The 72,089-nt window shown below is 33.0% G+C and overlaps 7 protein-coding genes and 1 non-coding gene across 8 annotated transcripts in view; 5 read left to right on the top strand and 3 right to left on the bottom strand.

Moving 5' to 3' along the window:
* Positions 1-2,011: 2,011 nt before the first annotated feature.
* Positions 2,012-4,883, top strand: LOC146540589 (alpha-tocopherol transfer protein-like). The gene is made up of 6 exons (XM_085201438.1): positions 2,012-2,183; positions 2,323-2,473; positions 2,930-3,044; positions 3,376-3,510; positions 3,856-4,069; positions 4,732-4,883. Exons 1-6 carry the CDS (start codon positions 2,021-2,023, stop codon positions 4,881-4,883), a joined length of 930 nt encoding a protein of 309 aa, XP_085057564.1. The 5' UTR covers positions 2,012-2,020.
* A 406-nt stretch (positions 4,884-5,289) lies between these two features.
* On the top strand, positions 5,290-8,633 carry LOC146540590 (uncharacterized). The gene is made up of 6 exons (XM_085202062.1): positions 5,290-5,455; positions 6,459-6,609; positions 6,839-6,992; positions 7,723-7,857; positions 8,134-8,347; positions 8,482-8,633. Exons 1-6 carry the CDS (start codon positions 5,290-5,292, stop codon positions 8,631-8,633), a joined length of 972 nt encoding a protein of 323 aa, XP_085058188.1.
* Positions 8,634-12,120: 3,487 nt separating this feature from the next.
* On the top strand, positions 12,121-15,508 carry LOC146540591 (uncharacterized). Its single transcript, XM_085204542.1, has 6 exons — positions 12,121-12,283; positions 12,654-12,804; positions 13,549-13,666; positions 14,210-14,344; positions 14,798-15,011; positions 15,357-15,508. The coding sequence occupies exons 1-6, from the start codon at positions 12,121-12,123 to the stop codon at positions 15,506-15,508; spliced, it is 933 nt and encodes a 310-aa protein (XP_085060668.1).
* Positions 15,509-18,990: 3,482 nt separating this feature from the next.
* LOC146540592 (uncharacterized) lies at positions 18,991-21,278 on the top strand. Its single transcript, XM_085199358.1, has one exon. The coding sequence runs from the start codon at positions 19,515-19,517 to the stop codon at positions 20,349-20,351; it is 837 nt and encodes a 278-aa protein (XP_085055484.1). The 5' UTR covers positions 18,991-19,514; the 3' UTR covers positions 20,352-21,278.
* Positions 21,279-21,867: 589 nt separating this feature from the next.
* On the top strand, positions 21,868-24,026 carry LOC146540593 (alpha-tocopherol transfer protein-like). Its single transcript, XM_085199368.1, has 5 exons — positions 21,868-22,003; positions 22,156-22,273; positions 22,533-22,667; positions 22,896-23,109; positions 23,800-24,026. Exons 2-5 carry the CDS (start codon positions 22,244-22,246, stop codon positions 23,949-23,951), a joined length of 531 nt encoding a protein of 176 aa, XP_085055494.1. The 5' UTR covers positions 21,868-22,003; positions 22,156-22,243; the 3' UTR covers positions 23,952-24,026.
* Positions 24,027-34,533: 10,507 nt separating this feature from the next.
* LOC146540594 (alpha-tocopherol transfer protein-like) lies at positions 34,534-42,160 on the bottom strand. The gene is made up of 7 exons (XM_085204508.1): positions 42,013-42,160; positions 39,944-40,103; positions 38,641-38,803; positions 37,994-38,108; positions 36,271-36,402; positions 35,122-35,335; positions 34,534-34,812 (listed from the first exon to the last, which is right to left on the bottom strand). The coding sequence occupies exons 2-7, from the start codon at positions 40,101-40,103 to the stop codon at positions 34,667-34,669; spliced, it is 930 nt and encodes a 309-aa protein (XP_085060634.1). The 5' UTR covers positions 42,013-42,160; the 3' UTR covers positions 34,534-34,666.
* TRNAI-UAU (transfer RNA isoleucine (anticodon UAU)) lies at positions 36,930-37,021 on the bottom strand. Its single transcript is given in 2 exon segments — positions 36,930-36,965; positions 36,984-37,021. It is a non-coding gene; the product is annotated as a tRNA-Ile (tRNA).
* Positions 42,161-55,883: 13,723 nt separating the features above from the next.
* LOC146540596 (uncharacterized) overlaps positions 55,884-72,089 on the bottom strand; it is a 17,938-nt gene continuing 1,732 nt past the window's right edge. Inside the window, exons 2-6 of the mRNA XM_085199333.1 lie at positions 58,709-58,865; positions 58,322-58,439; positions 57,670-57,804; positions 56,925-57,138; positions 55,884-56,376 (exon numbers count right to left, since the gene is read on the bottom strand). Coding sequence (XP_085055459.1) covers positions 56,222-56,376; positions 56,925-57,138; positions 57,670-57,804; positions 58,322-58,439; positions 58,709-58,865 — 779 coding nt within the window. The 3' untranslated portion in view covers positions 55,884-56,221. The remainder of the gene's footprint in view (positions 56,377-56,924; positions 57,139-57,669; positions 57,805-58,321; positions 58,440-58,708; positions 58,866-72,089) is intronic.

The following is a 72,089-nucleotide window of genomic DNA, read 5'->3' on the forward strand; positions in this document are numbered from 1 at the left end:
TTTAAATAAAAGTCTATTGCATGTTATTTGCTTGACATCAATTTCTTTTCCATTATGACTACTTCAAATTCGCACAAAAATAGCATTTTTTTTACAGTAACAGTTTGAGTCGCTAGTTGTGATATAAAAGAAAAATAAAGAGAAATTATTAATAAACAAAAATAATTTATTATTTAAGTAATAAAAAAATATACACATCAACATATTATTGTAAAAGGTAATTTTATGTTCATTTTAAACATCCCATAACCTATTTCCTTAAATAAATAAATAATAAATAAAAAAAAATTGTTAATTAATCGACAGCCAAAGCTCTAAAGGTTCCCGGTACACCTAAAGCTTCGTCATCTTCTGTTAATACCCTCAAGTCTTCGTTTGTATTCGCTTTATGCATTTCTGCCAGATATTCTGAAAACTCCTTCCCTGACAAAATTTCTTGAAATTGTTCTGTAATCAAAAATAAAAAAAAATTAACTTCACTCTTTTTCCCGCATAACAAATTTGCGGGAAAGTTTTCACATCTTATTATGTTTTGTGCAAAGAAGAAATACATTTCTTTTGGTTAATTTTTCTACCTACCATTTGTTTCGGGTTTTTGTAGACAATGTCTGGAATTCAACTTAATTTACACCATTTTGACATGGACATCCTTGACATTTTTGGTGGTTAATCGATTGGCTCTTATATCCTGCTTCACGTTATCCAGGGTTTAATCAGTAACGTGGCTATACTGTCTTGGTCGATGCTCTTAGAACTTATCCGCAACGTTGCAAAATTCCAAACTACCTTAAAATACGTACATATGTGTGTACGTACTATCATCTCAGCGTCTTCCTTTCCTTGAGATGAAGCTGCCGTTTTTACCATCAGTATTCACTGCTGTATAAAAGACCTGGTTGGAATTTGCTCATGTATTACACACTCTTTAGAAACGATTATTTGGCCCAACTTGGCTTGACAAGCTGGAACATCGTAATAGATTATTTAAATCTCGTGCATAATGCATTCAAAATACCTGAACTTTTTCAACTTACCGGCTGGTTTAAGATCGTATAAATAGTGTTAGAGTCCAAGCTCTGTTAGCTTAAGGCCACCAATTGAAAGCAAGTTCTTTCCCTTATCGTTATTATAGTTTATCCCTATTCCCTTATGTATTCACACTTAACTTTATGAAAATTCCATGTTTCGTTTAGCCGTAAGCTATATTGTTAAATTTTTTAATAGTTGTGTAAATTTTTTTAAGGTTTCGTACCTAAAAAGGAAAAAAACGGCACCCTTATAGAATCACTTTGCTGTCCGTTTGTCAAGACAATTTATCTTAAGATCACGGGAAGGTGCTAGGCTGAAAAGACCGTCTTACGTTATAACCAAATGGGTTTCTTGATTTTTAAAATAATAAACAATATTATTTTTATATAATACTATATGATTTGAAGAACATAAAATCGATATTTTTATGCTTGTTTTTATTACTGAACGTATTGACTGGCGTTTTTGAAATGTTTACGTAAATTCTTAATGTTTTTCAATAAACGAAATGATTTAGGTTTATTCTTTTCTGACGGTAGTTACTAGCTCTGAGTGCTAAGTTGAAGGTTGTCGATTCGATTTCTTTTAGTATCTAGCGCCAATGATATTTACTAAGGATATAAGGAAACTTCAGTATCGGTTCGGATGCTATTCAATAGGCTAGTGGCTAGTGGCCCCTAGATTCTTGCAAAATGAGCTGAACGTCGAAATCAGTTGTTTGATACAGTGTACAAACTCATCTATTACATGTGGTTTAATAAAAATTATTTCATCACAAATGAGACCAGATATACTCCATAAAATGACCCGGAAAGCTGTTTAAATAAAAAATATATTATTTTTAATAGAGAAGATCTTTTGAAAAGAAACCAAATAAAAAAATAGTATCGCTGCTAATGGACGACGACGACGGCCTTCATCTCTTCATAATATAAATCTTTGTAAAATTATTACCAAGAACAGTTGATCAAATCATCTCCACCAAAGCACAATGGAATCCATACCAAAAGACTCTATCCTAGAGTTCAATGCTGACACGTTACAATTCTTGAGGCAACAGTATAACTTAGATAAGCCAGGGAGGATACAAGAAGCCATCGACTTGCTGGAAGAATGGATTGAAAAGCAACCCCATTTTTTAAAGAAAGATTTTTGTTAGTATATATTTTCTAAATTTCACTATAAATATTTGATATCAACCGCCACTAATAAATTTACAAATTAAATAATCATAATTACGCCATTGATGATATTCTTAATTAATATATAATGTTATAAATATATATGTTTTAGCAAGGGATTATTTGGAAAGAACTATTATAATATCTAAAGGTTCCGTGGAAAGAGCTAAGATGAAGTTGGATAGAATATGCACGTTTAGAACGGTGTATCCAAGTTTTTTTGGAGTTGGTGATATGAGGAATTGTGAATCTCTGTCGAATGTGTAAGTTAATATTATTAGATTTCTAGACTTAGATAGTTATTCTAAAAGTAGAAGTAAGATAGTTATTCTCTCTAATTCGAGGTAAAAGCAGAGAATGGAATGTCTTGAAACTGGATCCTGTGTCTAAGTTTAGAAATATTATGAAATATACGCTAGGATTTATGGCTATTAACCCAATTTCTATTTCGTAGAAAAAAATATATCAAAAAACTAATTGATTTTTTTTGCTTTAGTTCAATGCAATACGTGTCTCACAGCTTAAGTTGCGTACTAGGTACTCCAAAAAAATCTAATAACACAGTTTAGATTTAATGGTATTTGATGATGATTAACCGCGTGTTTCTTCATTAATTTTATTATTATCATCATCATCATCATCGACAGCCATCGATGGTCCACTGTTGGACATTGGCCTTTCCCAATTTCCAAATTAATTTTATAGTTCATTTTTTTTAGAAAGGGTGCATTTTTGACTAAACTCACAAAAGAACATTACAGAACATTCATGTTGAAAACTACAGCAAAAACGTATCCTATCGGACTCGTGGAAATATATCAATATTTTTTCAGGGTAACATTTTTCACTTATTTTACTTTTTTTATTATGGGTAATATTTCCATTTCTCCGCTCTGGTGTCGAAATAAAGAAATACGTTGAGTTCCGCCACTCAACATGCAATACCTCCAGAATTGGAAGGAAAATGGGGAACGTGAAGCTGATTTATTTATTTTAAATTGTAATTTGACGTGAACGAAGCAGTCCTGCTGCATCGTGTAACTAGTAGAAAAAAAAAACATTTACTTGAGAATCTTAGGTATTTTTTCTATAAATCTTAATAAAATTTTAGAAAACATTAAGCTTCTATTTTTTTTATTTCAACCAAAATTAATTTTAATTAAAGCAATGTGAGTACATACAAGCACACGACTACTGCAATGGACTAATGCTTTTCCTGGACTTCAGTGAAGGAAATATTATGGAGACATTGAAAGCATTTAACGCGTCTGAAATACGACAAGTTTTACTTATAATAAAGGTAAACATAAAAGACATAAGAAACTCTGTTTCATATTATTCTATTAATTTTGGTGACATTTTTCGTATTGGTCTAGTAGCGAAAATCAACGTCGCGTTTTGTCTGCTACAGGAAGCTAATAAAAATAATTTGATCAATATTTTGGCTTACCAGTTGATTGTTCAACTTTCCATCATAAATATATGAAACATTTCAAACCTTTAAAATTTTCAAAAAAAAGTTTCATTCGGTGGTCAACGGGCAACGGAGTGTCTAAGCACTAGGTTCCTTCTGTTTTCCCTGTTATGTGCGGGATACAGCGTGAAGCTGATGATTTTTTTTATTTAATTTCCAATTTAATTGTAGGATGGATATGGAATGAGATTGAAAGGCATTCACCTTTTATCGGAATCGAAGGCTATAGATGCAATCGTGGCTTTGTTCAAACAAGTGTTTAGTGCGAAGCTTGCAGCTCGTATCGTTGTACATAAAACAATAGATACATTCTACGAATATGTTCCCAAACAGTCACTGCCAAGAGAATATGGCGGTAATGAAAAATCGCTAATTGAACTACATGGTAAGTTTTCCTTTTCATACGTGTTTTTTCTTTATTTAATGTATTAAAATTAAAAATTAAAATTAAAAATGCGCTTTTATTAAATGTACCAAAAACAATAAAAAATATTAAAGAGACTAAGTTTCTTCTACCACCTTTAACTAATCTATATATATAAAAGGACTTGTCCTCACTGACTGAGGTAAGACGCACGCACAGCCGTAACCGCTGATAGTAGAAACGTGAAATTTGGACAGATGTTTACTTTCGTAATCTGGACATCCACTAAGAAGGGATTTTGAAAAATTTTAACCCTAAAGGGGCGAAAAGGGGTTGAAAGTTTGTATGGAAAAAAAATTAAATCGGCACCGATTTTTATAAAATTTGAAATTTAGATTTTTAAAAGTATTTAATTGAACACGTGTTTCACGGTTTTCTTGAATTCGTCCCCTAAGGGTGCAAATAAGGGGTTGAAAGTTTGTATGGGAAAATCTTTAAATCGCCACTGATTTTTATAAAATTTGAAATTTAGACTCTTAAAAATCTTTCATTGAACACATGTTTCGTGGTTTATTAGAATTCACCCCTAAATAAGCTAGCGAAGCTGCGCGCGTCCGCTAGTTGGTTATATGAAAAAAGCGAAAAACAGTTTTTGTATAATACTTTTTCATTTTACATTACAGATCAGTTTCAAGAAATTTTGTCAGGTAAGGATTTTGCACAGTATCTGGCAGAAATGAATAAGGCGACTACAAACGAAGACTTAAGGGTGTTAACAGACAATAACGAAGCTTTAGGTGTTCCGGGAACCTTTAGAGCTTTGGCCGTCGATTAATAAACGATATTAAGCATTTTTTTTTTATAAAACAATTATTTAAAGAATAAAATTTAAATATTCATCATAAAATTAGTTATGGGATGTAGAAAAAAAAACCTAAAAATACCTATTTTATGTTGATGTGTACATTTTTATTGGTCTATCTATTATTAAATTGTTTTTATTTAATTTTTTTGTTTCTATTTATATCACTAGTTATTCATGCCAATAGAGAACCCGTTAGAGAGCATGATGGTTATTTTAAAGTATCTAAAGAAATTGTAATTTCATTATAATAAAATATTGGTTCTTAACATATAAGGCTACTTGTGGCGCAGAGGCAAGAAGTCTGAATATAACCGCGACTGGTAGTGGGTTTGATCCTCCGGCACAATAAAGAAGGGTTTTTAAATCGAATTATGTGATGAAAAGTGGATTAGAGAAAGTGATTGTCTTCGACAATTGGAAGCGCTTATCGCAATGGCTGGACCATGGATGGCAAACCAGTCAAATCCTATCCCAAGCGAAAGTTGACCCAAAAAAGTTTCTTGTAAGCGTTTGGTGGACCAGTGCCGGAGTCATTCATTACAGTATTTAAATCGAATTAACTATGAGATGGAAAAGTGCATAGATAATGAACCATTTGGCATGATGGCTATGAACCATTGTTAAATAAATTAAATTTGATTAAATAAATATACTATATTAAAAAGTACTCGACTTTTTGTTCCACCCATACTAAACACTAACTTCATATGTAAGGACCTAATAATATTTATATTATAATTCTGTTAAATGAGAATGGTGAACTTATATTAACATTGGAAACTTACTAATATATTGCTTGTTACTAAAAAAACACACACATACAAGAAGCCATCGACTTGCTGGAAGAATGGATTAAAAAGCAACCATATTTTAGAAAAAAAGATTTTTGTTAGTATATATTTTATTATTTTTTCAAAAGTTACTTTAGTAGATACAAAAGAATTCTGTGTTATAGATTTCTATATATATTTAGCAAATTTTGTACAATCAGATTTGCCAGAATGTAAGTTGTCAGTCAAAAAGTTTATTTTTTTTTAACAAAACAAGTATTTTATTATATTTTTACACTGACACTTTAGTTAATGTAAAGAATCCTGGTTTATAGATTGCTTTATACAATTTTTTTACAATCAGACTTGGCAGAATATAATAAAATTAAATTACAATTTTTATAATTCGTTTAAAAGAAATATCATGTAATAATTGCCGCAAATACTATATTAGAAAAAATATACCTTGGTGTTGATTAAAAATATTCTTTTTTTGCAAGCAGGGGCGAAGTCGCCATATTATAAAAATAATTAAATAATAATGATATCGTAAGACATTGCTTATTTCTCTGTAAAATATAAGGATATTTTAGATAGTTCAATTTCCAATATTAGTAGAAGTTGCAAGTATAAAAAAATATAATGAGGTTAATGAAGCGTCATTTATAACTATATTTCCATTATACTTTGCAAAATGCTAATTCAAGAATGATTCATGTTTATTTTGTTTTATTATCTCTAATTACTGTACAATGTTATAATATTTGTGTTTTAGCAAGAGATTATTTGGAAAGAACTATTATAATTACTAAAGGTTCCGTGGAAAGAGCTAAGATCAAGTTGGATAGAATATGTACGTATAGAACGTTGTATCCTATCTTTTTTGGAGTTCGCGATATGAGGAACTGTGAATCACTGTCATATATGTAAGTTAATATAAAAATATACATGTTTATTATACGTAGAGGCCAATCGAGGCGCAGAAGCAGGAGCAAGGGGCTCGCCCCCACTCACGGTGTTGAGTTCCGCCACTCAACACGTAATGCCTCTAGAAGTCGATGGAAAGATAGCTAGGCCTCAATATTGGCCTGGTAAGCATACTTGTTTATTTCAAAGTTTATTCTAGCTTCTAATTTATATTTTAATTTTTTTTAGAAAAGGTGCATTTTTGCCTAAACTCACAAAAGAACATTACAGAACATTCATGATAAAAACTACAGCAAAAACGTATCCGAGCGGATTCATGGAAATGTATCAATATTTTTTCAGGGTAAGATTTTTCATTATACTACAAGTGGGCCTGAGCAAAGTGAGTCTGGGCAAAATGGGCCTGGGCAAAGTGGGCCTCTGTGTAGGCTTGCACTAGAAAAGGCATTACGAGGACCCATTAAAATAAACAATTATTTACTAGAAAAAGACAAATTTTAATAAATTTCAATAAAAAACATGCTATATATAGATTCAGTTCGCTCACATCTAAGTTTAAGTTTATTATTTCTTTGAATGGGGTTTTACTAAGAGAATTTAAAAAAGTGGGTGATTGTATACTCGTTTATATTCAATGACAATGCATCATCGGTGCTGGAAGGCACGGGATGGATATCCTGCGAGCTTGTACTCCTGCGCCAGCCCATATGAGACGTTTGAAAGTAGATATTCAAGAAAAGGAAATATCTTAATAATATTATTATATATAATTAGCAGCCCGCTCGCGGTTTCCTACCTACGTCCTATAAGTGACGTCTATGCAAAATTTGAAACTCCTAGCATTTGTAGTAACGAAGTTTCTTACAAACTTTCAACTTCATAAAAACCCCTTAGAAGTCGAATATTGCAAATTCCCGTCTTAGCGAGCACCTACGTCCTATAAATAACTCCTATGCAAAATATGAGATTCCTAGCACTTGTAGTTTCTGAGATTTCGTGATGAGTGAGTGACCTTTCGATTTTATATATATATAGATAGATTATAGTAGTATTATTAGCATTTAGTAGGAACTAAACAATATAATTTTAAACAAAATTATTTTTAATTGTAGCAATGTGAGTATATACAAGCCCACGATTACTGCAACGGCCTGATCCTCTTCTTGGACGTGAACGAAGCGAACATTATGGAGACGTTGAAGGCATATAACATTTCTGAGTTGCGTCAACTATTACTTATAATTAAGGTAAAGTAAAAAAGATAATAAATTAAATAAATCAGTTCACGTTGTATCACGCACACAGGGGCCTAGTGTTAAGACACTCTGTTCCCCACTTTCCAACGAGGAGGAACACGAGGAGAAACGAGGAGAAAGAAGTGGCAGAACTGTAGTGGCAGAACGCCGCGATTTGCCTTATTACTTGGAATAGACATAATTTAATTTATATTTTTCCCTATAGCCTCCTCTTTTTTGTGCAACTTTTTACCATATAATATAAATAAATTTTAAAAAACTTTATAGGAAGGATATGCAATGAGATTGAAAGGCATACATCTTTTATCAGAATCGAAGGCTATAGATGCAATTGTGGCTTTATTCAAACAAGTGGTTAGCGCAAAGATTGCATCTCGAATCGCTGTACATAAAACAATAGATACATTCTACGAGTATGTTCCCAAAGAGACACTACCAAGAGACTATGGCGGTAATGAAAAATCACTAACAGAACTTCATGGTACGTTTTCTTTACATACTAATAGCTTTACTGTATCCCGCATATAACAGGCTAGGCAGAGGGAGTTAAGACACTCCGTTCCGTTCCCGCCCAGTTTTCCAATTAGAAGCTAATTTCTTAAATTTCTATTACAGATCAATTTCAAGAAATTTTGTCTGGGAAGGAGTTTTCTGAATATCTGGCAGAATTAAATAAAGCGAATACAAACGAAGACTTGAGGGTATTAACAGAAGATGACGAAGCTTTAGGTGTTCCGGGAACCTTTAGAGCTCTGGCTGTCGATTAATAAACAAAGAAAACATTCTAAGCAATTATAAAAAATAAGAACGAAGTATAAATATTTGTATTGTTATAGATAAATAATAATTATATAGGTTATGGGATGTATAAAAAGAATATAAAAAAAATATTTATTAATGTGTGTATTTTATTAGTTAACTAATAAATTTATTTGTTTACGTTTATTAATAAATTGTCTTTATTCTTATACTTATACCATAACTAGCGACCCTCTTGCGGCTTCCCCCGCTTTAACTACTGGATTATTCATAAAATGTATGTTTGCAAAGCACATAAGATAATGTGAAAATTAATTAAACTCTAATGCAACCCGCATTTTCGTAGTTTCAATAAAGATTTTCCAATTGTTTTACACAGCAAGGATTTTTTAGTAGGTACCGTAATTTTAAATCTGTGCTACTAATCTTTTCAAGTACTTATTAAAATATATTTAAATGACTATTTTTAGATAGTTAAATGACTATATTTAAACGGAAGAAATTATAAACAAAAGCCTATCTACTAATAACTACTACAAAAAATATGAAACCAAATATATCGCGCTGAAATAATACATTCAACTCCAATTATCCTTGTTTGTGTCCATTTTTTCGAGCTTGTGGTTAATGCTGAAGAGGATATTCTGTCCCTGATGAAAAGCAAGCACTACGTGGCTGCCTGTGAGGAAAATTAAATAGAATGCATCGGCCGGCAATCGAACCCGGGCCGCCCGCGTGTCAGGCGCCCGCGTGGATGTGTCAACGGCGTGATGTGTCAACAATTAAATGCGTTTTTCTCTAAAACTATTCGCAATTTCGAAATAGTGTAAAAAGCAAATTTTATCTTCGTTTAACGTAGAAAATTAATAAAGTATTTTAAAGGATAAGAATTAATAGCATTATTTAAAAATATCCCTCACAATAAAAAATATATTAAAATTACTATTTTTAGACAGAAATATCACTACACGTTATTCTTAAAAGATACGAATATGCCGTCGCGGACTTTTTTGTAGATCTTATTAAGAGGAACAATACTCCAGTACATTTTTTTCATGTAGTACTTACCATTAGAGCAGCGCATGCGCGAAAGTGTCTCAACGGGTAGGACTTTATACACATTTATCGTATTTATGTTAATTTACATAAGAATGTACAAATAATAAACTATATATAAACCTTCCCTGAGAAATACTCGACCTAATGGTGAAAACGGCTTCAAAATCCGTTGGGTGGTTTAGAAGAAGAAGAGTTAGAAAGTTCAGACAGACACGAAAAGGGACTTTTCTTTTATAAGATTTAGGATAGGATAGGACTAGCGGCTTAAACGCGGTTAAGCTCCTTTAATAGGAGTTTATTCTAATAAAAATTTCAAATTAATTAAAGTAGCCATAATTGTTTTCTATCATATATAATATAATAGAAAACCCTCTGCAGAAAAAGAAATACATTTTCTTTGAATATCTTCTTCTTAATGACATTATGACACTTAAGACAATCCGTTCCTCATTTTTTGCCCAATTCTGGAGGCATTGCCTGTTGAGTGGCTGGACTCAACGCCACGCTATATTAAAACGAATAAAATCCTGAAAAAAATAATCCGGAATTTTGAAATCCTACAATCCTGAAATTGAGCGAGCGAGACTGGCACTTAACCGTTTTTTAACCGACTTCTGTAAGAAAAGGAGGTTATCAATTCGACTGTATTTTTTTTTTTTTTTTATTTTTTTTTTTATTTTTTTTTTATGTTTGTTACCTCATAACTTTTAACTGGGTGGACCGATTTTGATATTTTTTTTTTTATTTGAAAGGTATAGCTTCCCGAATGGTCCCATTTTTTTTTGGTCCATGTCTGACAATGGTATCCATGAGAAAATCACATAAGTCTTAAATTTGCATTATGCATGTGCACGACTAATAGCCGAATAACTCAATGTCGCGCCAACCGATTTTGATGATTCTTTTTTTATTTGAAAGGATACACTTCAAGGATAATTTGGTGAAAGTTTGGTTAGGTTTCGATTATGGAATCCGGAGAAAATTGAGAAAGTTTGTTTTTTTTGGTCAAAAATTAATTATACTGTAATAGTTACAAGCAAAAACTTTTTAAATTGATGTCAGAAGTGAGATTCCTGATCGTTGCATTTCTTTTCAACCAATCTCAAAAAAGAGGATGTTCTCATTTTCAACCAACTTCAAAAAAGGGAGATTCCGAATTCACCCGAATACTTTTTATGTTTGTTCTTGTCAATATACCAAAATGTAACTTTGCACAAAAATAATAGCTAATTAAATGAAGTTTTACATAGAACAATCACAACCACTCGTTGACAACCACTACCACCACCATCACCACTCGTTCAAGAAGCATCATTTTAAGATCTACCTACCACTAAAAATCGTAAAATAAATTAATTTTTAACAAAAACAAAAACCGACTTCTAACAACGAACTAAAAAGTGAAAAATAATTATATAAAGATTTTATAATTTTGAAGTCGGTGTCAAGCTAATGCTACAACACCTTTACTACAATATCTAATTACTAAGCCTGTTTGTTTTACTTGGCACCGACTTCAAAATTATAAAATCTTTATATAATTATTTTTCACTTTTTAGTTCGTTGTTAGAAGTCGGTTTTTGTTTTTGTTAAAAATTAATTTTTTACATGGTGAATAATTTTATTAGCCTTAATGGTAATTAGTTACATAAAAAGAAAAAAAAATTACCTGGAAAAAAATGCTTGCTTTGCGTGCAAAGTTATAATTATTAGTAATAAATAAAAAAAACAATAAACATTCTAAACTAATATAAATAAAACGTTCCCAAGATATTATAATAAGATAATAGAGTTAAGTTAAGTTACCATATCTCTATTAAAACAAGACATAAGACAGTTAAGTTTTCATATTCCTATTGGAAATTAATACTTATCAAGGGCAGCTATTTAATCTTTATTTATTATAGTTTATTTACGCAAATATATTATATTTTCAAAATAATTCAAATTAATACATTATTTTTTAATATAATGTATTGAATGTATCAATTTTGAGCAAAGAGTAAAAAAAAACGATGTTTTCGAGACCAGTCGTGACAGAGGGGCAAGCGTTCAATTGTTGATGATTGTTGTTAATTAAAAAATAACAATTACGTTAAATACATATTACAACCTGACAAACCTGATCAACCTCCCGGACGCCCAAGGAAGCGCTGGTTGGATGTCGTGATGCAGGACATGAGAGCCAATGGTCTAACCACCGAGGACGCAAAAGATCGTGCAAAGTGGAGTAGGTTGAGTAGGAAGGCAAACCCTGGTAATAGCCGGGATTAATGCCAGGAAGAAGAAGACATATTACAACCTGATAATAGTAAGAAAATTCCATTTCATTTTGGACATTGGAGTACAGAACCCTAAAATCAAGTAGGAGCTTAGTATATATATTCATAAAATTGTCACAAGGCACAGTTAATCGAAGGTCGTAATAGCAAGACAATGCAATCATTAAAGAACTATTCATTCTTAGAATACAATCCTAATACCTTACAATTTCTAAGGGAGCAGTATAACCTTGACAAGCCAGGGGAAATCGATGAAGCCATCGATTTGCTGGAGGAATGGATAAAGAAGCAGCCTCATTTCAGAAAGAAGGACTTTCGTAAGTTTACTATTTGCATGCTGACTTATTTTCATTCCTACTAAAACTGTTGTATTCATATATATTTTATTGTTTTAACAAAATCAGCAGTAGGCAGAGAAAACCCAGAGTTAAGACACTACGTTCCCCACTTTCTGCCGAATTCCGGAGGTATTGCGTGTTAAGTGGTAGAGCTCAACGCCGCGCTTTGCCTGAACACCAGAATGAAGAAATCGAAATATAAAAATAAATAAATATTTCACTTCTTCGAGTTGGGATCGAACCCACAACCATCGCGTTACAGTCACACCCTTGTGCCGCTGCGCCACGACGGCTTTTGATATATGTATGCCTAATACAATTTTACAACATATATAATTATATGTTTCAGCAAGGGATTATTTGGAGAGAACTATTATAATTAGCAAAGGTTCCGTAGAAAGAGCGAAATTAAAATTGGATAGAATATGCACATACAGAACGTTGTATCCTAACTACTTTGGAGTACGTGACTTGAGGGAATGTGAATCATTAAAATATTTGTAAATATATTTTTTTATTTTTATGAATATATTTAATACTAGCGGACGCGCGCAGCTTCGCCTGCAGCAGCTTCCCCTTATTTGTACCCTAAGGAGTAAATTATAAGAAAGCATAAAACACGTGTTCAATGAAATATTTTTAAGTCTCAATTTCAAATTTTTTCATATAAATTTGCAACCCCTTATTTGCACACTTAGGGGGTGAATTCTAGAAAACCATGAAACACATGTTCAATTAAATATTTTTAAGAGTCTGAATTTAGAATTTTATAAAAATCGGTGGCGATTTCAGAATTTTTCATACAATCTTTCAACCTCTATTTCACCCCTTTAAGGTTAAAATTTTTCAAAATCCCTTCTTACTGGATGTCCAGATTACAAAAGTAAACATCTGTCCAAATTTCACGTTTCTACGCACAGCGGTTACGGCTGTGCGTGCGTCTTACCTCAGTCAGTGAGGACAAGTCCTTTTTATATATATAGAAGATTAGCTGCTATCGTAGAATGGATAGAGATATCGCCTATTATGTTTTCTTTAGCTTTACGCTGTGACCCGCAAATAGCAGGGTAGGCCGATAGAACCTGGGAAGCTAGTGTTAGGACTTTCCGTTTCCATTAAGATATTTTCTTTCCCCCTTACCACCCTCGAGGAACGAGGAAACGAAAATATTACATATTTCAAAGTCTATAATGCTTTTATGTTGTTATTAATAATAAATTTTCCTGTTTCTTTCTTGTTTTTAGACCAAATGCGTTTATGCGTAAACTAACAAAGGAACACTATAGAACATACGTTTTCAAAAATAAAGCGAAAATCTATCCAAGTGGCCTCGTGGACTCATTGTATCAATTTTTCTTCATGGTAAGACTTTTTTAATATCACCTATATATATTGACGACCTAAAATATATTGTATAAGTACTCGTACATAACTATAAATTACAATTGGAAGATTCATTAAAATTTCACTTCTGTCAATCTTTTTTATGATTTTTAACCGACTTCAAAGAAAAAGATGTTTTTATAAACTGTCAAATATGATATATTAGATATTACGTTTTATCTTATTCTTGCCAGTCGAGGAAAAAATAAAATTAATATATATTAATTGCATATTTAATGAAGAAAAGTTAATAAATTATTTAAAAACCTAAATTTACATGCATCTAATATTGCAGATTATAGTAATAAAAAAATCATATTAGAAATAATTAAAGTTGTCAGTCAATTCTGTTTATTAAATGAATCATCATGTAATCCAAGCGGGCGAAGCCGCGAAGGCCGCTAGTATGTAAATATACGATACCTATACAAATAGATTTAGTTTAAGTTTTCACAAATTTGCTCATAATAATTAGAAAATTTTCAAATTAATGTTTTTTTTTTTATTTATTTTAAATTTTAGAAATGTGAATATATCCAAGCTTACGATTATTGCAATGGTTTAGTGTTTATATTGGATTTTAGTGAAGCTAATATAATGGAGACATTGAAAGCTTGCAATATGTCAGAGATGCAAAAAGTAATTGTTATAATGAAGGTAATATTTAAAGATATTTAAGATATTCAGGTAAGTACCAAGTTCGTATCAGGAGCGACCCAATGCGATAAATTAAGAATTCTGTTTTATATCTTTTGAAAGGTAAATTATAACTAATTGAATAATGCTTCACGCTGTATCCCAGCAGGGTAGGCAGAGGGAACCTAGTGTTAGGCTAACATCGCGCTTTACCTCGACAGCAGAGCGAAAAAATGGAAATATAAATTTAATTAAATATGATTGCGGGTTCGATCTCGAGGAAATTAAATATTTAATATTTCCATTTCCTCGTTCTAATAAGGTCGTTGAATTCTGCCACTCAATACGCCATGACTCCATAATTCGACAGAAAGTGAGAAACGGAGTGTCTTAACACTTGATTCACTATGCCTACCCAGCAGGGTTGCTGTGTGCGGGATACAGCGTGAAGCTGATACATTTCAACATTTACAGGAAGGATACGGAATGAGAGTAAAAGATGTCCATCTTTTATCCCAATCAAAGGCTATAGATGCAATTATATCGTTATTTAAACAAGTGTTTAGCGCAAAGCTTGCAGCTCGAGTTGTCGTACACAAGACCTTGGATTCTTTACACCAATATGTACCTAAAGAAATCTTACCAAAGGATTACGGCGGCAATGAAAAGCCGTTGCAAGAATTGTATAGTAAGTGGTAGTTTAGCTTCATGCTTTAAGCATATAGCAGGGTAGCTAGATGTAATTTATTGTTAAGATACTCCGTTCCCCACTTTCTGTCAAATTCTGGAGATATTGCGTGTTGAGTGGCGGAATTCAACGCCGCGCTTTGCCTCGATACCAGAGCGAAATGGAAATATAAATTTAAATAAAAATTTCATTTCCTCGAGTAGGGATCGAACCTAGAACCAGTCGCGTTTACAGTCAGTTTGTGCCCCTTGTGCCACGAGGGCCTCAAACGATGGACGGTCATAACTGCTATAGAGAAAATGACCACCACCACCACCACTTTCATATATTGCATTTACTTTGCAGGTGACTTTCTAGATATTATCAATGAAGAAGAGTTTCTAGAATATATAAAGGAAATGAATGAGGCGACTACAAATGAGGAGTTACGTATCGCAACGGATGAGAACCAAGCTTTGGGCGTCCCGGGTACCTTCAGAACTTTGAGTGTTGATTAATAATAATTGTCTTAAAAACCTAATTCTAGCTTAAAATGAATGGAAGGAAATAAATAATAAATATCTTTTATTGAAATGGCTTGTGGGATGGTAATAAACCAACTGAAAATATATATTATTTACTTAAAGAATGTATTTTTTTAATGGATTTACCAATACTTGAAAAATCTGTTATTTTGAAATCAGAAACAGACATACATTTTATTTATATATCCAATATGTATGGACAAAAAACGAACGTTATACGATAGATTTTTTATCTATAATCTATATATCTATCTCTAATCTCAAATTTTGCATAGGAGTTACTTATAGGACGTAGGTGCTCGCTAAGACGGGAATTTGCAATATTCGCCTCCTAAGGGGATGAAATAGGGGTTGAAAAATTGTATGGAAAAAAATTTAAATCGCCACCGATTTTTATAAGATTTGAAATTTAGACTCTTAAAAATATTTCATTGAACACGTGTTTCATGGTTTATTAGGATTCACCTCTAAGGGTGCAAATAAGCGGCCGAAGCTGCGCGGGTCCGTTAGTAATTATATATTGTACCTACGTTAATAGAATTCGAACCTGTAGCTATTACCCTAGATTGTTCATTAAATGTATCGTCGTAATTAGATAAAATACTTAATTAACTTGAACTCCTATACTAGCATATAGCTAGTGATGTATTTATTTTTAGCTTCGATCCATATTACACGTATGGCAAAGTAGGCAATGGCACTCTAGTATTGAGACACTGTGGTTTCAACCTTTTTCCCATATTTAGCGGAACTCAACGCTGTGCGTTGTCTTGTCACCAGAGCAAGGCTAAAATGATTTATTCTCATACTCTCTGTTTTCCGCTTTTCGGTCATTTAAAAACTATTATTACATGATAATGCGAGAAGAAATTTATTGATACGTTTTACCGATTTGTAATAAAGTTGCCCTTCAATTTTTTTTATAAAAAAAAATGGTAAAAAAAATATTAAAATAAAAAAAATTAGGAATTTGTAAAAGTTGTTTTTTTTTTCTGTACCCCAAAAGATTGTAGACATGAATATTTCATTATAAATTTCAGCTTGATACACTTACATATATATATATATGTCTTGTTGAGAAATGTATATTATCATATATATTATGAGGGTTATTTATTTATTCCCGCAGAGGAAACTTACTGTTAAGACACTCCGTTCCCCAATTTACGGTCAATTTTAGAGAATGTTCAGTTGGGGACGGCCAACGGCCTTATAAATATTTTATAATTACACAGACAAAATTCTTACTGTTTTTCTTTAGGAAGTCCAGGATTTTTTTTAAGAATCCTAAAAAGGAATTTAAAATATCTATATGGTAAAAAAAACATCGATTACTATAAAACCCATAAAGTTTCTTATCACCTATACGAGTATATTTGGTGCGTTATCACCCAAATTCTGTCATTGCCATCTTTTCCTTCGCTTTTATGGGCTCTCAGGGCTATATAGCAGACATCATCACATTACTCCTAATTTATTGACGCAAAAAGTAAAGAATATAACATAGTAATTCATTAAATAACAAGAATTAATAGAAATTATATTAAATATGTATCTACACTATTTCATTCATCTTAAGCATTATCGAAATCTTAAAAAAAATGAATCTTAAATAGCAAACAACGTATTTTAACACTACAAAGGGAATCAAATTCCTACCTAGAATTATGAAATTTGGCAGCTAGCATCTATAGATAGTACTAGATCAGGAAAAGATCTGAAAATTCTACATTTGTGGTTAAGTCCTAAAAAATAATAGCCTTAAAAGGGGGGTGAAATTTGGTATTAAAGCCCCTAGTTCAAGTAAAGTATCACATGAAAGGATTCTGAATTTCAGAAAAACCTCGAGACGTAAAATTTTTGTACGGAACACTTGGTGGGCGAGCTTAACTCGCGCTTGTCCTGTTTTTCATAGACACGTGTCTTGACAATCATAGGTAAAACTGTATTTTTCCAATAGATTATGTAATAGTAGTTATATAAGTCTTTATTTCACTTTTTTACTGAAACGCAAATTAAAAATAGAATTAGAATTTAATGCAATTATTAAAAAAATATGAGTTATATATTTAATTACAATAGAGAAATTAATTATAATTAAAATTTCCTTATATAAATATTTATAAAATTGTAGCAAAGCCACAGTTGATTGAAGATTTCTACAGTAATATAATGCAATCATTAAAGATCGATTCATTCTTAGAATTCAATTCTGATACCTTACAATTTCTAAGGGAGCAGTATAATTTTGACAAGCCTGGCCAAATCGAAGAAGCCATCGATTTGCTGGAGGAATGGATAAAAAAGCAGCCGCATTTCAGAAAGAAAGATTTTTGTAAGTTTAAAATTTTCTAAGCTGGTATTTCTTTCCCACTTAAACTATTTTATTATTATCCTATATCTTATAAAACAAAGTCGCTTTTCGTGTCTGTCTGTTGTTTCTAACTCTTCTTCTTCTAAACCACCCAACGGATTTTGATGCGGTCTTCACCATTAAGTCGGATGTTTTTCGTAGAAGGTTTATATATAGTTTATTATTTGTACATTCTTATGTAATTAACATAAATACGATAAATGTGTATAAAGTCCTACCCGTTGCGACACTTTCGCGCATGCGCTGCTCTAATGGTAAGTACTACATGAAAATAATGTACTGGAGTATTGTTGCTCTTAATAAGATCTACAAAAAAGTCCGCGAGAGCATATTCGTATCTTTTAAGAATAACGTGTAGTGATCATATTTCTGTCTAAAAATAATAATTTCAATATATTTTTTTTGTGAGGGATATTTTTCTATAATGGTATTAATCCTTATCCTTTAAAATACTTTATTAATTTTGTACGTTAAACGAAGATAAAATTTGCTTTTTACAATATTTCGAAATTGCGAATAGTTTTACAGAAAAACGCATTTAATTGTTAACACATCCCGCTGTTGACACATCAGCTGTATGTTACTTAAGTTTTACTTAACCAAAACTGTCTTTTACTGTTTTTCATTTTAATAAGTACTTTAGAAGTTGTTACAATATCAAAAAATCCTTGCTGCGAAACGGCTCGCCACTCGCCATGCGTCCGCCGTGCCCGCTTGCCTTACACCCGGCTGCCTCTATAGCAATGAAGATTTAGTTAGATGCGTTTGTACGTATTGGATAATTGGAGTTGAATGTATTATTTAAGCGCGATATATTTGGTTTCACATTTTTTGTAGTAGTTATTAGTAGGTAGGTTTTTGTTTATAATTTCTTCCGTTTAAAAATAGTAATTTAACTATCTAAAAATAGTCATTTAAATATATTTTAATAAGTATTTGAAAAGATTAGTAGCACAGATTTAAAATTACGGTACCTACTAAAAAATCCTTGCTGTGTAAAACAATTGAAATTTCCTTATTGAAACTACAAAAACGCGGGTTGCATTAAGGTTTAATTAATTTTCACATTTGGACATTTGGGAGGGGCGCTGCAGTGCTTCTTGTAGCATACGCTCCGTAGAAATATTTATAAAAAGTAGTAATCACTGCTTAAATCATCAATAAAACTAATTCAGTGGTTAAATAATCATCTGATTCTGGACATATATTGTGGACAGTGACCGTGAGCAAGTTTAATGAACAATAAATCACAAAATAAAGTGCGTCAGACATTGTTCTTTTTCGTCATCAAAATTAATGCTTTAGTGAAAATTTTGCAAGTATATTTGTGTTTTATTTAAGTGATGTAAAAATTATAAGGTTAAGATAGCCCTCAGTGCGCATTCAGTAGTTTATTTTTTCAAAAATAAAACAAATAACTACGTTCGTAACGTGACTTGCAAAATTTGCCCCAAAAAGAAGCGCCATCTATTACGAGTTCGCGAGCACTTTCCTAATTATCGACCGGGCAAAAATCAATCAAATATTACACCGGAAAATCCTAGAGAGGGCACTAATATATAAAGATTGTAAACACTTTTGTGGAAACGTTTATAATACTTAATCATGGACGAAATTATGAGTGTGCTTCGCAAAATACAAAACGACCTGAACGAGCAAAAAACAGCGATTCTAGATAATGGCAACATAGTTACACAACAAGTTACTCAGAATATTAACACCATATTGGAAGAAAAATTCAAAACTTGGGAGGAAAAATTCAAAAACATTAGCGAAAAGATAGAAAATCAAGACAAACGTCTCTTTTTCCTCGAAAAACAAGTCAGACAGAGAAATATTGTATTATTCGGTTTTGAAGAAAATGAAACCTCTTATTCAAATTTAGAATCAAATATAGTCAATTTTATTGCACAATATTTCTCTATACACATGGACCGCAGAGACATACAAGAAATAAAAAGGATAGGTAAGAAAGGAGAAAAGCCACGACCTACTATCATTACGTTCTCCACACTTGGTATAAAAATAGATATATCTCAAAATAAAGGAGCACTAAAAGGCACTCATTATTATATTAAAGAGGATTACCCGAAAAATATATTGGAAAAAAGAAAGTTACTACAACAGGAAGTAAAGATGGAGAGAGAAAAAGGAAACAAAGCAATAATCAAATATGATAAAATTGTAATACTAAACAATAATATATGTACACCAGTATACGAAAACAAAAAAAGAACTCTTTCCAATTCCCCTGAGCACAACAAGAATCATGGAGCTGAGCAAAAATTGCAAGCATGTAAGAAGAACAAAACGCAGAGACCGATACAAAGATCATCAAGCTTATCCGAAAGTGTTTTAAAGCCCAGCATGCTAAACTTTTTAACTAACAAGAAGCCAAATGACGCAGCCAATAATCAACAAAATAAATCCACGTACAAATAGCAACTACCACCCCCCTCGCACAAAAAACACATACAATACTCAAACAACAAATATTAATGAATCTAATCTTCCAAGCCGGTTGGTCACCGTGGGAGAATATGACCACAACCCTCCAAAGAAAAATATAAACATACTAGCGGACGCGCGCAGCTTCGCTTGCGTAATTAGGGGTGAATTCTAATAAACCACGAAACATGTGTTCAATGAAATATTTTTAAGAGTCTAAATTTCAAATTTTATAAAAATCGGTGGCGATTTAAAGATTTTTCCATACAAACTTTCACCCCTTATTGGCACCCTTAGGAGGTAAATTCTAAAAAACCGTAAAATACGTGTTCAATTAAATACTTTTAAAAATCTAAATTTCGAATTTTATACAAATCGGTACCGATTTAAATTTTTTTCCATACAAACTTTCAACCCCTATTTTACCCCTTTAGGGTTAACATTTTTCAAAATCCCTTCTTAGTGGATGTCCAGATTACAAAAGTAAACATCTGTCCAAATTTCACGTTTCTCCCATGAGCGGTTACGGCTGTGCGTGCGTCTTACCTCAGTCAGTGAGGACAAGTCCTTTTATATATATAGATAAACATACGGAACATACCAATCATGAAACTGAATAAACTACATTACATTATGTCAAGATTAACAAACTTTGGAGGAGGCCTTCACCTGTTGAGGGGTTCTTGCGATATATATTGAAATAAATAAACAAATAAAAAAATAAATAAATCATAATATTAAAAATAATAAAATAAACATTACGTTACTAACCCTAAAATAAAATAAATTTAAAAAATAAATACATATATATTAAGAATAATAAAATAAAAAAAAAAAAAAAAAAAAATGTAACTAACTAATGTAACTAACCTAAGAATAGTTGTAATTTACTTTAGCAAGAAATAAAAGGCTTTTTATTTTATTTTATTTTTTTATTTTTATTTTAATTTTCACATTATCTTAAGTGCTTTGCAAACATACATTACATGAATAATCCAGTAGTTAAAGCGGGCGAAGCCGCAAGAGGGTCGCTAGTTTAATATATGAATAATATAATTTTACAATATACAGAGTGGAAGAGGCAGCGCTCCTTTTACTGAAACTGCATATAGGGTAAAATATTTCACATCCAGAATTAAAGAAATTATTCAAGGTACCTCAACAGTTTGGACGTAGGATTTTTTTTTCATTTCACAAATTTTATCCATACCTGTATTTCGTGTGACGCACACATACGTATGCGACGTTTCCGATTTGACAGGTAAGTGTGTGCGTGCCTATGTTATACTTTACAAATGGCGTTTAATTTTTGGCGTTTACTTTACAAATGGTGTATAATTTTATTATTTATTTTGTTTGAAAAAACAACTTTTTCATTTTTGGGAATTATTTTTTTTCTTAATTATATTAGGCTTTAATAGAGTAGTTAAAACTGTGGTTTCATTTAAAGTGCCACTGACAATTCCATCCTGTATATGTATATGTTATGTTTCAGCAAGGGACTATTTGGAGAGAACTATTATAATTAGCAAAGGTTCAGTGGAAAGAGCGAAATTAAAATTGGATAGAATATGCACATACAGAACGTTGTATCCTAAATTCTTTGGAGTACGTGACTTGAGGGAATGTGAATCATTGAAAGATATGTAAATATTTTTTTTATTTTTTGTTATACTTTTTTCTAAGTCTAAGTCTAAATAAATTGAAATATATTTGTACCCACGCCTCTTGGGAACCGTAACCCCTACAGCCTTTTGGAAACAATTGCTGTTATTTTTGTATTATTTTTTATTTTTAGACCCAATGTTTTTCTTCCTAAACTAACAAAGGAACACTACAGAATATATGTTTTAAAAAATAAAGCAAAAACCTATCCAAGTGGCCTCATGAACTCATTATATCAACATTTCTTCATGGTAAGACTTTTTTTGTAACTAACATAATTATCGATTTAAGTTCGCTCTGGTATCGAGGCAACGGTGCGGCGTTTAATTCCACAACTCAACAGGCAATGCCTCCAGAATCGGTGGAAAGTGGGAAATGTTAACATTATGTTCCCTCTATCTATCCTGCTGTGTGCGGGATACAGCGTGAATCTGATTTAATTTAATTTTTTATATATTTTTTTTACTTGCAGTAAATATATTTTTTAATGAAATCTACTTCTAATTGCAGCAATGTGAATATATTCAAGCTCGCGATTATTGTAATGGCTTAGTAATTATTTTGGACTTCAATGAAGCTAATATAATAGAGACGTTGAAAGCGTACAATATTACCGAGATGCAAAACTCTATGGATGTAATAAAGGTAATAATTACTTTTTCCAATCTCTTCCTTCTCAAATTCTTCTTTCAGATTCTCACTTTAGATATACTGATAATTCTTATTAGTAATAATTTTGTTACTTAATAAAAAAAAACAAATAAGAACTAAAAATCTGCATAATTTTTAACTTTTTTTGGTGTCTTTTTTAGTTTTAAAGGCATTTTCATATCATTTTACCATAGGCATTTTTATTCATTTTAACATTTACAGGAAGGATATGGAATGAGAATAAAAGGCATCCATCTCTTATCGCAATCGAAGGCTATAGATGCAATGGTATCATTTTTCAAGCAAGTTCTTAGCGCGAAGCTTGCAGCCCGATTCGTCGTACACAAGACCCTGGATTCCATGCACCAATATGTACCTAAAGAAAACTTACCAAAAGATTACGGCGGCAATGAAAAGCCGTTGCAAGAACTGTACAGTAAGTGCTAATTTTTTTCATTTGATTCATGCCGGATGGTCCAAATAGAAGGATAGGCAGAGGGAACCTAGTGTTAAGACAACCACCAGAGTTATGGAGGCAGTTGGCAGGCATTCGTGTTGGGTGGCAGAATTGAAAGCCGCGCTTTGCCTCGACACTAGAGCGAAGAAATGGAAATATAAAGTGAGGCCAGTCGTAGCACAGGGGCACTAATTGTGACTGTAAAACCGACTGGTTGTGGGTTCCATCCCCGCTATAGTATTACCTACATATGGACCGTTTATTTTGAAAGTGGTGTAAGTCCATTTTTGAGAAAAATGAGCTATCACGTAATTCATGCTTAATTTAATGTAATTTTTTTATATATAACTAGTCCGTGTTTAATTTCTCAAAAAAAACCCATGTTTAGAACAACTTAAAATCAGTCGGTAAATGAAATTGCATAATCATCGACATACTAACCTTTAATTTTCTCGAAACAAAAGAAAATGGACTTACACCACTCTCAAAATAAACGGTCCATATATTATAAATGTGAAGTTTTTGAAGTGTTTGTTTATTCGTATTATATATTATAAAAGTTTGTAAAGTTTTAGTGAAAGATATAATTTTTCACATCCCCTTATTCTTCATCCCTTTTTCTGAAATGGTCATAACCTCCACTACCAATCTATTTTATTTGTATTGCAGGTGACTTCATAGATACTCTTACTAAAAAAGATTTTCAAGAATATATAAAGGAAATGAATAAGGCGACTACAGATGAGGAGTTACGTATCGCAACTGATGAAAACCAAGCTTTGGGTGTCCCGGGTACCTTCAGAACTTTGAACGTCGATTAATAAAATATAATTTTAACCATATTGTCGTAACAACTTAAAGTAATGAAGGGAAATAAATAATATTTAATTAAATTAAGTCACTAAAAATATGTATTATTTACTTGAAAAAAATTTTTTTTTAATGGGTTTACCATATATTATTTTTGCTGTCTTTCCTCACTTAACTATTTAAGGCTGTGGCGCAGTAGTAAAAGCGTAATTGTAAACGTGTTGGTTGTAAGTTCGGCTCCCATTCGTGGGAATGAATTCTTTAATATTTTATTTTTTTCTCTCTGGTGATATGGCACAAACGGGATGCGAAAATTCGGGTTAAGTGGCAACGAAGTATCGTAACACTACGCCTCACTCTTTTCTCTGGCTTGCTATATGCGGGATACAGCGTGAAACTGAAAAAAAAGGGAACAGAATAAATATTTTTTAATAAATTTTTTGGACCACATTTACTACATAATGCATATAACACTCGAAAATTAAAATTTAGTATATGAATAATCGACTGTCGCATTTATTTACTTTATTACTTCTAACATAACACTTTAAGTTAAAAAATTCGTCTAACACTTGTCAAATGTCACTTCACTTCAAAGTGCCATAAAATATCTCCAGAGTACACGTTTAGTATTTTATTATAAAGTTAAATTATCCGCCGCCGCTCTCATTGGAGTTTATAACTGGTTTTACATTGTTTAAAAGTAAGATACCGTTTTTTATTTTTGAATTTGGTTAAGGACTTGTTAAAAAAATACTGGCTGAAGTACGGAGAACGTAGAGTTGGATTACTTAGTGTTAAATAACCACGTCTTTTGTGTAATGAGATAAAACAAACGATAATATCTTTATATATATATTTTTTAGTTTTAGGCTTTAATCCTAGTGGGTTAGCTAAATGAAGAACAGCAAGCGCTACAGTCTTTGCATATCTCTTTTGCCTCGTCCGTTGTCATCAACCCTTCCGTACATTCTCTGCGGTGGTCCTCGTGATTTTTACGTGACCTTCCCCCCGTATCTTCGATATGGTGTTCTTGAAGATAATCCGAGGTTTTGCCCTGCAACATACATACTTTTATCTAAATTTTATTCCACCTTACTTGTCGCGCATATATCAATGTAGGAAGATAGAAAATAGTGTCCAAATACTCCGTTTTCTGCATGTATTCAACACATTGAAGGAGAGAAAAAATATTTCCCCTAGTAAGACGCAGTCTTTCGATATGGTGACCTCATTCTCATATATTCCGATAAATTTGATTCGAACCCACGACTAACATTTATATAGACGTATATTTTTCAAAAGCCACGTAAAAGATTGAGAGAAATGAGTATTTAGAGAACTAGATATTTAGAGGTGAAGCCGCTCCAGACATGAATAATACATTTGTACACCTTTCTGTTTTGAGGACAAATGTAATGTAGCGTTTTCAAGCGATGCATATACATGTAGAATTTATATCAACAATGATATTCTATATAGTATACTTGGTTTTAGTATATTTGGTATTTCTCTACGCGACAAAATTCGTAATGATGAAATCCGTAGACGAACGCGAGTTACCGACATAGCTCTCAAAATTTGCAAGCTGAAGTGGCAATGGGCAAGCCATATTGTCAGGAGGACCGACAACCGATGAGGAAGAAAGGTCCTTGAATGGTGACCCCGTCTCGGCAAAAGAAGCACAGGCCGCCCTCCAACCAGGTGGACCGACGACCTTAAAAAGACAGCGGGAATCCGCTTGATTCAAAGGACCGGACGGAGTGGTGAGGATTAGGAGAGGCCTATGTGCATCAGTGGACGTTGAAAGGCTGATGGATGGATACTTGTTTTTGTTTCTTCAGACGAAAATATAAGGTAGACTTAGGTAAAAAAAAATTCTAACATACTAAAAATCATTTTTTGTCGATCGTTAAAATGCAAACAGAAACCAAGACGTAGGACGAAGCTATGAGCATAAAATATGACAGCAATGCCTTGCAAAAATGATTCCTATTACAGGGTCACGCAGCATACGTCCACTCAAGGCGGCGCACTAAGGCGAGAGGAAATCACATATTCATATAAGCTAATGAAAATTAATCATTTTATGTTACTTTGCTATATTATATTCGTAGGCGATCCAAACACGCAATGTCTTCAGAATTCGGTGGAAATTAGGGAACGGAGTGTCTTAACACTAGGTTCCTTCTGACTACCCTACTGTGTGCCCAAAAATACGGCGAATCTCAGGAACTATTGGTTTAAATTTAAAAAAAATGTTTTGAGTAGTCCGTCTATCAAGGGCTATATAATAAGTCATTATTTCTCGATGTGAGTTACATCGAGAAATAAAGACCTCTTTCAATCTTGAGGTGACTGGCAGATGAAGGCCGTCTATCCACTAAAACCTCACAGTGCTCCTTCTCGACCGCCACAAACCGGAATCACGGGAGACAAGGGATTCCTCCATAACCCTGGTAAACCAGTGCACTTGCAGTCACAGATACTTCAGGCGCTTAAAATAACATGACATGTGTCATATATGACACACACAAAACCACATGTAAAAGCTAGTGCTGATATTTTAAAAACGTTTAATCAAAACAACTTAAAAACATGGTAACATTTCACCATCCTTCAATATTACATGACAATCTGACGTGCCCGTACAATTTAGGGGTTGCGTCTGTAAACAAAAACGTCGACCTTGTAAAATATTTACATGTCTTTTGCCTTTTCTGTCTCGCTATTATATATTCAAACCTCGTGCGCGTCGAAAATTGTTTGTATAAAAAATGTTTACAAAATTTGTGTCCTTTTTGTACGTTTTATTTTTCAGGTATTTACTTGAGGGGTTGCTTGTTCTATTGCATTAATCGCCTTCTACGAGAACGTATAATTGTTGTTAAATCTTAATTGATTTTAAAGTTTAAATTAAAGCTTATTTTATCGTTTTTAATATATCTTCTTTATTTCTTAGGTTATATTGGAAATACTATATGAATTTATATTATTATTAAGGCACAAAGGAATTAATACATCTATCAATCAATAAGTAGAACGAACCAGGAGCTCACTACTGCTTAAATAGACTATAAGTCCATCAGAGAGAGACGTTGTTCTCATATCAATATATATCTCAATTATATCAATAGCTTGTTCTTCGACATGACTTGGATGTTCAGGGTAGGATTGAAGGTATCCTACTAAGGAATGTTTGTTCTTCAAAATAGCTGTACTTTGCTCTACTTGTATCGGTATATTATTACTGACAGGTTATCGCCAATAGACCTGATATATTTCAAGTAGACCGAGAGGGGTGCCATACGATGATCGTTGAGGTGTTTATAAATGATCTAAATATTTGACTTAGCCCTTAATATTACTGTCATGTGGAATGTCAATGTGTCTATCATCACGCTGGTAGTGGTTTCAGTTAATGGCTTAATAGAGAAAATCGTCGACCAAAAACGTAAAAGGTCATCGCTTAGCTATTAGATCAAGAATCGAAAGCAGAAGGCGGTATTACTTGACGGTGGGTACTATAAAGAGGTTCCTGATTCTGGAGCCCTAGCTACCGATGGCCAGGATTATGATGATTACGATGGCCCTTATTCCAACGCCGCGAGTGTTTCTTTTTTATTTTTTTAACATTTTAAATAAACTTTTTCCTCTGGCGACCTTCACTTTTTATCTCTAGTAGGGCAACCAGAGAGAATGTAGCGCCAAATTCTACGGTCTCTGTAGACCTCTTGTGTCTCTTGCACTGTCATTAACCATGGGTCTTCATGCTTTTAACCTTGACCGTGACCTTCGTTCAGTAATATCGATTCTGTGTTCTCGAAGGTCAACTGAGATCTCTCTTTGACTCTCTTACCGCTCACTCGCTTTCTTCATAAATCTTTTCTATCGTCACTCATGCTCTCGACGTGAACATAAATATATTATTTTTCTTTCATATTATATTACTTATGGGGAATTTCCGTCATATAATTCTATTAAAACATCTAAATACGTTCTAGTTAAATTTTAAAATGCCACACTGTTACTTTATACATTTACGACTTTCATTGATAGTTTTATTGGTTTTTATTTAAATATTTATTACAATCTAGCTAGCTCTTTTATAATAAATATTAATAAAAAATAACATATTCTTGAAAATTTCCTCGTGAAAATAAATACGTTATACCTATTACAAAAAAATATTGTTATTATATTTCTGCAATACATTTTTTAACATCAATTTGTATCTTGTATAATTATAGCAGTATAGGGTAGGAGAAAATCTAATGTGTTAGGCACTCCTACCTACTTACCACCTAATTTTTATTTATTTTTCTTCCGAATCCTTGGAAGCATTATATGTCAAATGGCGGATCTGACCGCCCTAAGCATCCCTTCTCTGGTGTGGAGAGCAAAATAATGAAAATATTAATAAATAATAATTCATTCCCCCGAGTGGGGGTTGAACCCACGACCGTTGCGTTACAGTCGCACTCTTGTGTCTCTAAGCAACGACGGCCTCAAGCTATATAATATACTAACGGACGCGCGCAGCTTCGCCTGCGGGTAATAGGGTAATAATACCCTTAGGGGTAAATTCTAATAAACTATGAAACACGTGTTCAATGAAATATTTTTAAGAGTCTCAATTTAAAATCTTATAAAAATCGGTGGCGATTTAAAGATTTTTCCATACAAACTTTCAACCCCTTATTTGCCCTCTTAGGGGGTGAATTTTAGAAAACCATGAAACACACGTTCAATTAAATATTTTTAAGAGTCTAAATTTAAAATTTTATAAAAATCGATGGCCATTTAAGATTTTTTTCATACAAACTTTCAACCCCTTATTTGCACCCTTAGGGGAAGAATTCTAGAAAACCATGAAACATTTGTTCAATTAAATACTTTTAAGAGTCTGAATTTCAAATTTTAAAAGAATCGGTGCCGATTTAATTTTTTTTTCATACAAACTTTCAACCCCTATTTCACCCCTTTAGAATTAAAATTTTTCAAAATCCCTTCTTAGTGGATGTCCAGATTACGAAAGTAAACATCTGTCCAAATTTCACGTTTCTACGCACAGCGGTTACGGCTGTGCGTGCGTCTTACCTCAGTCAGTGAGGACAAGTCCTTTTATATATATAGATTGTTAAGATATTGCGACTTTTTTTACTTCCATAAGTATATTCCATTAAATTATGCCTTTTTACGTTTGAACATTATTTTTATACCTTACAAGGGGCCTTCTCTTTTTTTATTATAAATAAATTAAATATTCAACGTTAAGATGTAAATTTGACGATACTAGAGTATGCAAATTACATTTTTTATATTATATCTTATACATACTGAAAATGTTTTTATTTTATTATTGCTAGAACATTTTTATATTATATTTATAACTTTTATATTTTAACTGAACTACCTTCGTAATGCTAGTAGGTAGAGAGAACCTAGTCTTCGAAATCTCACTCCAGTCTATTTCCAAGTCACTTATAAGTAAAAAAATAAAATCCCGTTGAGATTCTTGTGTCGGGTCTTCTTAGATATCAGGTACTTTAATGCAGCGGTAGTAAATTATTTGACGTTAAAAAAATAATTCTTATAGCTTATTTTGAACAAAATGATTTGGCATTAACTTTCGAACACTGATATCATCATCATGCCGATGTTACTAGAATGAATAACGGACGTGTATTAATGGGAACGGAAGTGTTTTAATGGGAACGGAATACCCTAACACTTGGTTTCTCTAACTACACTGCTTGGTTTGCACGTACAGAGCGAAGTCACAAAAAAAATCTTTGGTTGAGTCCGTTGCGGTACGTTCTTTGGTTAATCTCAGGAGCTACTAGATCGAAATATTATAGTTTTTAGTCAATCAAGTTAATTGTTCCTATATAGCTTACTGTATTTGGGACCAGAGTTTCCTCTGGCACTTACTTATCACGTGCCATACACAACTCTTACTTATTTCCATTTCTCAACGGGAGCAAAGCCGCTGGTCAAAGCTAGTAATCAATATAATATACAAAACCCCTAAAAACAATAAATATATATTAATATTGTAATAAAATATCGTGATAATAAAATAATGCCTGCGGTCAACAGCCAAAAGACAATGGGAGGCAGTTCTGCTACGGTCGTAACTCACACTGGCCACGCCTAGCCGCTACCACTTGTTTACAGAAGCTGAATTATAGATAGATAGATAGATAGATAGATAGATAGATATAGATTGTTAAGAGTCAAACTGTCGATGATACATACTTTTGTTTGTTTTTGGTTTGCTTAGAGACCGCTAAGACGGTTGTGGGTTCCATCCCCACTCGAGGAGGTGAAATATTTATTTATATTTATACTAGCGGCCCGCTCGCGGTTTCACCCGCGTGAACTATGTTATTATTAATTTCTGTCTCCATGACTACGTCCTAGTGACGTCTATGCAAAATTTGAGACTCCTAGCATTTGTAGTAACGAAGTTTCATACATACTTTCGACCCCAAAAACAACCCCTTAGAAATCGAATATTGCAAATTCCCGTCTTAGCGAGCACCTACTTCCTATAAGTAACTCCTATGCAAAATTTGAGATTCCTAGCACTTGTAGTTTCTGAGATTTCGTGATGAGTGAGTGACCTTTCGATTTTATATATATAGATTATCATATCTTCGTATTGGTATCGAGGCAAAGAGCGGCGTTAATTTCCGCCACTCAACAAGAAATGCCTTCAAAATTTGGGGGAAAGTGGGGAACGGGATCTTAACACTATGTTCCCTCTGCCTTTCTGCTGTGTGCGGGATACAGCGTGAAGCTGATTTATTTTTTATTTTTTTTTTTATTTAAAACTTTGTTTATATTCTACATTGTTAAGCCATTTATGTATACATATAACAAAGTAATTTTAATTATAATGACGATCTTTTATTATAATGTTTATGTCATAATAATAAAAATGTAAATAATAAAAGGAAAATTAATAAACGCCAAGTAATGAATTAACGTTGAATACGTAGACTTTGTCAAGAGTTTGTTTTGAGAGGCCGTCATGGCGCAATGGTAAAAACGTGTAACTGTAAGCGCAGAGGTTATGGGATCGGTTCACATTAGGAGGAATAAATTATTTTTCTTTCTCACTCTGGCAATAAGACAAAATACGACGTTGGGTTTCCCCATTTTAAACGCATTGTTTCGAATTAGACTGAGATCCCAGGGTCACCAGACCTATAACATTTTAGCAAAAAATTTATTGAAGTTATATAATATAGACATTTTTAATTTTACCTAGTAGCGTTCAGTTCAGTTAAATTAGCACGTCTAACCTAGCAAATTATTCTTGAATGGGGACGTGTTGTATGTCTTATTCTTCCTGAAATCAATCTGTCTTCGTACCTGTGTAGGAAACTTGAGGGGAACCTAAAGGGAAACGTTCAGTTTTCATGTAACTGACCGCAGGTTCCCACTGCACCTCGAAGCAATTAACGTATTGCAATATAGGGTTCCTCGATAAAAGGACTGTCCAACGCAAAAATATATTATCTAGAAGCTAATATTTGTTATTTGTGCTTCTTAATTAGTCGAGGCACTAGCTTGTGACTGTAACGCGACGGTGGTGGGTTCGATTCTAATTCGCGGGAACGATGTGATGTGAATGATGAAAGTTATTATTTCCCCTTAACACGCAATACCTCGAAAATTCGATGAGAACGGAGTGCCTTATCACTATATCCCTTGTGAAGCTAAAAAAGAAACTGGTAAAAGCTTACATTAATTTTTTTTAAAACTTAACTAAGCATTTATGTGCTTAATAAAATAATAAAAATGAGCATGCATCAGTTTTTACAGAAGATTTTCCAAAAAATAATTACTTAATTGCCTGTAATAAGTGTAATCATAATTATAAATAATTCGAGATTACGAACTTATGGAAAAAAGAAACATTAATTAACACAATTTGCTATGGTGCATATGCATTAAAACAGTAATTTGCTATGGTATCAAGGCAAAGCACGGCGTTAAGTTACACTACTGAACACGCAATGCCTCCAGAATTCGTCGGAAAATAGGAGAACTGCTGCGTGCGGGATACAGCGGGAAGCTAATTTAAATTTTGTAGTTTTATTATTAAATGGAAAGACCTGTTTATTTTAGACAATAGAAAAAAACTATTTAACAGCAGATAAGTCAAGTTTGAACAAATATTTGACTATATTTAACAGAAAGTGCAGAGAAAAATACTTTTCCCCGACGACGTTGACAAAGAGGCCCTCAGTCACTAGGTACCTATGCAGCTGTCACAACACGACCTGGTTTCGTCTCGTGAAATCACAAAAGGTTGAAAGTTTTCCATTTTTATCTTTAAACATTTTTGAAATATCCCATTGGAATCGTTTATGAGTTTTCCAAAAACTGACCCTGTGGTTGAAATAAAACCCCAACATTCCTATATACACTGAATTACATACAATATAAAAAAAATAAAATACAATTACAAAAAAGGGATGAAATGCAAAACTGATTCACATATCGACATGATTCCACAAACTTCATGTAAAATTCAGCAAAATATAATGCAATTAAACGTAGAAAATCGTCCTATGTGCGCCCAAAAAGCTTTTAAGTCAGCTTTTTTTCTGCGCTGCAAGGAACCGTAGAACTGAATATTAATTTGAATTCCATGTTTACACCAATAACTGGTGTCTATTATTGCATGACATTTTCTAATACCCCAAGTCAGTATCTGATGATGGAATCCCATGGAAATTAAGGAAAATCGTCGAATTTTATAATCACGTACTTCTTCTTCATCTTCATCTAATGTCATTACTGCGGTAGTGATAGTGACAGAAGCCACAAGTTCTCAACGATCATAAGTTGGGGATTATTTTTTTTATACAAGTATTAATGAAGAAGAACGTGCTCAGCTGGTTTGGGCACGTCGAACGAATGAGTGATGAAACATTGGCAAAAAAGATTTATATTGGAAAAGTGAATGGTAAGAGAGGTAGGGGAGATTTAGACTTCCTCACAGGCAGCCATATAGTACTTGCTTGCTTCAGGGACAGAGTTCTCTCTCTCTTAAGGCCAGTAGTGGTGCTGATGTACAGGGTGAGTCATATTGAACTTTCCGGTTTTGGAAGGACGTTGCACGAAGAAGGGAAGGAGTAGAAGGGTGGGGATGGTGTCATTAGACGCGCCATGACATGCAGTTTTAGTGTGAGCAATGGCTTGGTCGGGACAACATCGTGCGTTCGTAGTTGAAGAGTTTATTAAAAATGGCGGCTCCGTGATCACAACACAGCGTGCGTTCCGTTTACATTTTGCTATTGGTCGACGTGATCCCATTCCCACTGGACCAACAATCAGAAATTGGGTATCAAATTTTAGAGCAACATCATCAGCATTAAAAACAAGACCACAAGGCCGAATTAGGACGTCAACGTCAGCGGAAAACGTGGATAGAGTGCGGGCTTCAATTCAACAATCCCCTCGGCGTTCTGTTCTGAAACATGCCGCTTCACTAGGATTATCTTTCAGTAGTGTCCGCAGAATACTGCATAGAGACCTTAAATTTCACCCATACAAGATTCAGGTAGTGCAAGAATTAACAGTTAGAGACTTAGACACACGAACAAATTTATGCCGCGACATTCAGCAGATCCCCCGCACTGCTGTTTTGATCTTCAGTGATGAGGCACATTTTCACCTCGCCGGAACTGTCAACAAACAGAATTTTCGATACTGGGCTGAGAATAACCCACGAAACCTACACGAACGACCACTTCACAGCCCTCGAGTGACAGTGTGGTGCGCTATTGCAGAGTTTGGTGTGTGGGGTCCCTATTTTTTTGAAGAAGATGGTCAAGTCGTCACAGTTACCTCTGCTCGGTATTGCGACATGCTTGAAACTTTTCTGAAACCGAAATTGGAGGAATTAACGCAGAATCATGACAACGATAACATCTGGTTCCAACAAGATGGTGCTACAGCCCATACATCCAGGCGTTCAATGGAAATCCTGCGACAAATGTTTCCCGGTCATCTCATTTCTTTGCGAGGTGACGTTGGGTGGCCGCCGAGATCACCTGATTTAACCCCCTGCGATTTCTTTCTCTGGGGTTACCTGAAGGAAAAGGTGTACACGCATCGTCCCCGAACCATCGATGAACTGAAGGCTGCAATCACGGAAGAAATCAATGCTATTCCGCTGAATATGACTCGACGAGTAATGGACAACTTCCGGGAAAGGCTTCAGCAGTGTGTGGTCAATGGAGGTAGACATTTACAGGATATCATTTTTAAAACCAACTAAATTAAAACTGCATGTTATGTGCTTTCAAACAATAAAATAATTTTTACTGCATGTCGCTTTGTTTTTAATACACACCTTATTGAAATCGGAAAGTTCAATATGACTCACCCTGTATAAGTGTGTGACTTTAAGTGCGACAGGTTCTGAGTTCGATTCCCACTCGAGGAGATAATGAATGGAAATATTTAATATTTTCATTTCTTCGCTCTGGCGTTGAGACAAAGTAAATTCGATAATTGCAGGCAATTGCACAAAATGGAAAGCGGGTTAATTAAAACAAAAACAAAAAATTAAACCTTCCGAATTATATTTAAATAATTATTAACAAATAGTAGGCAAATTTAATTCTATTAAATATTATAATAAATTACAATAAATCTTTGTTAAAACTAAAGTAACTTAATACGATTCGGTAATATTAAATTAATCAAAATCTAATTTCTTAAAGGAGCCTACTAGGTATTCTTCCTTAACGTCACCGGGTCTTCTCTTTTCATCAGAAATTTGTTGACAACAGCCTATTAGGTAGTTCTTTGTTGTGTCTTTTTTCATTTCTCGCTTGTATAGTTCTAAAAGGAAAAATAATATGTTATAGTTTCTTTTAAATTGAAGAAATTATTCTGGGATTTGCTGGTCGTTGTAAAGGCAAAAAATATCTAAAAGAATTATATAGTATATTTAATTAGAATTAATCAGCTTTTACTGAATATAGCAGAACCTAGTGTTAAGACACTCCGTTTCTCCTTTTCCACAGAATTTTTCGAGGCACTGATTTAGCTTTTGTGCCAGAACGAAGAAATAAAAATATTAATAAATAATATTTTATTGAAATTAGAAGAAGAAGAAGAAGAAATTAGAATAGTAAAAAATTGAAATACCTTTAAATTCATCTAATGAAGGTTGATCACCTCCATAGTCTTTGGGCAAGTAGGTTTTTGGAATGTGCTCTTGTAGTTCCTTCGTAGTTTTGTGGGTTACAATTTTTTCTACTATTTTCGGTTTTACAAACTGTCTTAACATATTAATAAAGCTTTGGCCTAGTGATGTTGCGTTTATAACGTGGATTTCATACACTTTTATGCCTATTCCATCCTAAAAAAAGAGAAAAATATATTATTATTTAGCTACACGCTGTATCCCGCGTATAGCAGGGTAGGCAGATTGAAGAGGGGAACATGGGAACCTATTTTACAATGGGCACTCCATTTTCCATTAACCCATGTGATTCCCCCATTCAAAATATTGATACTTTTAATTGATGATTAAAATGAGAAAACATTAAAATGAGAATGGTAAATTCGATGAGATTTTTCATATGTCACGAAAATAAGATAATTTTTATTACAAATAGCAAATTAAACAGATTTTTATTATATAAAATATTCCTAAAACTTAATCTAGATATATACGTAAAAAAATATAGATAAATCTTGTAAAATCGTAGTAATCTTCAATAAATAATTATAACTGAAATAATGCATACTGCGAAATCGTTAATTACAATTAATAATACCGCAGTTTTTTAAAGAAAAAAAATTATAAGCAATACAAGTAAAAAACACAGTTAAAGTAATAAAAACTTTGAGAAGTATAATTTGTACTAAAAAATAAAATAAAATAATACAATTTACGAAAACAATGGACAAAGTAGGTACAATTAAGATTATAAATTCAGAACTATTTTTTATGAGTGACGAGTGACGTCAATAGTTCGTTTATCTGGAAATAATGAAAAGAGTAAAAAATAGATGATAAGTTTAATGAGATAACGTTTGCTTCGGTTATATAAAAAATATTATGTGGAAATCTAATATTAAAATACTTCTAATCTAGCTTCCTTGCTTGTTAAGTGGCGGAACTTAACGCTGCCTCGTGACAAGTAGAATTGTATAGTAAATATTTCAATCTCCCGAGTGAGACTTGAATCTACAACCGTCATGTTAACAGTCATGCTAGTTCTCTGCGCCACTACGATCTCTACAATAAATAATGATATAATATATTTATTAAAAATAATTATAACTTACTTGTAATATATTTACAAATTTCTGGAACATTAGTAAATTGACTCGTAATAAGTGGCTTAAAGAAGCATTTTGCAAATCGAAAATCCAGATGTCTCCGAGCATATAGTCGTATTTCATTCGTAGGTCACCAAGCTGAGAAATATATAAAAAATCTTTATATTAAGATATTTAGAAAATTGGAATATAAATGTATTTAAGAAAATTCAATAGTGTGTATGAGAGTGTGTTAATAATAATAATGCTTCAAATATATTGTCTTTTTATTAAGACGAAAATATTAAAGATCTTATTCCCCCAAGTGGAAATCGAACCTACGACCGTCGCGTTTACAGTCACACTTTGTGACCCTACGCCACGACGAATATCATTATTGACTTACCAATAATATTAATATTAACATAATTAATTTACAAACCACGTGCAAACTAATATGCAATAAAGATTAAATATATTTAAAAAAAACATAATAAAATAGCTAAAATATATTAAACATAAAACTATAATTATAATATTTTAATACAAATATAATTAAATAGTACAACTTTTTCAAATAAAACCAGCATATAGTAGTCTTCATGTCAATATTATAAAGTCATAATAGAGAATACTATAATAATTTTAATAGACATAAATTTTATAAAATTTAAAACTAAAATGTTTGCTCCAGGTGAGGCTCGAACTCACAACCCCGGCATCGCTCACGACTACTGCCATATAAGTACCGTGCGCTAACCAATTGCGCCACTGGAGCTTATCTATGGAACGACAGATTTTGATAATGTTTCGTGTATGGATGAGACGTGATTAACTAATAATATTTAAATGTTAATATACTGATTTTTTAACATTTAAAGTGAAATCTAGAAAACTATTTTTTTGTATATTTTTTTAAAACTGCCAAATATTTTATAATTTTACGAGTAATTAAAAAATGTTAAAACATTAGTTTTTTTTTAATTTTTGCCTTATATAGAGTTGTTGCGTGTTTAGTGGCGAAACTTAACGCTGTACTTTATCTAACTAGGACAAAGAAATGAAATTCACGAACTTAAGAAATAAAAATATTAAATATTTAATTTCCTCGAATAGCAATCGAATCCACAACCTGTCGCGCTTAAATAAATATATTAATCTCGAGTGTTCTTTGAAATTACTATAACTGTGTTAATTACGTAGGTGCATTCCAAATGCGATACAATTGTAAATTTTTTATTCATAATATTTCTCATGCTAATTTATTTTTTTGCTTCTACAGATCAAAAACAACAAGTTTTTTGTAAACACTATATTTTAATAAAATATTAAATAGTAATTTTTTGTAAGTAATAAATTCATTTGTACATTCTTAATTAATGATTTCTCTGGATTATGATATAATCAAAGAATTTCTAAAGAGAAAGTTGCTTAAAAGTAAGTATTTTTTAGTAATCGTTGAAAATTAACGTATATTTTAGTTCTTTATAATTTGTTTTCTAATTTTTTTTTACGGATTATTGGTTCGATTTCTACCTAAAATATATATATTTTGAGATAAGGATTTTATAATTTATTAGAAGACTAGCCTCGAAATTAATAACGTTTTGTTGACACCTCTCTCCATAAATGGGGTATCCGAAAAAATATTGTTTCTAATCTAACCAGCAGTTCCTAAGAATAGGGCTATCAAACGAAACAAATTCTTCCACATAATATTATTAGTATAAATTAAAAGTATAAGACATACCATGATTGTATTTCTCAATATAACTTCAAGGAACATTTTGCTAGCATTTTGTTCTGTTAATTTGAAAACTGAGATCCTTTTGCCGTTGAAGAGTTTTAACATGGCGGCTTGCCGGCTGTTGACAAAAAAAATTAATTCATATTATTCATATTATTACAAAGAAAAAATAGAAAAGGAATAAACATTGAGTTTTCTTAATAAAAATAATGAAAGTTGTATTAGAAATAACTTTTTATTTTTTTGTTTCAACTTCCCCAGCTTTACCTAACAAAACTTCTGCAAAAAATGTGGTATTTTTGAAGAATTAACCAGAATAATTTTTTATTTTAAAGCTGAGAAAATATTTTCTTAATTTTACTGTGTTATTCTTTCTATAATAAAATTAGAAGCCGTCATGGCGCAGGGGCACAAGGGTGCGTTCGATCTCCACTCGAGGAAATAAATTATTATTTACTAATATTTTCATTTTATGCTTTGGCCTCAAGGCAAAAGCCCGGCGTTTAGTTCCGCCACTCCAAACACAATGCCTCAAAAAAATCGTCAAAAAGTGGGGAACTGTCTTAACACTATGTTGCCTCTGCCTACCCTGCAATGTGCGGGATACAGCGTGAAGCTGATTTTTTTTTTTTTACATTTACATCACTTACTATACGGTCCATGGATCATAGTTTGGATTGTTGAGGTCATCAGTTCTGTCTTGAACAAGTTCAGGGGCCAATGACCTGTATTTGTAAAAATTATCAATTTTACGCTTCGCCTTTTCCAGAGATCCCTTGGATGCCATCAAAGTTTTTTCAATATAGTCTCGTCCTATAAGAAATTGTTATTCACTAATTTTTTTTTTATTTATTTATTTATTTATTTAATACTTTATTACACCATGATTAATTAACTTAAACAAAAAACAGACAATACAAAACAAATGAAAAATGATGTAAAGGCGGCCTTATCACCCACAGGTGATCTTTTATTATTTATTTTTTTAGGTTCACGCTGTTTCTTGCACATAGTATGACAGGCAGAGGGAACCTGGGAACCTAGTGTTTAGATACTCTGTTCCCGTTACGACAAAATGTCGTACTTTCCGCTAAACTTTTCATCGAATTCTGGAGCCATTACGTGTTGAGTGGCAGAACCTAATAACTCAAGATCCCAGAGCCGCCAGACGTATGTCATTTTAGCAAGCCTGAAATTTTGAGGACTATTTATATATTAGCTTTGCTAAGATAACGTAGGTTTGGGGCCCCTAGGATCTCAGTCTATGACACCACGTTACCAGAGCCACAAAATGAAAACATTGAATACTATTTCAGTTTCTCGAATGAAAAGTAATTGTATGGAATAAATAGCAAAAATAAATACGCTCTATTTTATAAAGCTATCAAATAATTTTCTTATTTATAGCCTATAAATGTTTATAAACTATAAACCAACATATAATATAAATAAATATTACGTACAAATAAATAAAGGAAAAATTCTATATGTATGTAAATGATATCGGGTTACAATATTCCTAGATAGTATTTAATAATAATATTTAATATTTCCATTTATTCGCTCTAGTGAAGAGGCAAAGCTCTGCTAAATATTTCTGGCCAAAATTAAGCTGAGTTCTGCTACTCATCACGCAATGCCTAAAGAGGTCAGCGAAAAGTGGGGAAGTATCTAAATGGTAACAGAGTATCATAGCATTAACTTCTCAGGTTCCCCCTACCTTCGCTTAGTTTATAGCATCGATGCTTACGAAGTTTGTAATATGGTCCATTGGAAAATGTGGGCAGAAAGCTTATGTAATACAGTTTATCTCTGCCTACCCTGATAAGCAAGAATAAGCGGGAAAGAGCGTGAAAAAATAGTGTGATCCGTCTATCAGGCTATATTCCTCTTTTAAAGATTCATAGGCTAGATGGCGTAACTCAACGCCGGGTTTTCAAAGTGTTTTTTTACCTATAGGTGCATCCACCAAATGCGGTTGTTTCTGGAACCACTCAATAATAGAATCGATGTCCTCTTGCAGTATACTTTCTTTGAACCCCAACTCCTTACGGATCTGGAGACGCTCATCATCACTCGTTGGATAGAATGGGTGTTGATCTTTGATATGCATCTGCAAAAAATGTTAGCTTGAGTAGGCTGTAGCATATGTATATATGCAGAGATAGGAGCGAGGTTATGGGTTCGATTACCATTCGAGGAATTAGTGAAATATTTACTATTTTCATTACCTCCTTCTGGTAACGAGGCAAAGCATACCACTCAACAAGTAATACCTCCAGTATTGAGTGGAAATATGGGAACAGAAATGTTTTAATGGGAACGGAGTCTCTTAATAGTATGTAAGTTTCCAGTGTTCCTTTTGCCTACCTTGCTAAATGCGAGGTAGAGCATAAAGCTAAAAATATATATTAAATTAAATAAAATTACTCTTTTTTCGGTAAAATTAATATATCTGTACAAAAAAATATTACGAGCGCTGATTTCAAAAGAATAATTTTAATGTTTTTTTTAACAACTCTTACACTTATTTTATGGATTTTTGGCAACTTTCCACACTTTTTCCAAAAATTAATAGATTTAATATATATTTTTTATTAAAATATTGACAAATATTGTTTACGGAAATTCTACTTTTAGAACTAAGCTAGAATTAAATCCTTGAACTCTTGCATAGTTAATGTCAGTCAAATACATTGTCATCGCATTGAAAGTCAACTTAATATATTTTATACGTTTTTTTATTATATGGTCAGATAATTGTCTAGATTTTTATTATTATCATTTTCTTATCTTTATACTTTAACCAGATAGGCTAAGGGAATATGGGAACCTAGAGTTAAGACACTCCGTTTCCATTAAGATTCTTCTGTTGCCCATTACTATTTATCTCTGTTCCATTAATTCTTTTAGTTTCTATATTATTGAGAACAAAGAGGCAAAATATTTTCTTTTTTTTCTGAATGATGATTTACTTCAATTTAAAAAAAATCTATTGGTGTTATTACAAGCTATTCTCGAATCTCTTATTTTTATTTATTTATATATTTTTGGCACCACGATGTATCTCGCATCTACTATGATAGGCAAGGTCTTTTACAAAATATATAATTTTTACATTTTATTGGCTAAACAATCAACCAAATGAAATGTTCATATTTAAAAAATCGTAAATAAATCAGCTTCACGCTGTATCCCGCACACAGGGTAGGCAGAGGGTTCCCCCCCTTTCTGCCAAATTCTGGAGGCATTGCGTGTTGAGTGACATAAGAAATGGAAATATTAATTTAAAGAAATTTTTAATCTCCTCGAGTGGGAATCGAACCCACAACCAGTAGGTTTTACAGTCACACTTAAAAAGTCATGAACATTTCATAACGTTAAATTACAATTTGGCATAAATCTAGATTATTCCAAAGTATATAAATTATATTATATTTACAGTAAATAAAAAAAAATATTATAATTTACAAGAAGAATAATAGCGATTGTTTCTTTAACAAAATAAGTTTTTGTTCTTGTAATCTGTATGTAAAAGTGAAGTTGCGATTTTTCAAAGGAAAAGCTTAAATTAAAAGTTTTTGTTTTTTTAATATAAAATGGAAATTACTGCTTATATCTTAAATTTCATTTATTCTACCGTATTGTTGAAAGTTTTTGACTTTGATAATTTAAGATTTTTTAATTTCTATTCTAAAGTATATTATTAATAAAAAATATATTATAGTAGGCATTGGCTATCAATAAATGATGCATATTTAATTTCTTTTTTGTTTAAATAAATTTAATGTTTTATATTCGTTGAGTTTTTCATATTCTAAAGGTTTAGACTTAAAATTCGATTGTTTTGGTTTTGAATTCCACTCTAGTATATTTTTATTAAAAAATATATTATAGTAGGCATGGAAAATCATCAATAAAATAATGTATGATATATTTTTCTTTGATTTTATTATTTTCTATTTTATATAATGACAAACGTTAGTATAGAATGAAAATAAAAAGCTCACATGTTAACTTACCTTAATTGCACAGAATTCGGTGTAAAACAACAATTTATTAGAATATCAAATAAATATTATCACTGATATATTTAAAAATATTTTAAAATTAAATTTAAATTTAAAATTTTATATAAAGCTGCCTGTTCACTCTAAGACACGATTACTACTGCTTCTTGAAGTTTGGTAGCGATCCTTTAAAACCTATGCTGTTAAGAAAAAAAACGAGTTTCGTATGGCCTTCTACGTTTATATAGCTTATTTAAATATATAAACGTTAATTGATAAACAATTTGTACTAGCTGGGATGTACATTTTTTTACAAACAATAAATATATCGAAATATATAGAAAGTTATATTTTTATATAAAAAATAAATATATATAAAAATAAAAAATCAGTTTCATGCTACATCCTGCACATAGCAGGGTAGGCAGAGGGAACCTCGTTGAGCCACTTCGTTCCTCACTTTCCGCCGAATTCTGGAGGCATTGTGTGTTGACTGGCGGAACTTAACTCCGCAATGTATATAATTATATTAAAAATTCAAATCGTCTTCATTGAATACATTATAATATGTTTATAGTATTTTTTTTTTTTTATTTATATTACAAAAAAATCTGTGAAGCCTGTTGTGGGACAGCGACTATGGCTGCAAATATATGTCTCACTCAGGAAGTGAGTAATTTTCTCCTCTTTGAACATACAAGGCGGAAAATGGGAAAATCTAGAGCCACTAGATCTTTGCCTTTCCCGTTATCCGGATTACAAGAATGTATGAAAGAAATGATAGAAAATACTGTAATTTTTTTTGCCAAATATACCAAAGAACGTTGACCCTTGAGGCCTTTGACTAAATATAAAATATGAATTATATACTTTATATAAAATAATAGTTCTCTACAAACCGGTCGGCCTAAGAACTATGTCGGATGCTAGTGCTTTGCTATATCAGTCTCTGGAGTGAGATCTCTTGGACGCCCAAGGAAGCGCTGGTTGGATGTCACGATGCAGGATATGAGAGCCAATAGTCTAACCACCGAGAACGCTAAAGACCGTGCAAAGGGGAGTAGGTGGTGCAGAAAGGCAGACCCTGGCAAAAGCCGGGATTAATGCCAGGAATAAGAAGAAGAATAGCTCTCTAGTCACTGTGTTATTTTAAACACTATATTTAACGAGTTTCAAGTGTACTCTCTGTCATTTTTCTCTCTCCATTTTAATAAAAAAAATGACTCTACAACATAGGCCACTTAGCAAGACCGTCTTAAAACAACTTTTGACGTACGGAAGGTGTTAATTTATAACTATTTATTTACTTAATTATTGAACAAACACATTGAACGTAATTTCTTTATTTATATTTACACTTTAAAATGTAATATCTATTTTAAACATTATTGTTAAAAGCTGTTTTACAGTATAGTGCTAATTATTATAATGGGTTTTGATGAAAATCTACGAAATATATGTATATAGTATATAAATAAAATAAAATCAAATAAATCAGCTTTACGCGGTATCCCGGACACAGCAGGGTAGGCAGAGGGAACTTAGTGTTAACACACTCCGTTCCCCAATTTCGCGCGGCAGAACTCAACGCCATGCTTTGCCTCTACACCAGAGCGAAGAAATGGAAATATAAACGTAAATAAATATTTCACTTCCTCGAGTGGGGATCGAACCCACAACCGTCGCGTTACAGTCACACCCTTGTGCCGCTGCGCCACGATGGCTAATATAATATAAAATATATATGAATATAGAGAGAGAGAGAGAGAGATCATCAGAGAATTGTGAGAAAGCGCCTAGAGTACGATCCTCATAAACAAGTATTTATTAATAAGAATTATTTTCATTTAGAAAGATAAATAGTGGGCTGTGATTTCTGGTGCTCATCCAATGTCCTGAATTCAGCGGAAAGTGAAGAACAGAGTGACTTGACACTAGGTTATCTTTGCCTATCTTGCTGTATACGAAATACAAAATGATATGACAATATATAAACTTTTAAGACTTAGGCAAAGTAAAATAATTCATAATCATGAAACTCAGGTTATTTAAATATAATATTTTTACACATCTTTAAATTTTTAGGATTGACTGAAATATAATGATATTTTTTATCATTTATTATTTTTTTGGACAATGGTGAGCCAGGTCAAAAAAACGATAGCTCGTCATGTTTAGTCTGAAGTTACCAGAATAATACCTAAATGTATATGTTTAAAACTTCATTGTTCTAAATCCAGCTTCCCACGCTAGTGTCAGTGTAAAATACAACGAATCAAAATATAATAACTTTTGACACTAATCACTAAATAAAAAACAATTTTAAACATGAATGCATAGAAAAATGTTTACAATTAATAAATTATGAGTAAAGTTTCTTTAGATAGATATTAATGTCAAATTCATTTAAAAATGTAGGCTTCAGAAATTTCTTGAATTGATGATTATCAATTATAATTAAAATTGATTCATCTCCCCCATTATAATCTTCTAATCAAGAAGGAAGAAGGAAGGAGACCTGTTCTTTTCTTACTACGTAGAATTTCCACCCATGAAGTCACAAGCTTGTGTCAACTAAATGCTGGAATTTTAATGATAAAATTTCAATCATTAAAATAAATATACGTCTAAAAGTATTCGTTGAGGCAGTGGCGCAGCAGCACAAAGGTGTGACTGTAACGCGACGGTCGTGGGTTCGATCCCCATTCGAGGAAGTGAAATATTTATTTACGTTTATATTTCCATTTCTTCGGTCTAGTGTCGAGGCAAAGCGCGACGTTGAGTTCTGCTACTCATAATACAATGCCTCCAGAATTCAACAGAAAGTGGGGGGAAAATGTCTTAGCTCTCTGCTAACCCTGCTATGTGCGTGATACAGCGTGAAGGTGATTAGTAAGAATTCGAGCCCAAAACGTTCAAACTTTATACAAATTGTATTGAAATGATTTTTTTAAATATATTTTACGTATATTATATAACTATATTATATATTAAGCATAACGACGCGATATTACTCTTCTCATTATATAACTTTGTCCATAATTAAAGATATTGTTATATAAAGGCTTAACGACGGCAAAAAAATACTAAAATTAGAATATTTATATACAATACAATACAAAAATAAGAAAAAAAAATGTCATTAGGTACATTAAATTTTTTTGTTTTTGTTTTGACAAAAAAATCATATTATTCGGATTAATGTATGGTAATCTTCATTTTTCGGACAAATGTCAGTTTAATGACGATAATTTACTAAATCGAAAAGGTGTTTTTTTTACGTTCATTAAAATATGTTGTGAATTCGAGTTCTTTTATGAAAAAAATTTATTTTTTTTTCATTTCCTCGAATGGTAATCGAACTCAAAGCCTGTCGTTTTAGACTTTACCTAGATAATGAATACAATTCCTAATTATTGTATAGAGCACCTGCTATTCCATTTGGAACGTATAGAATCAATAGAACTTTATCTAAATTTTTATATTTGGTTCATTTTGTATTTATTAATTAATTTTAATTTGTAATAAAAAATTGCAAGACAAAAAGTAAGTAGGCTGTCAAGGCGCAGGTTACTTGGATGGGTTTGACCCCCATTCGAGGGAAGGTATTTTTATTTATTTATATATTTTTTTTCTTTGTTCTGGCCAAAAGGCAAAAGGCGAAAAGGCCGGTGTTGAGTTTTGCAAAATTAGAACGGAGTGTCTTAACACTACGTTGCCCTCTGACTTTTCCATACATTATTGGTTGCGCATTAGATATTATATAGAATGCCTAGACCAGGAATAAAATTATACAGATTGCCAGCAACATGTAAAATAAAATAAGATTTATAATAATATAGAAATTTAATATTTTTTCATATAAGCTACATAAATATTTTTATAGAAAAAGAATATTGTTATTTTATTTTCAAACATAGTATTTCCTGCAAATTATATAAAACTTATTGGCTATCTATTGTTTACGATTACAAGGTACTTATGTAAAAATTTAATTTTAATAAAAAAAACCTTTTAAAAAACAACCTTTCACCCTACAGGTTAGTTATAGTAATGTGAAAATAATTATGTAATTAGGAATGTGTTGGTTACATCAATAAAAATTTTACATAGCACTATTAAAGTTATAAAATATTTACAAAGGTTCATTGCGGAATGGAATGTCTTAACCTAGAGTTAAAACTCTCCGTTCCGCACTTTCCGCCGACTTTTCGAGACATTGTGTATTGAGAGATTAAACTCAAGTCGCGCTTTTGATATGATACCAAAGCGAAGCGAAGCGAATATTAATAACTTAAAATTCATTCGAGTGGACGTCGAACCCGCAACTTTCATCATTATACTTCTAACCCACTAAAAGCAATATTTTTCTCATTTTATTTTTATACAATAATCTATCGGACTCTGATAACGATATCTCCCATAATAAATTACTGGTTTTAAAATAATACCAGTCAAGTATTTTATTATAAGTTTGTTATAGTTTTTCCTTTCCTTTTTTCCTTATGTGCCAAATTTTATAATTCTAGGTTTACGGGAAATGCCTACATACACTACATGGCGAAGAAATTTGACAAACTTAAGTTTTCGGGTGTATGTACTAATTTTGTATGAAATTAACTACAAATATAAGAGTATGTAATTATTATTTTCTATAAAATATATATATAAAATTTCACTCTTTCGGATCTTTTCCTTTATTTGTAGGGTCTCAGTACCACATTTCATAACTATTCCGCAATTCCGTAAAAACGATACAAAAATGCTTGTATCTTATAAATGCGTTGACTTAGGAGCCATGGATTTGAATATTTCATACTAATTTCAGCTTGATACCTCAACGCGGTCTAGAGATAAGTGGTCTCGACAGACTGACAATAAGGTGCCTAATCTTTTTTTCTTTTAGTTAGTTATTAATTCAACTTTGCAACTTAACCCTTCCTAATATTGTATACTAGCGGCCCGCCCGCGGCTTCGCCTGCGTGAACTACGTTATTATTAATTTCTATCTCCATGAGTACCTACGTCCTATAAGTGACGTCTATGCAAAATTTGAGACTCCTAGCATTTGTAGTAACGAAGTTTCATACAAACTTTCAACTCCAAAAACAACCCCTTAGAAGTCGAATACGTCCTATAAATAACTCCTATGCAAAATTTGAGATTCGTAGCACATGTAGTTTCTGAGATTTCGGGATGAGTGAGTGACCTTTCGATTTTATATATATATATCTAGATTTGCAAATGTAATGTAAATATTACTGTTATTGTTTATTTAATAATTTCTTATAATGCCTTTATATGTCATTAAATTAATTGTTATTTTCTTCCTTATTTTAATTTTTTTGTACTATATAATTATGTAAATATTTTAATTGTAATTTATACAGAAAATGTTATAAATGCTGTCCATGTCATGTTTGACTGTAATTGATACTTGTATCAGAATCAAAATTAAAATTTTCATATATAACATACTAGCGGACACGCGCAGCTTCGCCTGCTTATATGCACCCTTAGGGGCAAATGCTAATAAACCATGAAACACGTGTTCAATTACATATTTTTTGAGAGTCTCAATTTCAAATTTTTCTAAAAATCAGTGCCGATTTAATTTTTTTCCATACAAACTTTCAACCCCTATTCCACCCCTTTAGGGTTAAAATTTTTCAAAATCCCTTCTTAGTGGATGTCCAGATTACGAAAGCAAACATCTGTCCAAATTTCACGTTTCTACTATCAGCGGTTTCGGCTGTGCGTGCGTCTTACCTCAGTCAGTGAGGACAAGTCCTTTTATATAAATAGATAATAATTAATTCTATCCCCCGAGCGTAAATCGAACCCACAACTGTCAACCTTACTGGCACTGTGCCATAACGGCCTCGTAATATTTAAGTTTAAAAATGAATATTTTCAAGGGCGGGCGGTGTAAGAGCACTGCATAAAATTTTAACATTGATGACACTTAAAACTTAAGTATCTTAGGCAAGTTAAGACAATGTTGTTTTGAATATGAATAAGTTATTTTAATATGATTTTCAGAATAATAAAGAGTAGAGGCCGTTGGGGCACAGTGGCTAAAACGCGGGGAATTAATTATTATTCATTATTAGTTCGTTCGTTCTTTCGTTTCTTTCCTCTAGTGACAAGCAATGCCTCCAGCATTCGGTGAAAAGTGGAAAACGGAGTGTTTTAACACAAGGTTCCCTCTGCCTAAATGTGCTATAAGGGGGGAAGGTGGGAACTACGCAGGTAGCTTTTTTGTATATATATATTCGACGATTCAAAAATGCTTACAACAGTTTATTGGAATAAATAATGTTTTAAATTTGAATTTAAATCTATACTAATATAATAAAGCGGAAGAGTTTGTTTGTTTGTTTGTTTGTTTGAACGCTAAGATCTCTGGATCTACTGGTCCGATTTACTTTGTTTTTGTTTTGTATGAAAGCTGCATTGTTCAGAAGTGCTATAGGCTATATAACATTACATTACACATATAAACTAATATATTTTAAAGTATTTTCTAATTTGACATGCAATTTATTCGACCATGTTAATAACAACCGTCGCGTCGCTACGCAACCGTTACCGTGACATTTTGATATTAATCCTTATGAAAATAAATATAATAGTCACTTTTAGCATTTTATCTAGATTGAAATTATAGTTTACTGTATAACGTTCTAATAAATCATTAAGAAGATGTCACTGATTCCAAATGACCTAGCCTACGGGCGGCATAGTATGACCGACGCGAACGGGTTTTATAAATTTTCATACATTTTCGAACTATTGTTAATTTTTATGTAATTATTTGCTGTTTATAATTAATTTAAACTACACTTTGGTTCTCTTCTTATTCTATTTGATATTGCCTGCTAAAATTATCCTATTTAATAGAGATAAATATTTAGTTATTTCATACAGTAGATACCTATGTACCCACGCACGGAAAACTTTAGGTACTTTTTCTAATATTAAAAATACCTATCCTTTAGTTACTTTTAATCCTTTTGTTGGTTCATTTCAATAACTCAGATATTTTTTTCTAATGATATGTCTCTATTTATTATTCTTTTTGATTATTTAAGCATATATTTTCTTACTAATTCTATTGAAAATTGAGAATAATTTCATGAATATATTTAATAAATATTCTTATAGTTGAAGCAGGCGTAGCCGCGTCCGGGTCCACTAGTAAATAAATAATTTAAAAGATTAACACTAAAATAATCAAGTAATAAAACAATAAAGAATAAAACAATTTTATATACATTTTAACTTTAATAACTTTATATGTTTATTTTTAGCGTTATTATGAATACTGTAATATGTAATTAAATGTTGGTATTATAATTATAATATTATTGTTATATTAACATATAACGTGTACGAAAACGTGTGCAGATACGTGCTGAATTAAAAATAATCTTTGATTGTTTAAAACTGACTTCACGCTGAATCCCGCATGTAGCAAAGGAGGAAAAGGGAGCCGAGTGTTTAAACACTCCGCTGAATTCTGGAGGCATTGTGTGTTGAGTGGCGGAATTCAACGCCACGCTTTACCTCGACACCATAGCGAAGAATTGAAAATATTAAATATTTAATTTCCTCGAATGGGAATCGAATCCACAACTTGTCGCGTTAATAGTTTAGTGATCCTGTGCCACGGCTGGCTTGTTCAGTTTAGGTACAAGCCATTCGTGGCCTGAAATTTGGTATACTCAAAGCTTATTTGGGGAATGAAGATACATTTTATTTAAACAATGCCTTAGATATACTATATACACTTGTAGGTATATGTCTCAAAACAAAATATTTTTTTATAAGGAGACATAAATATAAGTTCTAAGGGAGTGCGTCTCTACTGCATGCAGAATGGAGAAGGAACCTAAAAAAATATATAATGTAAATAATATCAGCTTCACACTGTATCCCGTACACGTAGGGTACGCAGAGGGAACCTCGTCCGTTGTCCACTTAAATTTTAAAAATATATTTTTTCTTATTTACAAACCCAAATTAACTGTTAACAAATGAATTTTCTATACTTAAATAAAAAAGAGAATTTCCGGAAATAATATATTAATTTGCATCTAAAATCTGACCTCATATGAAGGTTAGGGCGACAAGGTTTCGTCGCCTTATAAGATAGTCCCGTTAACTATTATCATTAAATAGCTAAACTATCGATCGTCCCGACTTTTATCAGTTCATAGATTTTGTTGTAATTTTTTTTTGTAAATATTAATTAAATCAAATACAATATTTTTTTGGATATTTTTTTTACTTTTAACCTATGTATTGCGTGTTAAGATTAATTTAAAAAAAACGTACAACCTATCACTTACAACCTATTTTAAGATTAAGATAAGAACAGAAAATAAAAAAAATATATAAAAACCAAAATATATTAAAATAAAAAATATATAATTATTTATTAATATATTTTTTTCTTGTCTTATATTTTATTCAAAAAATTGTTTAAATCTAGAGAAAGCTGGATTTGAACTTGCTCTGTCCACCTGCTCTAAGACATAACAATATGTTTCGTTCATATTCCTGATTCGCAAACAGACAAACATATCTATATTCAACAAAATGCAAAATTTATAAAATTATACCAAATTTAGATATATTTTATATAAATAATGGATTAATTTGTAAAGCGGAAGTTTTAAATAAATATTTACAATCGAATTCGTATTGTAGATTTCAAGGGTAATTGTTGCCGAAAAATTTACATAATTTAGAACAGCTTATCTTATTTAGGATTATAAAATTCATATAACGGCCTTGGTGCGATTGACGCTTATAGTTCAGTAGTACAGAAATAAATAGAAATGCCGCGGCTTTGCCTGTGTCGAAATTTATTTTTTTCTAAGCAAAATAGAGGTTTTTTTCTAAGCAGCATGATCTAAAATATTTAATAATAATATACAAAATGTTATTTATACGAAATTTTTAATATGATTAAATGTATAAGAAAAATAATAAGCCTTAGGCCTAAACTGCCCTTAAGCCTTAACTTGTCCCAATTTTGCAATACTTAAGCATATTTAACCTAATTAATATACGAGTACATGAGGTCGTAGTGGCGCAGGTGTACAAGCGTGCGACTGTAAACTTGACATGTTGTGAGTTCGAATCCCTCTAGAGCAAATATATATAAACTAGCGGACGCGCGCAGCTTCGCTTGCGTTTTTAAGGGTGAATTCTAATAACCCATGATACATGTGTTCAATGAAATATTTTTAAATCTATATTTCAAATTTTATAAAAATCGGTGACGATTTAAGAATTTTCCCATACAAACTTTCAATCCCTTATTTGCACCCTTAGGGGGTGAATTCTAGAAAACCATGAAACATGTGTTTAATTATATACTTTTAGAAATCTAAATTTCAAATTTGATAAAAATTGGTGACGATTTAATAAAAACCTATACAAACTTTCAACCCCTTATTTGCACCCTTAGGGGGAGAATTCCAGAAAACGATGAAACACGTATTCAATTAAATACTTTTAAAAATCTAAATTTCAAATTTTATAAAAATCAGTGTTGATTTAATTTTTTTTCCATACAAACTTTGAACCCCTATTTCACCCCTTTAGGGTTAAAATTTTTCAAAATCCCTTCTTAGTGGATGTCCAGATTACGAAAGTAAACATCTGTCCAAGTTTCATGTTTCTACGCACAGCGGTTACGGCTGTGCGCGCGTCTTACCTCAGTCAGTGAGGACAAGTCCTTTTATATATATAAATATATATTTTTTCATTTTCTACGCATTGGTAATGAGGCAAAGCTTCTAAAATCCGGCAGATAGCGAGGAACAAAGTGTTTTAACACTAAGTTTCCAGGCCTCCTCTGCCTTCTGCTATGAGTCAAGTTGAAAAAGAAGAAATATAAAGGTTCATGATGGGTAATGAAGCATTTGAGGCGCGATGGTTTGGCTTCAGTTCTTCGGAGTCGGATTTTTCAGTCTATTCCTCTAAGAACCTTCTATAAGAAAAAGTTTTGTGTGAAATAAACCTAGAAACTAGTCGTTAACTTTTCCGTATTAATCTCAATATGAAAAAAAATCAATTATTTATCTCCATTATCGCGTTGCTATATTATTTTCTTGTATATAAATTTTATTAAATATTAATAATTAAAGAAATAACGTCGCAATTTTTTAAAGTGTGTTTGAAATAAAAAAAATGTAGTGTAATTTAAACAAGTACACGTTTTTGCAACTTCCCAACACGCTACCTAACACGTGAGCTAGTATGAGAACTAAATTGCTTTAATCAAATTATTATTTTAGCTAAATGACTTAATTTACATAACTAACCCTTTAAAAATTGTGGTTTTTGATATATGTAACGCCGTTTCGTAACATATTAGAAAAATATTTATTTTTATACTATAAATGCTTATTTAAGTTGTCATAAGTGTATAAAATTTTTGGTATATAACGTATGGCTTAGTGGTGAGAGCGCTAGTGCGGTTTACAAAAGGTGTGAGTTCAAATTACACTACGTTCAAATTTTTATACGTTTTAAAAAAAAACATATTTCTCTTTCCTAAGTGTGGAATAACACTTTGAAAATGTAAAAGCTCCACGCTGTATCCCGCACACAGCAGGGTAGGCGGAGGGTACCTAGTGTTTAGACACTACGTTCTCCACTTCCCGCCGAATTCTGGAGGCATTGCGTGTTGAGTGGCAGAACTCAACGCCGCGCTTTGCCTCGTGTGGCGTGCAGCGTGAATCTGATTTACTATTTACCAACCTTCTCTGCTATACGAAAAAGTACGTAACGAAACGTGTATTTTGTTAGAGAGGATGCTATTTATTCTTTTTTAATTTTATTCTACTAGCGGACGCGCGCCGCTTCGCCTGCTTATTTGTACCCTTAGGAGTGAATTATAATAAACCATGAAACACGTGTTCAATAAAACATGAAATATTTTTAAGTCTAAATTTCAAATTTTATAAAAATCGGTGGCGATTTAAGACAATAAAATATTGAAAATATCTTTATACCTTAAATGTGTTATTTAAATGAATTGATGTTAAAAAACATAGCTTGGAAGGAACAATTAACAGATAAAATTAATATAAAATTATGTTGTTATTCCATTATTAACATCAAATTTTTGTATATATATCCCCCTTACAGGCAACGAATATCTACTTTTTAATTATCCGGAAAAATATGGCGTAGGCTTATATTTAATTATTTAATTAACTTCACGCTTTATCCCTAGCGGGGTAGTCAGAGAGAACGGAGCGCCTACGGTCTCTACATACCTCTTTCGCCTCGTCCACTGTCATCAACCTCTTCATACATGACCTCCGGGGGATCCTCATGTTTTTACGTGACCTTCCTCAGTATCTTTGATACCTCTACCTCTCTTCCCACTCAATCTGTAGTTGATTTTATACGATAAGTTTGTCAACTATTTTAATTTATACGTCCTGTTGACGTAGATCAAGTTCTTGAAGTTTCTTCAACTGTTCAATCCTGAACTGCTACGGAACACTTAGTAGGTGAGTACCACTCTCGCTTGACTGATTATTTTTATTTCATTTACATTAGAACACGCCTTTCTCATGCTTCACAGGCTTGAGAATATACTATATTTAAAGAAAACAATACAAAAAAATACAATAATATAACTGATTTAGTGTTCTTCATCTTCAAGTTATTAACCTCATATCAGATTTTTATCTTTTACTTACAACAATTATTTACTTCGGGTCTTACTAACCGCTATATTTATATTAAATTTAATTTTGAGGCCACTCGTGGGGGGCACAGTGCGTGACTCCCCGATTCCCACTCGAGGGTAGGAAATATTTATTTAAATTTATATTTCCATTTCTTCGCTCTGGTATCGTGGTAAAGCGCGGCGTTGAGTTCTGCCATTTAACACGCCATGCCTCCAGAATTTGGCAGAAAGTGGAGAACGGAATGTCTTCGGGGTGCCAAGTTCTATCTGTTTACCCAGCTAAGTAAAGCTAAAAAAAATAAATAAAATAATTCTTTAATTAATTATTAAGTGACTCTAATATTTAGAGAAATCTATTCAGTAAATACATTGTCTTTTTTTGTCAACAATATTATTTTAATAAATAGAATGCCAACCATTAGGCAATACCTTATATTATATATCATATAAAAAAAAAACAATCAGCTTCACGCTGTATCACGCTGTTTCTCTCGTTACCTACTTTGCGCAGTATTGTGGAAAGGAATTGCGTAATGAGTGGCGGAATTTAACGCCGCGCGGCGCGGTTTTTAACTTATCTATCTATTGTCAAATTAAATATTTATTATTTGCATTTCTTCGCTCTAGTGTCGAGACGGAGTGTCTTAACACTAAAATCTCTCTGCCTCACCTGTGGCGTGATAATTCAAGATAAAATAATATTAAAATAAAAATAAAGCTTACATTGAATTGTGACCTACACTACAATGGCCACGAGATGTAAACAAGTTTTTAGTTATGTTTTGAAAATTATTTAAATTGATTCGTTAATATGTATAGAATATAACCTTCTATTAATTTAACGCCTTTGCGGGTTCAAATCCTATTCATGTTCTGATAGAAATTTATATTTCTTTTACTATTTTTAAATGCATATAATTTGGCGTTATTGATTTTGAGGAATGTGAAGAACAGAGAATCAATTCTACCAATATTTCTATAATGAATGTAGCGGGACATGAACCTGCGCCGTCTTAAACCCGTCCAAAGTGTTCTGACCACTGAGCCGTACGTTCTTACAAAGCTGCAAGCAAGTCGTATATGCTTGGTAGAGTGGCCCAAGTGTGCGCGTTTTCCAAGAGTACTCAAATCTTTGATATTTGCAAAGATTTATAGTGAATTCCATTAACTTCAGTTATGTTTTGAGTGTAAACAGAATAGGATGCTATCATAGAAATTTCTTAAAATAAATTTAATTTTTAAAATTAATTTTGGGGCAAAAGAATAGATTTTCAATATTTTGGTGTTTTACTAAACAAATGTAGCTTAGGCATATAAGCACATTTGTTTAATTTCTAATACCTAAAACTGGTGAATTTTGAACTAAATTATTTTGCAAGAGTGCGTGCAGCAAGAGTGCGCGTGCGTACTCTCCTATGAAAAAACAGCCAAGAAACTCTTCTACAAAACATAAAAAAAAACACCTAGAAAGCCAAAAACTCTACCAAACAATAAAAAAAAATGTGGATATGTCCTAGTAATCCAAATTGTAGATGTAAGGAGGACTATAAAAAGCCTATTGTTGACGTCGCGCTGGTAAGATTTACGATATTTAAATAAATGTTTTAGTTACTCGAGTGGGGATCGAACCCACAACCAGTTGGTTTTCTGTCACTGAGAGCCCCTGCGCCACGACTGGCCTCTAATAGCAAATCTTTCAAACTTAATTCAACTGATGTCAATATTAGGTATGTATATTACTATAACATTATATAAGGAGATTGTGGAAATATCTAGCCTATACATAAATCCTAACCCAAGCTGACATTTGAACCCAGTCTCTCTTTCCTGCACCTCTTTTTCACATTTTATGGAATATTCATCATCATCATCATCATCAACAGCCATCTTTTGTCCACTGTTGAACATAGGCCTTCTCCAATTCTCGCCACCACACTCGATCTTCAGCTTTTCGGACCTATCCGCTACCCGCCAATCTTTTTATGTCGTCGTCGGCCCATCTGGCATGGGGTCGTCTCACCGGTCGTTGCCTTGGAATATTCATCACATAGAAATAATATAACACTAATGTTATGTCCACTATATATAAAAATAATATGCTAAATGTTTTTATTTTAAAGCTATTTTAATTTAAAAAATATTCCCCTTATAAAATAAGATATTTTTCTTAATACAATATTTTGTTTATTTATTATTCATTATTTCATTTTATATTTTCTTTTCATGATTACGTAAACCAATACATGTTGCTAATATGAAAACTTATTTAAACTTATAGCAAATAATTAATTTAAATTACAAAAAAAGAGAAAAAGAGAGAGAGAAATATGCAATGGTGAGAATTACGGAAGCATTAGTAATACAAATAATCTTATATTTAACAAATATCAATATTTAAATTGGGCTTTATACATTATTAGTAAGTTCAATATGAAAAAAAATCACAATTATCACTTAAAAATTGTTCTAAATTACATTTTTTTTCTAAAATTTCTCTATTCAATCGACACTCAATAACCTGAAGGTGCCAGGCATACCAGCGCACTGCTCGCTGAAGGTATCAGTACTTCTAAAGGCCTCGTCGGTGGCTGCCGCATTCATGTCCCTCAGATGATTCAAATTTTCTTCTGATGATAGGATGTCAAGCCATTGATCTGGAAGAATATATAGATTATTTAACATTATTATTATTAATTCCTATCTTTTCTGAGGATGTCAGGTTCAAATGGATCTGGTCTTTTGGCCACCAGCGAAATCATCTCTGCGTAACCGCAGGCTATTGTCAACAACGTTCAAAATCTCTGAGTGTAAACGTGTGTGTGGTTCGCTGTCCGCGTGCACGCAATGCCTCAAGAATTTGGCGGAGAGTGAGGAAGGAGTGCCTCAGGGAAGGGAGTATTCTAACATTAGGTTTCCAGGTTTCATCTGCTTACTCTGCTAGGTGCGAATTACAGCGTGAAGAAAAAAAACAAGCTTTAATAAATGTTTTATACAGATAATCTATTTCTAACTTCACGCATCCTGCTCATAGCAAGGTAGGCAAAAAGAACGAACTGTAAACACATTTCGTCTCATTCATTCCCTCTTGTGAGAATCAAACCCAAAACTCAAATGGTTCATTGATAGTCGCACGTTTGTGGTTCTGCGCCATTGCTTACTGTATATCAAAATGTAAATTGTAAAAAAAATGAAAAAAATAAACCTTGAAGTTCCTGTATAGATTTCTCTTCGCCTTCATAATCTTTAGGTAATACACTTTTGGGGACCACTTTTCGTAGCTCTTCCACACTTTTATGAACGTTAATTCTACCAGCTACTTTAGGACTCAACACTTGTTTCATAATTGTAACCAATGACTCTATTAGTTTAGATGGAGAAATTATGTGTATTGCCTTTATTTTCATTCCATAGCCTTCCTAAGAAAAAAACAATTTCAATTTTTATGATGCCTCTTTATTATCTATGACTATACTAATATTTAGTCTTGCCATAAATATTATTAAGAAATACAAAATTATTTTATTTAATACTATTACACTGTGTTATTTTAAATATATACATCTACTATAAATAAATAACAATTAGGCGTTTTCTGATAAAAAAATTGCCCCTTAAGCTATATTATAGCAAATTTTATTAACAACACCATAATGATTTTAATTTTGGCTTTGTGGTATAACAGAATTATTTCAACGCAAATATAAAATATATATTGAATATAAAAAAAACCAGCTTCACGCCGTATCCCGCACGTGGGAGGGTAGGCAGAGGGAATCTAGTGTTGAGACACTCCGTTTCCCACTTTCCGCCTTCAACGCGAGAACAGCCTCTGTCTACCCTGCTATGTGTGATAATGTCAAGCTAAAAAGTGAACTAAATTGTTCCTGAGATTAATCCGTACAACCAAACAAACAAACAACTTTTAAGCTTATTTTTACAATACTCACTATATAAATGGACATGGCCTGTCTTAACTCCACAGGGTTTATCTTGGAAACGTAGTCCATGAGGTTCACATCCGAGTAATCAATAATTATCATGAAACCGCTAAGGTAGTCGTGGATTTTTAGATATTCAGCTAGCTGTGAAAATAATAATTTATCTGTGATGGCCTTAATATAGCTTCTTCAGCTTCACGCCGTATCCCGCATACAGCAGGGTAGGCAGAGGGAACCTTGTGTTCACACACTCCGTTCCCCAGTTTCTGCCGAATTCTGGAGGCTGTGCGTGCCTTTGCCTCGACACCAGAGCGAAGAAATGGAAATATAAACGTAAATAAATATTTCACTTCCTCGAGTGGGATCGAACCCATAACCGTCGCGTTACAGGCACTTGTGCCGCTGCGCCACGACGGTCTTTGATATAGAAAACAAAAAAAAATATTTCTAAATAAAAATGTGGTATTTTCCAATGAAATACAAAAAAATATGAGAAGAAAGGAATCCGTATAATTATAACACAAATTATTTTCATGTTATTTTCACTGGTAACAAGATAAAGTTCAACGTGGAGAACGGAGTGTTTTAACATTAGGATCCCTTTGACTATCCTTCTATATGGGTAAGTAGAAGTTTCCAAAAATATTTAAGTATAACTCACTATAATGTTTGCTCTATAGAAGCTCATGAATTCTGAGGAGTCGTGCGGAGGGCCTTTGAATTTACAAAGATAAATTCTATAAAAGTCTTCTGTTAGCTTTGGTAACATAACCACTTTCCTAAAAATATTACATAATTTTAATTATAGGTACTTATTTTTTTTTCCAGCTTCACACTGTATCCCGCACACAGCAGGGTAGGCAGAAGGAACCTTGGAAGACATGCCGTTCCCCACTTTCCGCTGAATTCTGCAGGCATTGCGTGAGGAGGCAACACGGAATGCCTCCAGCATTTGACGGAAAGTGGAGAACGGAATATCTTAGCACTAGGCTTCCTCTCGCTACATGCGGGACATAGCGTAAAGCTGAAAAAAAATATATATACTTACGCTACTTCATTCAGTCTTCCAAAATCATTTTTAATATTGTAGTCGCCAAAAAACTGTGGTAGTAGAGTTCTCATGGTGCATATTTTATCAAGTTGACTTTTCGCCTTTTCTATAGAACCTTTGCAAGCAACGATCGCTGTTTCAAGATAAAAAGAACCTGAAAATGAAAAAAGATATGTAAAAATACATTCGTTTACTACCTAGTAATACTAGACTAGTTTATTTTTAACACTAGTCTTGTACTAAATCTAGACTATTATTCTGGTCGTAGTGATACAGAAGCACTATGTCCAAACAACCATTCACATTGCCTCGAGCGGAGTGTTTTGACACTAGTCTTCGTACAAAATGGGGGTATTTAGTGAAACTATGTTTAGCTTATTTTATAACTAAACTATGAATAGTCCTGGAGGAAAATAGCAACAAAAAAAACAAGTAGGTATATCGATTAGGACCGATATTATTAATTGGGACAATACATTTATATACATGTACACAACTCACGTATGTTTGTATTATTTGCTTATAACGAAGATATATTTTCATATAACGAAGGCTGACAAAAGGAACTAAGGCACTCTGCTCTCCGCGTACCTTGCAACAAGACCGAGGAAACAAATTTATTTTTGGAATATGTGGAAATCGGATCCACAATACTAAGTAAGACACCGGCACCGTGCTGCTGCTCTACGGGAACCTCATTTGTATAATTTGCAAAGTACACACTATGGAATTTGCTATTGTATTATATTGTTTACTAGTTATTAATGATATCTCATAACTTAAAAACACACCAAAATGTAAAAATTCCATACATATTGAAATTTTTTTACAACCTCAGGCACGCACACTTCATTCACTCCTATCTCTTATTTTCCAACAGATATTAGAAATTCGAAATATCGAAAATGCAAGCTTCAACTGAAATTGAAAAGAAACCATAGCTACGCTGCAAAAATTGATGAATTTCACGAATTTTCCCATAAAAATTCCTTAACCACTCTAAAATTTTGTGAAAAATTTAACCTCCTGTATAACAACAGCTCTAGTTTAATGTGGAACCTGCTTAACCCACACATACCAAAATAATTCCAACAACGTATAAAGACTAAGCGGGTATGTAACCGCATGGGTATGGGGTATGAGGTATGGGTATGGGGTATGGGGTATGGGGTATGGGGTATGGGGTATGGGGTATGGTGTATGGGGTATGGGTAAACAGTACCTTCAATGAAAAATCTAATATCACTCAAGTCGGGCGAAACTCAACAATTGCGCTTCATGAATTTTAACGAGACATTTTCTTTGCGACGCCCAAAGTGATCTGGGTTCTTAATCTCGCACCTGAGGAGGTCGGGGGCTCTCGGGCTTGGGGCTCGGGGCATAGACGATTATAGTTAGAAAAGCAATTTTGTGCATTGAATATTTTAAAGTATAACATTCTCTTTGGAAAATAACTAAATTGTGTACAGTGGCTTAGAATAAGCGGAATATTATATATTTTTAAAAGCTTTTATTTAACTTGCAATGTATGTATGTGGGTTCGGGTGAAATCTTAGAGCTCAATTTTGAAGTAGATATCGTCAACCGATTGAGCTGAAATTTTGTATACACGTTTACTTTGGATGACAATGCACGATAAAATATGTGACGTCATTCTAAATCTAAAATGGCGGACCATGCAAGATGGCGGAATTGTTATTTTTAATGTACTTCTACAATATGGGTATCAAATGAAAGGGCTCGTTGAGAACAACTCGAAAAATAATGTGATGTCATTCTAAATCCCATAAGAAGGAAATCGAAGATAGCCGAGTATCTATTTGGTCTACTTCTACAATATAGATATTAAATCAAATGGGTCGTTGACCGTAACTCTAAAAATAATGTGACGTTATACTAAATCCAATATGGCGGAACATCTAAGATGGCGGAATAGTTATTATTTATGCACTTCGGCAATATGGGTATCAAATGAAAGATCTTGCCGAGAACAATTAGAAAAATAATTTGTCATCACTTGAAATCCAATAGAATCGACACGATTCAAGTTTTTTGTGCTTTCATATAATGAAAGGTATGTTCGTACGATTGAGCTGAAATTTTGTATACACGTTTGGTTTGGATGACAATGCACGATAAGGTTTGTGACTTCATTCTAAATACAATATGGCGGACCATCCAGGATGGCGGAATAGTTATATTTCATGAACTTTTATAATATGGGTATGAAATGAAAGGGCTTGTTGAGAGTAACTGGAAAAATAGTGTAACGTCATTCTAAATCCAATATGGCGAACCATCCAAAGTAACAGAATAGTTATTTTTGATGCACTTGTACATTACGGGTATCAAATGAAAGGGCTTCTTAAGAGCAACTTGAAAAATGATGTGACGTCATTCTAAATCTAATAAGGCGGACCATCCAAGATGGCGGAATAGTTAATTTAAGTCTACTTCTACAATATGGATATCAAATGAAAGGGCTCATTGAGAGCAACTCGAAAAATAATCGAACGTCATTCTAAATCCAATTTGGCGGACCATCCAAAATAGCAGAATAGTTAATTTTAGTCTACTTCTACAATATGGATATCTATTGAAAGGGCTCGTTGAGAGTAACTCGAAAAATGTGACGTTTTTCTAAATCCAATATGGCGGAACATCTAAGATGGCGGAATAGTTATTATTTATGCACATCTGCAATACGGGTATCAAATGAAAGGGCTTGCCAAGAATAATTAGAAAAATAATATGACATCTAGTGTGAGAAACCTTTTTCCTCCTGGCATTAATCCCGGCTATTGCCAGGGTCTGCCTTCCTACTCAACCTACTCCACTTTGCGCGGTCTTTTGCGTCCTCGGTGGTTAGACCATTGGCTCTCATATCCGGCATCACGACATCCAACCAGCGCTTCCTTGGGCGTCCAGGAGGTCTCACTCCAGGAACTGATATAGCAAGGCACTTGCATCCGACATAGTTCTTAGACTGGCGCGTAACGTGGCCAGACCATCTCTGGCGGCGCTCTTGGAGCTTATCCGCTACGTCACGGACCCCAAGACTACCTCGGACGAATGTGTTGCGTATGTGGTCAGACCGCGTTACGCCGCACATCCACCTCAGCATCTTTTTCCCTGACGTGAAGCTCCTGAGTGTGCCGAGATAGTGCTGGCCAACATTCGCAGCCGTATAAAAGAACCGGTCGTATGATGCTCTTGTATATCAGCCCCTTGAGCTTGGGCGGTTTTCTTCGGTCGCAGACTACACCAGTGACCTCCCGCCATTTGGCCCAGGCAGCACTTATCCGGCCATGGACATCGTGATCGCCTCCAGACTCGTGCATAACGGATCCAAGGTACCTGAACTTTTCTGACTTAACGGCTGGCTCAGGACCTATAAAGATCGTGCTCGAGTCTGGGTTCCCGCAGGCCATGTACTCGGTCTTCGACACATTTAGTTTAAGACCGCCGTTCTCAAGCGTACCCTTCCAGAGGTTCACTTTACGCTCCAGTGTCAGTCGGTTCTCGTCAATGAGTGCTATTTCGTCGGCATACATCATCAGCCATGGAGGCTGCACTACATTGAATAAGAACGGACTAAGAGTCGAGCCCTGGTGAACCCCCACTGTAATCGGGAAGGGTCTAGTGTCGCCAACAGCATTCCTAACCATAGAAGAGGAATCGTGGTACATGTCTCTGGTGTGAGAAACCTAGCCAGTGGTAACTAAAAAGTAAAAAATAAATTATAAGCAAAAAATCATTTTTAGAAAAAGCTTTTATTTAAACGCTTTAAAAAGGAGAAAATAAAATTTGTCTTTTAAATTTTAACTATCAACTCATAACCTCATTGTACACAATTTATATGATCATAAAAGCTTGTCGCGTTAATCAAAATTTAATTAAATTGAAACTTAGCAGATTTTACATAATTAAATTAGTACTAGTTAATTTACACAAGTAAATCGCGCGACAAGCTTTTATGATCATATAAAATGTGTACAATGAGGTTATGAGTTGATAGTTAAAATTTAAAAGACAAATTTTATTTTCTCCTTTTTAAAGCGTTTAAATAAAAGCTTTTTCTAAAAATGATTTTTTGCTTATAATTTATTTTAATTTTCACTATATCGGACTATTTTTGTGGGTTTTCTTATATTTTGTTTTTAAATTGTTATTTTATAGTTACTTAGAAACTATTAAATTAGAAATCTTAATCGTCAAATATTCCATTGTTTATTTTAGTATGTCTATCATAATATTGCTCCTAAATTTTTTTAATAGCAAACAAACTAAAAATAATATTGCTATGAAAAATTATATAAAAATCGAATGTTATTAATCCTAGCACAAGAGTGTGTGTAATGTAATTGTGGGTTCCTTCTCCACTAGAGGAAATAAAATATTTCATTACATTTTCATTTCTTCGCTCTGTTGTCAAGGCGAAGAGCGGCGTTAAGTTCCATAGAGATATTAACTATAATTAAAACGTATAAATAACGGCTGAACCCTCTCATAAAAGATCGTTGCTTATAGTATATAATGTATATTAAAACCTTAATAAATTTACAATCTAAATAATTCTTATCTAAGTAATTCAATTTAAAATAAATCCACCAAAAATCTGTTTCAACTATAAAAATAAACATTCTTGATATGATTACTTAATTAAACTTCTATTTAAAAAAAAAGTGGAAAAATTCCACTCATAAAAAACAAAACTACATATTATATAATATGTAAATACATTCTGGTTAAATTCCATAAGTAATTTCAACATATTTTTATGTAGAAATTGTTAATAGACACAAAATGCACTGACAATGACTAAACATAATTGTGGGTTCGATTCTCAATCGGAGGATTGAATTATTTTCATTCTGTCGGTCTGCTATAGGACGAAGAGAAGCGAAGAAAATTTTGCGGTGCGTTAGGAACGGAGTGTCTTAACACTACGTCCCTTCTGTCCTATTATATGCAGGATAGAACAAGAAGGCATAAAAAAATGCAATATTCCTTTTAGAAAAGTAAGTAAAAGTAAATAAAAAAATAAACATAAATAAACAACTTTTGATTTAAGATTGGACGTTAATAAGTTCCCTTCAATTATTTTTTTCTTTTCATCATGATGTTTTCCTCGTTCTTGGAACGAACTTTAAAATTACATTTCTGTTAATATTTGTAAATAAAGATTTATTTTATAACACTTTTACTTCTAAAATCGTTTGTAATTTTCTTCTGTGCCTAACATTTATTTTTATTTTATCATATTATATTTTAGCTTTACGACGAATTTCTCATGTAGTTAACACAATAATTCAGTTGACCGTCTAAGTACCACACTCACTAATTGCGGGTTTGATTCTCACTCGGGTAAATGAAATATTTTCACTATAATTCTTTTTCCTGCTTCTGTTTTTTTGTGCTTTCTGTCAGCTTCACACTGTATCCTGCTTCCACTGTATAAAAGGGGAAGTAGGAAAAGCCTAAAGCACTACGCTTCCCACCTTTCCGCCAAATTCAGGAAGCTTTACATGTTGAGTGGAGGAAGTCAACGTCGCGCTTTGCCTCCTCTTTATTCTAATTAGTTAGTTTAAGGTTTTTATTCAAATAATTAATAATTGGATTAAGCTTAATCTATAATGATTAATCTTAAAATAAAGTGATATATTTAAATTTATATTTATATTGAAAATTAATAAAATTTTTCAAAACATTCATCAAATTTATAATAATGATTTTTCAAACGTTTTCTAAAACTATATCTTTTTTTTCTCATAAATATTCCATAACAACCCACTTTTAAAGTGAAAAAAAAACACAAAACTCTAACATAATTCCAATAACAAAATTAATTATTAAACAAAACACAGAGACAAAAAGTCCGCTGTAAAATATTTCAAAGCCAAAATTGAAAATTAAACTTTGGGAACCTTGAAAATAACGTTAACAACCAAAAAGCGAGAGCTCGTTACCATTTACAGATCAATTTATCAACCGTTCGTTCAAATAGATTGCCTATTTGAAGTCTATCTTTTGTTAGTTGATCATTTCAATTCTCTTTACAAAGCAGCCATTGTAAGGGGGGGTATAAAAGGGTTTGAAATAGATACAGGGGTCGTTATGAGAAATAATATACAATTTCGTTAGTTAAAGGTATATTGAGGGTTGCTTTTGCGAATTTTAATTTGTGTGTAGTGATTGTGGGGGGTGGTTAGTTTAGGATTTGATTGTGGTAGGATTGGAAAGTTAATGAAAATTCTTCATTTTGTAGCTGGAAAGGCAAGGAGAACCCCAAGAAGAGCCTAGGGCTACCCATTCCGTTCCCCACTTTACGCCGAATTCTGGAGGGTTAGTCTTGACTCCAGAGCGAATTATCTATACTTCTATACTTAATATAATAAAGCGGAAGAGTTTGTTTGTTTGTTTGTTTGTTTGTTTGTTTGTTTGAACGCTAAGATCTCTGGATCTACTGGATCGATTTACTTTGTTTTTGTTTTGTATGAAAGCTGCATTCTTCAGAAGTGCTATAGGCTATATAATATTACATTACACATATATACTAATAAATTAAAATACTTTCTAATTTGACATGCGATTTATTCTGCCATGTTAATAACAACCGTCGTCGCTACGCGACCGCGTTCCGCGTCACCGCGTCATTTTGATATTCATCCTTATGAAAATAAATATAATAGTCACTTTTAGCATTTCATCTAGATTGAAATTATACTTCTATAGAAATTATATTCTTATATTTCAAGCAGGCCTAGCCGCGTCAGGGTCCGCTATTAATATAATATAGGTAAAGTGGGGATATTTTAGATTATTACCAAAAGTTACAGCAAGGCGTCAAGTTGAAGGTAGGTTTATGAACCCCCTAGCTTGCCCTTTGTTTATTTGCATTATTATACCATAATTCTTCTATGATATTTTTACAATCGTTATTTTGTTTTATCCCGTGTCTATATAGCAGGATAGGGAACAGAGGGAACCTAGTGTTCAGACACTCTACTCTTCATTCCCCGCCGATTTTTTAAGGATTTAAGTTTTTCGCCGATATCATTTTTCCGAATGGCAATTGAATCTTGGAGGGCCTCTAAAAAATTACTAGTATCTGCAGTAAAACTCGAATTAGGGGATCAGACACCTAGTTTCAGAAAATCCAATTCACTGATATCAAACAAATACGCTCTACATGCGTGTCCCATTTTTATGTCACAAAACAAAGCGAAAAAATCGACTCGATCGCCCAAAAACCTATTCTTTTTTTTTCGTTTTTACGACAGAAAATTTACTATGGCACGGACCCTATAAACGGTTTCCCAGTTCGCTCGACGGCCAAAAGCCGAGGTTCGAGTCCCGCAGGGGGTGCCCTCACAGTCGTCGACTTCCTCACAGCCAGCTTAGTGCTTGCATTTCTTCAGGGACAGAGCACTCTTTTCCTTACTCAACTGGTGTCGCTGTAAAAGCCAATAGGGCTAACAGCATTAACCTCATGTTCGAAAAAAAATATATATCTAATGTAAATTTATTTCATAATAATATCATTAGTTTAATGATTCATTCAATATAATGATTGATAAGTATTTATTTACTAAGTCCTTATTAATACAAGTACGAGTATAAGATGAAGGATTCTCATTAAATCCACTGAGTATTATCATTTATCATATTTTATTATTTAATTTGTTTTATTATAATGATGATAAATGAAAATATAATAATTATTAATAATATATTCAGAAAGAATGACTTTGTTAATTGGAAAAATACTCCTTTTAGAATTCACTTCAGAACCTAACCAGTCTTTACCAGTAACCTACCAGTCTTTTAAACTTTAAAATAGGATAGATAATATCTTTTGAGGCCACCATGGTGCAGGAGCTCATAGTCTGCCTGTAAGCTAGACGGTTGTCGGTTCGTTTCTCACTCGAGGGAATGAGTTATTTTCATTCCCTCGCGCTGGTAAGTACGACGAGATGTAGCGGTGAGTTCTGCCACAGAGTTCGCTATGTCTCAAAAATTGGGTAGTGTGTGGAGATAGTGAGAGATGAGATGAGATGAGATGAGAGAGTTTCAACACTAGGTTTTCGATAGTTTCGCTTATCTTGTTATATGCAGAAAGTTAAAAATCACCCTAATACGAGAAATTGAGAGTTAAAAGGCTTCATCTATATATATAAAATCGAAAGGTCACTCACTCATCACGAAATCTCAGAAACTACATGTGCTAGGAATCTGAAATTTTGCATAGGAGTTATTTATAGGACGTAGGAGCTCGCTAAGACGGGAATTTGTAATATTCGACTTTTAAGGGGTTGTTTTTGGGGTCGAAAGTTTGTATGAAAGTTCGTTACTACAAATGCTAGGAGTCTCAAATTTTGCATAGACGTCACTAGGACGTAGTCATGGAGACAGAAATTAATAATAACAGCTCACGCGGGTGTAACCGCGAGCGGGCCGCTAGTCTCTCTATATAATTATTTTATTATTATAGTAGGTCTTCCTCTTGGCATTCATCCCGGCTATTGCCAGAATCTGCTTTCCTACTCCACTTTGCACGGTCTTTTGCGTCCTCGGTGGTTAGACAATTGGCTCTCCTGCATCATCCAAGCGCACTTCCTTGGACGTCCGGGAGGTCTCACTCTCTCGTCTTATTATTATAGTAGGTATAATTGAATTATACAATATAAAATATATTTATGGGAATACAAATTTATATTCTTGGTTTTTTTTTTGTATTAATAACAAAAAAATATTTTTACTTTGTAACAAGAGTCATGTCAAGAGCATGGACCGTAAAATTAAATTTTTAATAACACATTTTTTATGTAACTTATGGTTTTTTTTAAAGATATAACAAAAAACTCTACAGTAGTTTAAAATAGTTTAGCATTAAAATGAATTTAGAATTTGAACACGACGGGTTCTGGGTTTGATTCCCATTCGAGGAAATGAAATATTTAACATTCATTTGTAAATTCATTTTTACATTAGATTATCTATACAAAATTATATTTATTGTTAGTTCATTTCATAGTTTATCTGATCCTCAAATTGATATGGAACCCTCGGTACACGAGTCCGACTCGCGCTTGACCAGTTCTTAATTAATGACCGAATTGACCGAGTTGACCGCGGCCATTTAACATTCTAAAGTTTATAAATCTATGTATAATTTAAACATGAATTCTACTTACAATTAACTGATCTTGTTTGACTTGTTATACAATTTTTTATAAGAATCAAATAGTTAATATGTTTCTTTAAAAACTACCAACGAGTGCCAGAATATTATAAACTAGCGGCACTCCTGCAATTTCGCTCTCTTGAACTATATTGTTATTCATAGATACAGGGTGGAAGTACTCCTAGCTTATGTTATTAATAATAATATTATTATTACAATAGCCTAGTAGCCAGTCCATCCAAATTCCATTCCATAGCCCTAGTTGGATCAAGAACCAGATTTTCACATTTTCCATAGCTCCTTCGCATTAACCGGCGACCATCTTTGGGCAATTACCTGTGGTTACCCAAAGATGGATCCCGGGTGATGCGTCACAGTAAAACATTTGAATATTCTCTAAGGGGCTGATTGGCCCTATATAGGGCCCAGGTTCGGCCACACATGGAGTACTGTTCTCATCTCTGGGCTGGTGCACCCCAGTATCAGCTTGACCCATTTGATCGCATACAACGTAGAGCTGTTCGAATCATTAAGGACCCAGTAAGCTGTGAAAGGCTTGACACTTTGGCTCTGCGCAGAGACGTCTCCTCGCTGTGCGTTCTCATTCGCATTTATCATGGTGAGTGTTCTGAAGAACTGTTTGACCTGTTATCTGCCGCCGAATTTTCTAACCGCACAGCACGTCACAAACTTAAATATCATCCACACCATCTGGATGCGTGGCACTCCACTACTGTGCGGTTTCGTAGGAATTTCCTTCCACGCGCCACCGAATAGTGGAATAGCCTACCCGCGGCAGTGTTTCCAGGTCGGTACGATATGGGTACCTTCAAAAAGAGCGTCTATCTCCACCTCAAAGGCCGGCAACGCACCTGTAGCTCCTCTGGTGCTGCACGGGGTCGTGGGCGGCGGTGATCATCATCAGGTGACCCGAACGCTCGTTTGCCTTGTCCTTTTTCCATAAAAAAAAAATGGGGCCTCTACGTGTTGGACCTGTGTCCCCACGCAAGCCTTTCAAAGGACCGGGTTCTTTTGAACCCGTGAATCTTTAAAGAGAAACATAATAATAATAATGTTATATAGACTTATAAATATCTTGGACTGTCTGAAGCATTGGGTATTGATGAGCGGAGCATAAAGCAATTGGTGAAGGAGCGTTTCTTTAGTCGCCTGAAAAAAGTGCTTGGCAGCCTTTTATCTGGTGGCAACAAGGTGCGTGCTTTCAACGGTTGGGTTATGCCGGCTGGATCAAGAACCAGATACAGAAGGTAGTGTTACTTGAGACGGCACGTATTGTGCGGCGGTTCCTCTCTGTGGAGCCCTAGCCACCGATGGCTTGGACCCTTGTCCTACGAGGGCAGGAGGCAGAAGAGTGGTTTTTTATATTTTTAAAGGTATTTTTTTATAATATTTTTTTATTAAAGTTTTCTCTAATTTAATAAAAGCATATTCGGAATAGTAATGTTATTATTATTATATTATTTATCTAACTTAATTGAGGTCATTGTCCATATGGGCACAGTTTTGAATTCAAAACGACATATTTCCAATAGCACTGTTGTAACTGCAGCTATTAATATTTGTAAACATTATATAGATTTTAGTGATAATAAATTATAATGTAATGTTTTAGTAACTTTATCTAAATAATAATTTCCATACAATATAAGCTTAATATTTTGTACGATAAATTATATATTATGCAGTTGCAACTTTGACCAGGCGTCAAGTTTATAATTTATTGTATACGATTTTACCGTAGAACAGTTCGAAACATATCGAAATTATGACAAATATTCATGATTTCTTTCTTAAGGCCGTTGTAGCGCAGCGGAACAAGGGTGTGACTGTAACACGAGGGTTGTGGATTCGATCCTCACTCGACGAAATTAAAAAAAAATCATTTACGTTTATATTTCCATTTCTTCGCTCTGTTATCGAGGCAAAGCGCGTTGAGTCTGCCCCTTAACTCAGAATTCGGCAGAAAGTGGGGAAGTGTTTTAACACTAGGTTCCCTCTGCCTACACTGCCGTGTGCGGGATACAGCGTGAAGCTGATTTTATTTATTTTTATTTTTTCATGATTTCTTATATACTGTGATATAAAAAGTTGACATGATGCATTAAGAAAAGTCTGACTATAAGAACAACGATAATAATAGGTTCGAGTTCCATTAGGGTACCTAATGAATTATTTTCATTTCATTTTCAGGAAGAAAAGCGTAGAGTTTGTTGATTTTTGCCACTTAGTGCACACATTCTTAAATTGAACGGAGAGTTTGACGGAGTGTCTTAGCACTATGTTCCTCTTGTTCTATGTGGAATACCTCGCGAAGCTAAAAATGACCTTTAATGTCATAGTTTTTTCCAGTACCAAAGTGCATGAGGATTTTGAATGTTTATGTTAATTTAATTTGTACTTTTTTTTCGCTTAGAACACTTGATGGTAATAAATGTATGTATTAATTCAATTCAATTCAAATTCTTTATTAGCATAGCTTTTAGCTTCACACAGTATCCTCCACAGTTAGTCAGAGGTAACCTGGGAACCTAATGTTGAAACATCACTACCATTAAAACATTTACGTTCCCCACTTTCGATTCTGGATATATACGTGCAGGCGGAACACAATGCCGCAATTAAATTTTAATTCAGTAAAAATATTTATTTGGTATAATATATAGAACTACATTTGTAAGGTTGAATGGAAAATAACAAACTCACGTGTTCGTTGTTTATGAGTTTCCTTCCTTATTATATATATTTAAGACAATCTAGATAAAATGGATAACGTTATTATTTATTTGCCTACCTAATACTTATTTTTAACTTCCCATTGTATACCGCATATAGCCGGGTAGGTAGAGGGAACCTAGTGTTGAGACACTCCGTTCCCTACTTTCCGTTGAATTTTGGAGACATTGTGTCTTGATTGGCGGAACTCAATGTCGCGTTTTGCTTCAACACTAGAGCGAAGAGATATTCGATTTCAATTATTTCTTATTATTTATTACAGCAAAATATAATTTTAAAGGCCTTTCTCATAGGAAGTACCGTAGGAAGAGGGAACCTAGTGCTAAGACTCCTGTCGTCTGAATTACGCCCTGTCAGAAGAATTTTCAAGGCCTTACGTGATGACTGGTGTAATTCAACGCCGCGCTTTTGTGGCGCGCGCCCAAGTTGGAATCGAACCCATAACCAGTCACGTTTGCAGTCATACTTAATAGAGAAAGTCTCATGTTAAGATATTTCCATCCCCAAGCACCGCCCAATGTCTGACAAGACAATCAACGGCCTGATAAAGAATATTGAAAACGAATTACGAAAAAAGACCGTGTATACAGTGGAGTAAGATATAATTTTAAAGATCTATTCCACATAAAGTTGAGTAGACAGAGGGAACCTAGTGCTAAGACTTCCCATTACGCCCTGTCAGAAGAATTTTCGAGACCTTATGTGATGAGTGGTGGAGTTCAACGCCGCGCTTTTGCCTTGATGCTAATTCATTCCCAAGTAAGAATCGAACCTACAATCGTCAAATTACTTTTTTAAATAAATAATTTAAATCTGTCATATTGATATATACTAAATTTATTCAGCAAGATTCAAAAGCCATCGCCCTATGTACAAGTTTAAAGTAGATAAATATTAATATTTCTCTCTATTTAATATTTATAGACCTATTGAACAAATACTTAACGATATTTGGTAACGGTATGTAACTGGTTCTACAGAACCAGTTGGTGAAGGAGGTTGAAAGAATATATTTTTTTATTAAATCTTCTTAGTGTTGTCACATAAATAAAAAAAAACGTTATAAAGCATACGCCACTCGACAAGCAATGACTCTAGAATTCGGGGGAAAATGGGGAACGAGGTGTCTTAACAATAGATTCCCTCTGCCTATCCTGCTGTGAGCGGGATATAGCGTGAAGCTGTTTATTTTTTTTGATTTCATACTTAGGTAAGAAAATAGGACTATATAGAGGATTACATATTTAAACCCACGTCTAATATACTAAAATGAATATGAACTAAAACTAAATTATAGAAAGTAATATTTGGTGTAGTATTAAAAATTTTGAAATTATTAATATTTATACACCTATCTATTATTTAAAATGCAAAGAAAAAAAAAAGAAATAAAAACTAAAAAATATAATTATATAACAATTAACATATCATACATAG

Source organism: Heliconius melpomene, chromosome 2 (genome assembly GCF_056956725.1).
Source record: "Heliconius melpomene rosina isolate 202511_hmr_F chromosome 2, ASM5695672v1, whole genome shotgun sequence".
Lineage (NCBI taxonomy): Eukaryota > Metazoa > Arthropoda > Insecta > Lepidoptera > Nymphalidae > Heliconius > Heliconius melpomene.

What these genes read in the sequence shown, in the direction of transcription:
- LOC146540590 (XM_085202062.1), top strand. Translation starts at nt 5,290, where the DNA reads ATGAAAAGTGGATTAGAGAAAGTGATTGTCTTCGACAATTGGAAGCGC. An exon ending in TGCCGGAGTCATTCATTACA is followed by an intron (nt 5,456 to 6,458) that starts GTATTTAAATCG and finishes TTTGTGTTTTAG; the next exon opens with CAAGAGATTATTTGGAAAGA. An exon ending in TGTGAATCACTGTCATATAT is followed by an intron (nt 6,610 to 6,838) that starts GTAAGTTAATAT and finishes AATTTTTTTTAG; the next exon opens with AAAAGGTGCATTTTTGCCTA.
- LOC146540591 (XM_085204542.1), top strand. Translation starts at nt 12,121, where the DNA reads ATGCAATCATTAAAGAACTATTCATTCTTAGAATACAATCCTAATACC. An exon ending in TTTCAGAAAGAAGGACTTTC is followed by an intron (nt 12,284 to 12,653) that starts GTAAGTTTACTA and finishes TATATGTTTCAG; the next exon opens with CAAGGGATTATTTGGAGAGA. An exon ending in AAGTAATTGTTATAATGAAG is followed by an intron (nt 14,345 to 14,797) that starts GTAATATTTAAA and finishes CAACATTTACAG; the next exon opens with GAAGGATACGGAATGAGAGT.
- LOC146540594 (XM_085204508.1), bottom strand. Translation starts at nt 40,103, where the DNA reads ATGCATATCAAAGATCAACACCCATTCTATCCAACGAGTGATGATGAG. An exon ending in TTTGGTGGATGCACCTATAG is followed by an intron (nt 38,804 to 39,943) that starts GTAAAAAAACAC and finishes AATTTCTTATAG; the next exon opens with GACGAGACTATATTGAAAAA. An exon ending in TTCATTAGATGAATTTAAAG is followed by an intron (nt 34,813 to 35,121) that starts GTATTTCAATTT and finishes TTTTCCTTTTAG; the next exon opens with AACTATACAAGCGAGAAATG.
- LOC146540589 (XM_085201438.1), top strand. Translation starts at nt 2,021, where the DNA reads ATGGAATCCATACCAAAAGACTCTATCCTAGAGTTCAATGCTGACACG. An exon ending in TGTGAATCTCTGTCGAATGT is followed by an intron (nt 2,474 to 2,929) that starts GTAAGTTAATAT and finishes CATTTTTTTTAG; the next exon opens with AAAGGGTGCATTTTTGACTA. An exon ending in AAGTTTTACTTATAATAAAG is followed by an intron (nt 3,511 to 3,855) that starts GTAAACATAAAA and finishes ATTTAATTGTAG; the next exon opens with GATGGATATGGAATGAGATT.
- LOC146540593 (XM_085199368.1), top strand. Translation starts at nt 22,244, where the DNA reads ATGAACTCATTATATCAACATTTCTTCATG. An exon ending in TATATCAACATTTCTTCATG is followed by an intron (nt 22,274 to 22,532) that starts GTAAGACTTTTT and finishes TTCTAATTGCAG; the next exon opens with CAATGTGAATATATTCAAGC. An exon ending in ACTCTATGGATGTAATAAAG is followed by an intron (nt 22,668 to 22,895) that starts GTAATAATTACT and finishes TAACATTTACAG; the next exon opens with GAAGGATATGGAATGAGAAT.
- LOC146540592 (XM_085199358.1), top strand. Translation starts at nt 19,515, where the DNA reads ATGGACGAAATTATGAGTGTGCTTCGCAAAATACAAAACGACCTGAAC.